Source organism: Syngnathus scovelli, chromosome 14 (genome assembly GCF_024217435.2).
Source record: "Syngnathus scovelli strain Florida chromosome 14, RoL_Ssco_1.2, whole genome shotgun sequence".
Taxonomy (NCBI): Eukaryota; Metazoa; Chordata; class Actinopteri; order Syngnathiformes; family Syngnathidae; genus Syngnathus; species Syngnathus scovelli.
The window spans coordinates 3,737,660-3,809,748 of NC_090860.1; the positions used below are offsets into that span (position 1 = coordinate 3,737,660).

Here is a 72,089-nt window from a genome sequence, read left to right on the forward strand (position 1 = left end):
ATATATCTACTGCAATTTCACATTAGATTGCTGGTTTGCTTTTAATATTATTATTTATATTTATATATTGTGCATATATATTGGTTGGGTTTTATAAGTATTTATAAATTTATTGCTTAAATCGCATTTTCTCGGGGAGCTGAGCAAATTTTCTGAATTGTGCTCCTCCCGTCACTCTGGTTGGGTTGGCATAGTAAAAAGTGCTCTTGGCGGCTAGAGAGTGCCGAGTTGACCACTGCGCATGAAGATATGACCATCTGCAGCGTTTGGTTTAGGTTTTAGGTGCTGAAGGAATGAGGTCGAAATACAAAAAGTCCTGCCTCGCTACAAAAACAGATATGCTCAAACCTCATTGAATAAAGTACATAAGCAGACAAGTATATTCACATCTTAAATAAATAAATAAAAGAAACATTTTAAGCATATAATTATACCTACACACCAAATCAATAAAGAAGACATAACTAGACATTTTTGATAAGTGGTGATGAGAAAGGTTTTAAGAACTTTATGATCTGATATATATCTGAGGACTTTGAAATAACAAATGACTTTTGATATATTGCCTAAATAGCTTAATGACCCTTAAGGAACTGTGGAATGCATGCCTGATGTTTTTTCTTTGAATCATGGACACAGCCAGAGTCGTCTTGACCGTTCAGTACTTGATTGTATCTTATGTTTTGACTAATGCTAGACGCCAGTTTTTGATTACTACTGAACGTTCTGCACAGAGGGAAATATGTTGGCCTAACAAAGAAAAGATACGGTTGGAAACATGATTAAACTAAGAATATAATGACGTAAGCAAAGACATGAAGTATCAAAAGCACAAACTTTACATAGTCAGGTAAGAGCAATAGATTAATGATGTCACAGCCAAAAGCTAACATAAATTCGCACAAGATGACACAATTGGAAGAATGAGGTACGATAGTGTATGTCCAAGTTTGGAGGAGAATGTTCACAGGAAGGTCACGTGGAGATAAAACCAGCAGGTGCCAGAAGGAGCCACCCGAGAACTCGGCCAAAGATGATCGCCAAGGCCGAGAGACGGGATGGAAGACAACAGCCCCCTCCACACAAACACACACCAACAGCCCCCCACCTACACACCGAATCGCCCATAACCAGCACCACTCCCATGGAAGCAGACTCTCCTTCGAACTTGCCCCACCCCGAAGACTCATCGCCCATCAATCCCGGCCCACGATGTGCTACTGAATATAAAACTGATCTAACAACCTTGGACTTTGCCTTTTCTGAATGGAGACTGTCCGCTCTTGAAGGGCCCAGCGCTGTATTGCACTTTCCTGAAAACAGAGATTTTTGAACAAGAATTGTGATTGAACTCAACCAATCTGTCTAAGTCTAATTCCTGCTTCAGTGTCTTTGCATTTCCCTAAATCTGAAGAAATCAAACGAGCACGCAGTGAGTAAATTGGATAACAGGTGATTGGCAAAGGCTTTTGCCGTGAGGCGCAGATAACGCGCTCCCTAAATTGTGGACAAAATCCAACAATGTCTATTTTACATTATTCCATAGCCCTAATGTCAGGTTACCGAAATAATCACACTTCACACGGCAATCGTTGTTTAAAACAGAGCATCACAACTTCTGTAAAATATTAATATTGAATATTAAATTTATAAATTTATACAACTTCCCATTCCTTTTCAAACAGGTAGGCTCTGCCTATTTTGTGCAGTGGATTTTGTATCATAGTTTGAATGACTTTGACCTTGCTTGTGCTTTTGAGTGCATTTGTCTTCATTTAACTGGTTATGTGTGGTTTGCCTGTTTGAAACGAATGAATTCAATCCAATTCAATTCAAATTTCTGAATGGTTTTGGGTTTAGCATTTCATATTTGATGCATTCTATTTTGTCTATTTTAGGTCTATGTTTGTCTATATATTTTTTGGCGCCGATGAGGGGCAGCCTCCCAGCAGTGTTCTCTCTTTTTCTCTTTATTTCCTTCTTTTCTCCTTTTTCTTTCTGTCTTTTTGTTCATTCGGCGATGCTGGTGCCTTCTACCGCACCTCGGTATCGCTTCGGATCGGATTTTTTTTTTTCCCTGCGTACATCGGTCAAGACCGGCGTAACTCTACGACGGTTTCCTGCTTATCCGGCCGGTGCTGACCAGTTTCCTCGCCTTGTCCTTACAGCCGCGACCCCTGTGGGGAGTCCGCTCCCTTGTGCTCATCGGAACCAACGACCTTCGCTGTGCTAGCCCCGTGGTGACCATCTGCACGTGCCCCGACAGGGTGCCCAGGACACTGCTCACACGTTTGCCTGCTTTGTGATGTTTTCACCGATTCACGACAACAGTCCATTAGGCGCCGTTGAACTGGACTGCCCTTACACCTGTCTATGGACCCTGTGGAGGCTATTTTGTGTGTTTTGGGGTGTTCTCTGATATTGAGGGGTGCTGGTTGGCCGCTGTTACTTTTTTTTCCTTTGTCTTTTTGCTTTGCTTTGCTTTAATGGCTTTTATCTTTCGCACTTTCTGGCTTTATTTGTGGCGTCGTTGGTGGCAGCCTTATGAGAGCCTATTGAGTTGCGCTCTTGCCATCTGTGTGTCTTTTGTGTACCCGCTCTGTGGTATGGATACTGCTTATGTGTTCGTCTCGTCGTGCTTTATCGTGCTACAAGTACAGCAGGCAGGTTCTGCTCGACATCGGCAGAAGTGGGTTTTGTGGCGTTCTGGACTTTGAACTTTGAAGCGGCGACATTAAAGGCGCTCGGACTGCTACGTCCTGAAACGTCGCCGACCTCGCCCGCTATTCCTCCCCCGGTTGGGAGCCGTCAGAAACGGTGTGCGAGGAGGCAGAAGAGGGGCAAGCGCGGAGGCGTCCGGGCCAGGCTGGCGGCCAACCCAGCGCGCCCGGCGGTGCCCTCCATTCTTCTGGCGAATGTTCGATCGCTGGACAACAAAATGGATTACGTTCGCCTGCTGAGGTCTACGAACCGGACGGTGCGGAACTGCTGTGTGCGCGTGTTCACCGAGACCTGGTTGACTGACAACATTCCGGACTCAGCCGTGCATCTGGAGCGGCTAGCGTGCTATCGGGCCGACCGTGCCATTGTACGAGGGGGAAAGTCGCGAGGAGGTGGAATATGCGTCTACATCCAAGAGGAATGGTGCCGGGACTCTGTGGTGGTATGTAAGCACTGCTCGCCACTTGCGGAGTTTGTGATCATTAAGTGCCGTCCTTTTTATCTGCCGAGGGAATTTACCGCGATTCTGCTAGTCACGGTATACATCCCGCCTACCAACATCGAAGGCGACAGGATCGCGGCGCTTGGTGAACTGTACCAGGCTGTCAGTGAACAGCAGACAGCGCACCCTGACGGTTTCACCATCTTCGCTGGAGACTTCAATCATGCCAACCTGAAGTCTGTTTTCCCGAGGCTTCACCAGCATGTTACTTTTCCGACACGTGGAGACAGCTTCCTGGACCTGGTCTACTCTGCGCAAAAGGGAGCTTTCAAAGCCACCCCCCTCCCCCATCTTGGGCTTTCTGACCATCTCACCGTTTTGCTTTTGCCCGCATACAGACAATTGGTGAAGGCATCCAGGCCGGTTCGGAGGCGGGTTCGGGTGTGGCCTGAGGGTGCCTCCGATGCACTTCGTGACTGCTTTGACACCACTGACTGGGACTTGTTTAAGCAGGCAGCCACCTACAACGATCGGACGGACATAGAGGAGTATACTGACTCTGTTACCTCTTACATCACGAAGTGCATCGATGATGTGACTTGCTCGAAATCCGTCGTCACTCGAGCGAACTGGAAGCCGTGGCTGACAGGGGCTGTCCTCAGACTGCTGAGGGCCAGGGACAAGGCTTTCAGAGCGGGGGATGAGGCTGGCTTGAGGACAGCGAGGGCCGACCTGTCCCGAGGCATCAAAGAAGCGAAGAAGGCGTTCTCGTGCAAGGTCTCCACCCACTTCAAGGACAGCAAGGACGCACTTAGCCTTTGGCGGGGCATTCAGACCATCACGGACGACAAGCCCGCGCCGAAGAGCTGCGAGGGCGACGTCCGTCTGCTGAACGATCTGAACCGCTTCTTTGCTCGCTTCGACGCCCAGAACAGCACTTGCCCGCTGAAGAACACTCCCCCCCCCACACGAGCAGCCCCTGCGACTCTCTGCCGACGGTGTGAGGAGGGCGCTTGCCGCTATTGACACCCGTAAGGCGGCGGGCCCTGACAACATCCCGGGTCGAGCGCTGAAGGACTGCGCTGGGGAGCTGTCGGGTGTCTTCACGGACATCTTTAACGTTTCCCTGCAGCAGGCCATCGTCCCCTTGTGTTTCAAGGCTACCACCATCGTTCCTATGCCGAAGAAACCTGCACCGTCCTGCTTCAATGACTACCGCCCCGTGGCACTGACGCCTATCATCATGAAGTGCTTTGAGCGGCTTGTCATGGAGCAAATCAAATCCGTTCTCCCCCCCCCCCCCCCCCCCGCCATTGACCCTTTCCAGTTCGCGTACCGTGCCAAGCGGTCCTCTGAGGATGCCATCTGCTCTGCCCTCCACTCGGCCCTCACACACCTGGAGAGAAAGGACTCTTATGTGAGGTTGCTGTTTGTGGACTTCAGCTCTGCCTTCAACACCATTGTGCCGCAGCGACTCATCTGCAAACTCGACGAGCTGGGCCTCAGTACCTCCCTCTGCAACTGGCTACTGGACTTCCTCTGTCAGAGGCCTCAGGTGGTGCGTGTTGGCGACAAAATCTCCGCCAGCATCACGCTGAGCACGGGGGCCCCCCAGGGCTGCGTGCTCAGTCCATTGCTCTTCACCCTGCTGACGCATGATTGCACTGCGACCTACAGCGACAACCGCATAGTGAAGTTTGCTGACGACACGACTCTGGTGGGTCTCATCACAAAGGGCGACGAGACTCGGTACAGGTCGGAAGTTGACCTTCTGACCACGTGTGCAGGGACAACAACCTCCTGCTGAACGTCGACAAGACCAAGGAAATTGTTGGTGACTTCCGGAAGGGTCACACAAAACACCTGCCGCTGATCATCGATGGTGCTGTGGTGGAGAGGGTGAGCTGCACCAAGTTCCTGGGGGTGCACATCAGTGAGGACCTCTCCTGGTCCGCAAACACCTCGTCACTGGCAAAGAAAGCTCAGCGACGCCTGTACTTCCTGCGGAAGCTCAGGCGTGCATGTGCTCCTCAGGCAGTCCTGTCTACATTCTACCGTGGCACCGTTGAGAGCGTCCTCACCAGTTGCATCGCTGTCTGGGTTGGTAACTGCACTGAACAGAACTTGAAGGCCCTGCAGCGCATAGTGAATACGGCTGGTAAGATTATTGGTGCTTCGCTCCCCTCCCTGAAGGTCATTTACACTTCCCATCTTGCCCGCAAGGCAACCTCGATTGCGAGAGATGTGAGTCACCCGGCTCACTCTTTGTTTGACCTTCTGCCCTCTGGGAAGAGGTACAGGAGCCTGCGCTCCCGCACCACCAGACTCACCAACAGCTTCTATCACAAGGCTGTTAGGACCCTGAACTCGCTACCCCCTTCTGCGTAGCGTGCGGCACTGTTGCGCTATTTTCTGGAATGTCGGCTGTACGCGCACTTGCTCCTTTTTTGCTCCTCTTATTTATTTATTCATTTATTGTGTTATTTATTCATTATTTATTCAGCACGCTGTTGTTATACTTGTTTACTTGTTTGTCTGTTGTGAGCCATGTCTTGTCACCGTGGGATAGGGGGGAACAAAATTTCAGTTTCTTTGTGTGTCTTTGGCATGTGGAGAAATTGACAATAAAGCTGACTTTGACTTTGACTTTCCCCACCCCCGGGGATCAATAAATGTTCATTCAATCAATCAATCAATCAATCAATCAATCAATCAATCAATCAATCAATCAATCAATCAATCAATCAATCAATTTGTAGACCTAAAATAGACATCTATTTTAGGTTATTCGATAGACCTAATATAGACGTCTAAATTATGTCTCTGTGTAGACCTAATATAGATGTCTAAATTAGGTCTACAGATAGACCTAATACAGATTTTAGGTCTATATATAGACGTAATTTAGACGTCCATGAAATAACCTAAAATAACCTAATTTAGACGTCTATTTTAGGTCTATACAAAGACATAATTCAGATGTCTATAAAATAACCTCAAATAACCTAATTTAGACGTCTATTGTAGGTCTATATAGAGATGTAATTTAGATAACCTAAAATATATATATATATCAGGTTACAGAAATAACCAATTCACATGTAAGGATCAATATGCTTGTTAAACACAAATCCAAACAACTTCTGTACATTATTTATACAACTTACAGCTGGTTCAGACTTCGAAATATGATCATATTTAATGTTTTTAATTTAGACGTCTATTTTAAGTTGATACCAGGGGTCGACAACCCACGGCTCCAGAGCCTCATGCGGCTCTTTAGCACGCCCCTAGTGGCTCCCTGGAGCTCTTGCAGAAATGCGTGAAAATGGAAAAAGATGTTGTTGTTTTTTTTTTTTTTTTTAATATGGTTTTTAGATGGTAATCATGACACAAACATTCTTATGCTGTAGAAAATGTATGTAGTTGTAAATATATTAAAAATACCGAATTTCAGAATGGCGCAATATTGCGTCTTAGCAAGCAACACAGCACAGGCGACTTTTTAACAAACAGGTGTGTGAGTGACGGGCCGTGTATTCAAAAGGCAAAAAGAAAAACCTGATGAGAATAGAGGGTTTAAGAAAGAATGGACTCAACTATTTGCTTTCATTGCCAATGCTGAAGGATTGCCTGAATGTTTGATTTGCAATGGGAAGTTGTTTAATACAGTCAAACCTCGGTTTTCAACCACAATCCGGTCCAGAAGGCCGGTCGAGAAGTGAATTGTTTTAATTCCGAATCTATTTTTCTCATTAAAAATAATGGAAAAAACGTTAATCCATTCCAAGACAAAAAAAACCCAACGCTTTTTTTTTTTTTAAAGGATTTTTTCATTTGCGCATTTTTGTCCGATCGCGAAACTGCCGCGCACGGCCGAATTTGCAACCGTAGCGCACCGCTGACCGCGCAACTGCACCGCGCTGGTCACATTATTGTGACAGAGCCATCGCTGAAATTTAGAAAATAAATTTAAATTTAAAGTCAGGATGTACTTTCCAAAATTTCTGTGTACTTCAGTGCGCAGGGAGCTTAATTTGGTCCAATTGCGCAACCGAAGCGCACCGGGCGCTCACTGTCGCATTGCTTTAAGAGCGTCTTTGTGTTTTAGGATGGCTTTACTGCTCCCACTTGCTTTCTTTGGATGCATGATTAGGGGTTAATACAATCCTCAAAGTAACGAAAATACATTAACAACGAACGGAGTCAGTCAGCATCCGGGGCGGGTTTTCTCGGGTCTTCTCGGCTCATCTCGCGAGGATCGACCTCAGAATTTCGCCCAGTTGGAACTGAGAGGAAACTTGCAATTTGAGGAACGAAAAAACTGTTTCAAGAAGTGGATTGCATCTCCAAACTTTGCTACTGCTGCAAGTTTTGTTGCAGCCCGGGAGATAATAAAGCGCGGAAAACCATTCACCGATGGCGAGTACATGAAGGATTCATTTGTTAAACTATCAGAGTGCCTATTTTCGGACTTCCAAAACAAAACCGAGATCATTCAGAAAATTAAAGACATGCCTCTCTCCGTAAAAACAGTGAAGGAAATGGTCATTTGAATGGCAAACAATATCACCGATCAGCAAATCAAGGACATCAATTCAGCTTCAGCTTTCTCAATTGCCTTTGATGAGTCGTGTGACGTGACCGATATCGAACAGACATCTCTGCTATGCAGGTACGTGAACTCTAATGGCCCGCAAGAAGAAATTGATACCACTAAAAGGCCAAACACGGGGGGAGAGCATCTGCGAGGCTGTGCTGCAGTGTTTAAATGACAGAGATACAAACTAGCTACCTAATTTCAGTCACTACAGACGGCGCACCGAGTATGAGAGGGTCGCAAAAGTTTGTGACTTTACGACAGAAAGCATTAGATCGAAATTTGCTTGCATTCCATTGTATTTTGCACCAAGAGGCGCTGTGTGCGTAAACATTCCCACTGGAGTGTATGGAGGTAATGAACCTCGTCATCCATATTGTGAACAAAATAATCGCAAAAGCATTAAACCACTGCCAGTTCTGTGAATTGCTAGATGAAGTTGACAGCAAATATGCCGATCTCCTACTGCACAACAAAGTCCACTGGCTATCCAGGGGCGACGTTTTGCGTCGCTTTGTTGCTTTGTATTTTTAGCCTACTGAATTATTTTAATAGTAGGCATGCAGCCATGTATTGACAGTCTACGTTGCCTTATAAAAAGCTTTTAGATTTTTGCGGCTCCAGACAGGTATGGTTTCTTTGGGGGTGGGGGGTGTCAATATGGCTCTTTGAACATTTTGGGTTGCCGACCCCTGGTTTATACAGTAACCAATTTTAGACGTCTAAATTAGGTCTAGATGAGACCAGATGTCTAATAGACGTCTATGGCTGACAGGGTATATAACACGTGATTCAAGTGTGCCAAACAGACATCATAATCTCCCCTTTTCCTCGATGGCATTTGGTGTTCATTTAACCCCCGGTAATCATGTGTACATTATGTACATGTCTGAATCCAAAGGATTTCCTTTCAGTGATGGTAATAGAAGGTGTCCACTAAAAATGCTCCAACTTTTCATCAAGTAATCAGACAACCTTCAAAGTGTCCACATCCTCCAAGTTTGGAAATAGACATGCGCAAGGAAGACAAGAAACCCTGATGTGTTTATAAGGTGTCGCCCTCAGATTTCAAGTTAAAATTAAAGAAAGTTTTATAAAAAATATATAATCAATCAATTAGTCTACCATTTTAAGTAGGATTGAAATCAGTGTAATTACAAAGGGATGGTAATAATTACTTAATAAACAAGTAGTTAATAAATCCTTAGTAAACAAATAATAGCAACATCAAGGCAAAATAATAGTCGCCAAGGTAACCAGCAACCTAACTCAGGTAATACAACTATAGTTCATAGTGGATATGTGATTTGTGAATATGTGTTGTTTAACAGCAGTTTTAGACATGAAGGACGAAAGGTCAAAGAAATGGATAGGAAGTTGATTAAATACTTTGGCACCCCTGAAATGAAGACTACATTTGGACAGGGAAGTTCGTATGGGGGGGCAACTCAAGTCTCCCCTTATTTCTGATGTTATGACAGTGATAGTCTTCCCTTTGCCTGTAAAAGCTATTGTTAGGGTTTTCCAGGTTATCTTTATCGTAGGATTATGTTGGAATGCAACAGGTAATAAATACCTTACCTTGTCCTCCTTATCACAAGGTCGTAAAACATCCCCTGACATGTTTAGACTAGAGGACAAGGGCTTTAGCCAGCCTACCCATACCCCCACTCTGTTTCTCTCAATAAAAATGCTCCTGCAAGAGGCCTGAGTTAGACTTCATTCGATCATCGCTGTTCAGACAGCGACGAATGGACTCTCCACCTGCAGGTGCTTAAGAGGACTTACTTGTCTCCTGTTTGGTTCTTGCAAAATAAGTTGGAGTGTGCACAACTCTAACATTTTGGTGCCGAAACCCGGGATCCTCATACCCACCATCTGACCGGCGAAGGAGGACGTGCTGCATTGTCGACAAGCCAGCGTCCATTAGGAGGACCTGGAAAAGAAAGTCCTGGGAAGAGAATTCTTCGCTGGGCCAGCATCTTAGGTCTGCCTTCGTCTGACAGAGGTGGATTGACGGGATCCGGCGGTGCAACGAACCAGGGGACAAGTAAGTTAAAGCGCTAAAGATACGGCTTTGGTTTGTCCGAGCTATGAGAATACGGCTTTGGTTTGTCCGAGCTATGAGAATACGGCTTTGGTTTGTCCGGGCTATGAGATGAGATACGGCTTTGGTTTGTCCGAGCTATGAGAATACGGCTTTGGTTTTTCCAAGCCATGAAACAGTTGGGATTCTAGTCCCAGTGGAAGAAACGGGCTAAGAAAAAAAAGAGCTTCTTTTTCCTAATGGAAGAAGGGCGTAGATTCTTTTTTTTTGTCCGTTTTTCTAAGCTGTTTGGAAGGGTTTTATACCCATCCTGAATAGGCCTAAAAATAAAAAGCGCTTGAGTTTGTGTGGTTGAGAGTGTGACTGGTAGGATAAATTGACAAAAAAAGCAGTTCTAGCATTGATCCACGGCAATAATACAGGCTAGTAATTTGTTGAAAGGTCAATTTAAACCTGCATTGAGGATCCTCAAAGAAATAAATAAGTAATAATAGTAATAATAATAATAATAATATTTTTGAGACAAAGAGATTGTAAAACCTAAAACTACTAGAATTAAGATGGGAAATAAAAACGGTAAATCTCTACCTCTTGACGGAGATGAGAAGTACATGGCGAGTAGGTTTCTTAATTGTATGCAATATATGCCAAAGTGGAAGGAAAAGTATGGAGTAGAAGGGAAGTTGAGAGTTGAAGTGTGGAAGATAGTAGTTGATGTTTTAGAAGAGAGTGTGGATAGAAAGAAAAATGGACTGAAAAAGAAAAGAAGAGAGAGTGAATTGGATTGTGCTAAAATGTGGTTGAAAGCTTCACAAGAAAGAAGAGAACAAATCCAAAAGACAAAAGATAGAAAGTTGAAGAGTGATGAAGCCGCCATTCAATTGAGATTTGAAAAAGAATTCTGGGTACATAGTGGCATCCCATTCAATGATGCAGATGACAGTTCTTATCAGCAACATCTTAAAATTGCGCTCCTCACTGGTTTCCCCCCTGACTTGGGCAGTTGGGTGAGGAAACACTTGGTGGAAGCGGACACTGCTTGGTTTACAAAAAACATGCAGTGGCCCGGAGACGCTGATAAAGGGATTGAGAAAGGCAAAAGTTCTGATGTATTTCATCTAGATGATGATAATGATCTAAATGAAGATACAACGATCTTCTTCCAAAGTTCCCAAAGGGGCAGAGGAAGAGTTAAATACCAACAAGGTCGCAAGCCACCATTCAGATCAAAACCCCTATCAGATTCAGACAACTGTTGGAACTGTGGGAGACGAGGACACTATGCAAGAGTGTCGTTTTGCAAAACAATATCAAAGGGTGGAGGAAGGAGCAGAGGAAAAGCCAAATTTTTAGCATGACAAGCTTCCTCCTCTTTGACCACTTATGCTCATACAGAGAAAGAAAGAATAGATGCCCATATGACAGCAAAACATGTCATTGTCAGATTTTTAGAATTTTTTTTAGATTATTACAAGTCCTGTCCATCCAAGAAGTATGACAATGCTGTTTGTATGCCCAAATTACAAATGACTAGAGCTCAAATTGTGTTACACTAAAGTTAAAATATGCAAATCAAGTGGTAAAGGAATGCAACTTGCTTCTAGAAGATAAATAAATAAAATTAGAATGTGCTGTCCTCGTGTGCATGGGAGGGACCAGCTCATGATCGACCACAGGAAATGGCCAGCCTGTGACGAATCATTGTTGCTGAGACCTACCTTTTGCATGCGAGAGCTGTGCATGTGTGTGCGTATATGTTAAAATGATGAACATTGGCTAAAGTTTTAGTATAAAAAAAAAATTGCTAGACTGTGGTCTATCCAATTTGCACCGCAGAACAGAAATGATTTTGAAAGATAAAAATGAGAGGAAAAAGAGAGAAGTCTGTTTGCGAGCAGAAACTAATCCACACTAGTGCATGTAAAGCAGGGATGTCAAAGTCAAACACACCGAGGGCCAAAAAAACAAATTTGCTACAAGCCGAGGGCCGGACTGGTTCAATGTTTATTAAAATATATCGGAATGATTGCACATAGCCTATTGAACTAAGACCTAACACAGTGTACATTATTTAATGATTAAATGAATATGGCAATATTTTGTTATGGCTCTGTCAGTAACTTCAAGGGAAAATATTTTCAACAGCCAAACAGCAAAAAATTCAATTGTTTTAAAAACAAAATGTGTTTCTTAATATCAAGATAAATGCATAAATAAAAGTGCATGCATTATAAACTGAAAGTTTATTATTGTGCTGCTCTATGATCTACCGATCATTGCTTTCAAATCGTAAAATAAAAAATTAATCAAATCAGTTGTATTCTTTCTCATGGCTCTTATCTGCAATTTTCCCTTGGTCCATTCAACTGAAAAATAAATATAAATAAATAAAATTCAAAAATGTACGGCACACAGACAAAACAATACTTTCTTCAAAGAAAAACCACGTCTTGTAGAAACAAATGTAAAAATGTAACCGAATTAAAAAACGGAAAATACGTTACTGTTCTGTGATGCTCACTTGTCTGAGGCTGAGCCTGATACTTAGAGGTGTCTCATCTTTTGTACAAGTTCATCAATGTTCGGGGTTAGGCTCTGAGGCTCAAAACCCGTTTTTGATCAACTCTCCTTCTGCAAAGGGCCGGGCTGATTTTGCGATCTCTTTTGCCACAATAAAGCTAGCCTTGGCAGCAGCGTCGCTTTGCGATTTAGCATACGTGAACATAGAACAGAACAGAACATGTCTGGACTTAAGGCCTCGTTTTAATTCTTCCACCTTCTGTAGCTTTTGTTCATATTCCATTTTCTTGTCTTTGTCTGTGTGTTTCTTAGACGTTTGATAGTGCCTTCTTAAATTAAATTCTTTCATTACAGCCACATTTTCTCCACACAGAAGACACACAGGTTTGCCTCTTACCTCCGTAAACATGTACTCTGCCTCCCACCTGGCCTGAAAACCCCTGTTCTTAGCGTCCACCTTACGTTTAGCCATTTTTGAGGAGGGGGGTATCAGAAAGTTGAACTCTGCTCTGACTACTGATGAATAATGAAGCCGCTTGTGCGAGCTGCAGGGACATCGCGGGCTACCGTTGCATTGTGGGAAATGTAGTGTTGGTGCGTGCAAAACACCAGCGGGCGGCTGTGGCCTGCGGGCCGGTTCTAATAGTAATTCAATATCATCCAGGGGGCTATAGATAATCAATTCGCGGGCCGGATCTGGCCCGCGGGCCGTAACTCTGACATATGTGATGTAAAGTGTCGAGCCCACACGAGAAATTCGAAGAAATAAAAACGACAGAACATGCTTTCAGGAATTGGAAGAAGCTAAATTGTGAATTTAAGATTTTGCAATGCTACATTTAATAGGAATAATTGATTGGTTGTTATAAGATTATACAAAATTCTAAATGCAAGCTAAATCTGAGAGGTTGAGTTCTTCAAATTTAAAAAAAAAGAAAAAATTCAGATTAATTTGCCAATTGTTTGTTTCAGTTAAGTTTTTTTTGGATTGGTGGATTGTTCTACCAGGAAACCTGAGTTGAAAATGATATATGAATGTTGTGTGGTGAGCTTGGATGAATTGGGACCAATGTGATAGAAAGACTCCTTTTTGGAGACTGCGTGTGAGATGCAAATGAACATTGATGAATGATAGCCTGAATGAAAAGAAATTACAGGTTGAATGGTTGAAGTTGTTGACGACTACTATGGAAAATTAGTAGAGCGACTTTGATGAAAGAGTGATTTTGAGCAGGTTGAATGTTAGAAAGAAACACGTAGCTTTTGGATTGATAATTAACTAGACAAAAAAAAAACTGGAGAACCAGTAACACATGTAGAAGATGTGTGAACTGAGAAATTGAGAAGCGTTTTGGAAAGAAAGTCAAATTAAATGATGATGGAATCGTATGTAGTAAAGAACGCATTCTCCCAAAAAGTTTGTCAAGGTGTGAGGCATGGGCGTTGCCAAGCCTCAAAAGGGGGGAGTGAGTAGGACAGATAGTGGAAGATAGTAATAATACAACACTTTATGACAATGAATTTTTGAATACATTTGGTGTTATATTGTGGTAATTTTTTTGTTCTGGTGTAGATAGGTTAGCAACACGAGAGATTTAGAGGTTCAAAAGAAAGACAGTTAAAAGAAAACATTTTTGATTTGGACAATTGTAGGCTAACAGGAACATGAGAACGATAAGAACTACGAGGTGGGATCCAATTTCATTGGGGAGATTGAGAATTCACAGCACCATACTCTAAGTCACATTTTTGAGCAAGCATGACAATAACATGTGAGAGGTCAAGACATACAGATCAGGGCTTGATGTGGAACGCAGACCTCGATGAGTTGATTTTCAATAATGATACTGAAGACAACATAATGTCCGATTAAATTGGAACTATAGATAAAATGTAGCTCAAAAATAGGATGAGTTGCAGGATTTACGATATAAAAACGAGACCGCTGTTATTAGAAGAATTTGAAGTTTGGGAAACAAACGTTACCAGCAAATTGATGGAAGCAGCTACATTTGGAGATAGTCTTACAAGTTTGATGTCCCAGCCTGTCATTCTCAGTGTCAGAGTCCCTGAAACCCAATCCAAGACTTCGCCTGGCTCTGAAGCACCTTTGACTTTTGGCGAAGGACAAGAAAAGACTGCTGTTGTGCTTGGAGGAGGACAAGTACACTCCGGAGGAAATACAACATCGTCGGGGACGGAAAAGACAGTGAAAAACGGAGGAACTCACAATGATGAAAATTGACTCATTTGAACAATGGACTCATTCAAGAGTGATGGATGGGGTCGCTCTGAAGCAACAGCCAAAGAACACCAATGTGAGAGGGTGAAGTGCGGCAAAAAGATATGGACTTGGAGTGTCCGACAACCAAATCGCACTCCTTGCTACGGCGTTCCCAAATTTGGTGAAGCTTGGTTCAAAGTGGAAGGGAGGTTCATTGTGCACTGAGTTTGACAGAACTGAGGAGATTTGATAAATAAATAAATAAAAATTTGAAAAATACGTAGGGCTACAGAGAAAAGCATTATAATCAGAGATTGAACGGATTTGGATAAAACAAATAGGCTAAAACGGTAGGAAACAAGAGCAAGATCTGATATTTTGGCTCATCAAGCTTAAAACGTAGAGGTCGAGTTATATAAATTTTAGAACAGGACATTTGGCAGTCAGGAGGAAGCTAGGTTGCTCAATGCACCTACTCAATACAATAGTAAGGTTTTTTATACCACAGTGGAGGTTGGATGGTCAGAAAGTTAGGTACGTTCAATTTTTGACATTCACACAATCATGCATAGGAGTCACAAGGCGACAGTTAACAAGACAAGGACTGCAATAGGGGCCACCTACGACTGCACCGACATGAAAAAGTAGAAGTGAGAGAGCAGAGTATGGGATTATATGCTAAAACGTCTGCTATACATTTACCAATAGGAGATTCTATCAAAAGAAGCTACATGAGAGATGGATTAGAATCCCTTTGTGTGTGTGTGTGCGTGTGTGTGTGTGTGTGTGTGTGTGCACCCTGTGTGGGTGCGAGCTTGTGAGGAGAAAGAAGGCATGGGTAAGACAATCTCTTTTAAACCAGGAGGCAATAAATGGGACCATAAATAGTTTTTGGTTAAAGGGAATCATTAGGAGGTGTTCAAACTCTTCCCGCAAACACTCCTATTTGCCAGTTAAATGGGCACGACAATTGACTACGAGAGTTGCAAACAACAGATGAAGAGCAGTCCTTGGCAGATTATATGATCAGGACGCTCAAACTGTGTCAAAGACAAATTTACTGCCGCTTGATCTTTCCTCCTCACAGGTCGACAACCCCATCAATCCAGGAGACTGGGTCTACATCGAGGTCATCAAAAGAAGGAACTGGGCCAGCCACGACGGGAGGGACCATTCCAAGTCTTGCTGACTACACATGTTGCATCCAAGGTTGCAGGACCCACAAATGCATTAACGACGACTGCTCTCCAGGAGGAAACTGGATGGGAGCTTTGGACATCACCGCTGTGTGCCAGGATGAGAGAGCCGTTTTCAAGGTGTAAGGGCTCTACTACCAACATGGCTGCACCATCGGACGGGACCTACTTCATCCAGAAGTTCAGAGGCACTGCCTCACCTGCATCCTATGGGTGCACGTGCCTGTTCAGAACGGATCGTGGTTTTGTGGTCACAGGAGTTGTCCGATGCTGCCTGCCAACTGGACACGTGTGTGCGCCAGTGTGTGTGACAGACCTCACCTACAGACTAGAACATCATCAGCTGACGAAAACACGAGCACATATACAAACTTCTTAGACATGGCGGATGTGATGACGATAATGGAGCGTGGATTGCGTAGATGCTGTTCTGTTGGGCATGTTTTACAGAAACTTGATGATTTGACCATCGGAAATGCTTCGCAAGTGATGGATACAATGATGTACTGTTTCTGTGTTTTTCTTTTTATTTTTTATTGATAGCATTCTGGTCGCCTGTGGCACAGGGGCCGTGTAAGAATTTTCCTGCTAATAACATCTGGCCAGCAGGTTTTTCGCTTACACAATAAGTTTGATCTGGGGTATTAAGGTAATGCCTCATCTTCACTGGAAAGTGTTGCTATCATTGTTTGTTGTTTTTATTTTTCCTATTCTTCTTTCTTCATTATACATGTATATGTGTTTTTTTTCTTACTTGTCTTTGTTGTTTGGGGTAGCATAATCATATGATAAAACAGGAGGGAGATGTTAGGGTTTTCCAGGTTAGGATTATGTTGGAATGCAACAGGTAATAAATACCTTACCTTGTCCTCCTTATCACAAGGTCGTAAAACATCCCCTGACATGTTTAGACTAGAGGACAAGGGCTTTAGCCAGCCTACCCATACCCCCACTCTGTTTCTCTCAATAAAAATGCTCCTGCAAGAGGCCTTAGTTAGACTTCATTCGATCATCGCTGTTCAGACAGCGACGAATGGACTCTCCACCTGCAGGTGCTTAAGAGGACTTACTTGTCTCCTGTTTGGTTCTTGCAAAATAAGTTGGAGTGTGCACAACTCTAACAGCTATTGAGTGTGCTGGGGAACTGATTGTGGGTTGCTTTGAAGACAAACTGAGCTGTGTGGAGACAGTTTACCTGGTATATGCTTAGAATTGATAGTTCCTGGAATAGCGGTATGTAAGGGAGCAGACAGTACAGCCAAGTGCGTAGCGACAGAGACTTTATTGTGGGGGAAAGATGGGAATAGCTGGGACTGGAGCGGCGATCTGGCTTGGGTGGACAGGCAATTCTGCGGGATTTCCAAATGGTTAAGCGAGTCAGGTTCACAGGGACTGATGAGCAAAGCAGCATCACGGGACAGGCTGACACGCGGGTCTGCGCTGGCGGCGCTGATATAGCGCTGTCAATGAGCCCACGGCAGATGGCGGCGATTCCGCTGACGGGGGCGTGGTCGTGTCGCAGGTGGCGCCAGCATGTGACAGAACCCCCCCCCCCCCCCCCCCACAAGGAACCAACACAATAAAAAAAGAAGGCAATCCCCCCGGACGATCAATACTCTGTCGAAGCGTCCAACTCCTCGGCGGACGCAGGATCGACGGACGCAGGAGCAGAAAACCCCGGTGCCGGTGGACAAGGCCGCCCCGGGCCCTCACCCCTAGTCCCCTCGCCCCTCCTCGGGCGTTCGCGCCGAGGACCCGGTTAGTCCGGATCACAGCGATGGAACTCCGCGATGAGCGAACGGTCGAGTATCCAGCGGCTCGGCACCCAGGAGCGGTGCGTGTCGTCATAACCCTCCCAATCCACGAGGTACTGGAGGCCACGAACGCGCCGCCGCGATCGGAGCAAGGAGCGGACAGCATAAGCCGGACCCCCATTGACGAGCTGGGGCGGCGGCGCCGGGACAGGCGCCGGTGCCAACGCGCTCTCAAAGATGGGCCGCACACGGGACATGTGGAACGTGGGGTGAACCGTCATGGACTCTGGAAGGAGAAGACGGACGGCGAACGGGCCAATCACCTTCTGAATAGGGAACGGTCCAACAAAGCGGGGCGCCAGCTTGCAGGATCCCGCTCGCAGCGGCAAATCCCACGTCAAGAGCCACACACGCTGCCCCACTCTGTACTCCGGAGCCGGCGTCCGGCGCTTGTTCGCCTGGCGGGCGTTGCCTGAAACTGAGCGGAGAAGAGTGATCCGGGCCCACGCCCAGGCTCGATGACAACGGCGGACACAAGGCAGGGCCGACGGGCACGCCGCACCACGCTCCTGGTGGGCAAACAAGGGTGGCTGGTACCCGAAAACACAGTGGAAAGGCGAAAGCCCCGTGGCCGAGCTGGGGAGGGAATTGTGAGCATACTCTACCCAGGGAAGCTGTTGGACCCACCCGCGCTGGTCCCCGGCGGCCATGCATCGGAGGGACCTGCCCAGTTCCTGGTTCAGGCGCTCCGCTTGACCATTGGACTGAGGGTGAAACCCCGAGGAGAGGCTGGCTGTAGCGCCGAGGAGTCGACTGAACTCCGCCCAGAAGGTGGAAGCGAATTGTGAACCTCGGTCTGACACGATGTCTTGTGGGAGACCGTGGTGACGAAACACCTTCCGCACCATGATGGACGCAGTCTGCTTCGCAGATGGGAGCTTAGGCAGAGGAACGAGATGTGTCATCTTGCTAAAACGGTCCACCACCGTGAAGACCACCGTGTTTCCTTCCGAGGGAGGGAGGCCCGTGACAAAGTCGACCGACAGGGGAGACCAGGGACGCCGGGGAACCGGCAAGGGTTGGAGCAGCCCGGCCGGAGGACGAGTAGACGTCTTACAGCGGTTACAAATTGCGCAGGCTCTGACGTAATCGCTGGTTTGCACTTGCCAGGTGGGCCACCAGAAACGCTGTGCCACCACGTACCTCGTGCGGCCAGCCCCGGGATGACAGGCCAGGTGTGAGTCGTGCGCCCATTGCAGGACAGACGACCGCAGGCCTTCAGGGACGAACAAGCGACCCTCCGGGCAGTTGCTGGGGCCGGGTTGATCGCGCGAGGCGGCTTCCACTTGGCGCTTAATCTCCCATGAAAGAGCCGCCACCCGAACCGAGCTCGGGAGGAGAGTGGGAGGCGGACCCTGTCCCTCCTCCCCACCAGGAAACAAATGTGACAGGGCGTCCGCCTTCGCGTTACGGGAACCCGGTCTGTAGGAAAGAGAAAACTCAAACCGGTCAAAGAACAGAGCCCACCGTGCTTGTCTCGCATTCAGTCTTTTGGCCGATCTCAGATACTTCAAGTTGCGGTGGTCGGTCCAGACAATAAACGGAGTCTGGCGCCCTCAAGCCAATGCCACGAGTCCTCCAAGGCCAACTTGACGGCGAGGAGCTCCCGATTTCCGATGTCATACTTCCGTTCTGAGGCTGACGACCGGCGAGAAAAGAAGGCGCACAGGTGGAGACGATCGTCTTGACGGCTACGCTGGGAAAGCACCGCCCCGACACCCACGTTCGAGGCGTCCACCTCGACCACCAACTGTCTGTCGGGCTCGGGAACTCGGAGGACGGGAGCGGATGTGAATCTCCTCTTAAACTCCCGAAACACCTGTTCTGCCCGTTCTGTCCATTTGTACAGGGAGGCGGGGCTGGTAAGGGCGGTGAGGAGCGTGGCTACCGTGCTGTATCCACGGATAAAGCGGTGATAAAAGTTCGCGAATCCTAAGAACTGTTGCAGCCGCTTGCGTGTCTCGGGAACAGACCATGACGTGACCGCTTGCACCTTCCCGGGGTAATTTCGATGGATCCCTCACGCACCACATAGCTGAGGAATTTGACAGAGGGGGCGTGGAACTCGCACTTCTCTGCCTTCACGTAGAGCGAATTCTCAGCGCAGCACTGCCCGAACATGCCTGATGTGCTCAGGGAGCGAGCGGGAGAAGATGAGGATGTCGTCCTAATAAACGAACACGAATTTGTCCAGCATGTCTCGTAAAACGTCATTAAGGACTGGAAAACCGCTGGGGCGTTGGTGAGCCCAAATGGAACCACCAAGTACTCGCAATGTCCGCTCGGGGTGTTGAAAGCTGTCTTCCACTCGTCTCCCTCCCGGATGCGGATCAGGTGGTAGGTGTTGCGAAGATCCAGCTTTGTGAAGATGGTGGCACCCTGAAGGCTCTCGAAGGCGGAAGAAAGAAGAGGCAGAGGGTATCGGTACTTTGTAGTGATCTCGTTTATTCCCCGGTAGTCCACACACGGGCGGAGCGTGCCCTCCTTCTTCACGAAGAAGAAACCCGCTCCAGCAGGCGAAGAGGATGGCCGTATGATACCGGCCGACAGGGACTCCCGGATGTAGTCCTCCATAGTCCTGCGCTCAGGAGCGGACAGGGAGTGGACGCGTCCCTTGGGTGTGGAGGTGCCATGCAACAGATCGATGGCGCAATCGTAGGACCGGTGTGGGGAAAGAGGAGTGGCCCTGGTCTTACTAAAACACCTCCTAGAGTTCGTGATACAATGCTGGGACATTGGAGATGTCGGGACTGTACCTGGGCTCTCCCGAGTGGGCTGGTGGCCGTCTTCAGGCACACACGATGGCAGCGTTCACTCCACTGCCGAACAACCCCCACTTCCCAGTCCAACACCGGGTTGTGCTGCCGCAACCAAGGGTCCCCCAGAATGAGCCACTGTCCTGGGAGGGAAAGAAGAAAAAACTGGATGGTTTCATGGTGATATCTGGAGAGCAGTAACTAACTGGTTACGTCACGAAAGCCACCTCGCCGATCAGACGGCCATCAATGGCACGTGCAGGAATGGAGGGGCTCAGAGGCAGGAAGTCGATTCCCCACTGACGAGCCAGGCCAATGTCCATGATGTTCCCCTCCGCCCCGGAATCCATCAGGGCTGCCACGTTCTGGTCGCCCGCTGATCACCCAACGCCGCGTGAGCTCTGGCCTTTTAACAGGCACCCCGCCACCCGATGACCCCTCTCCCCACAGTACAAACACAAGCCTAGTGAGAGGCGCCGACGGTGCTCCTCTGAGGGTACCCGAGCCCTTTCCAGGTCCATGGGCTCGGCTGGTGGTGTGGTTGGCGGGTCCCGAGCAGACGGAGGAGGGTGACCACGCGGGTTCCGCAGGGACCTCCGCTCCCGATTGCGTCGCCGAGTCCAGATCCGTCGGTTTACTCGGGCCGCTAAGTCCATCGCGCCCTCCAGGGTTCGCGGGCGATCGTAGGACGCTAATTTGTCCTTCATATACTCAGCGAGACCGTTGAGGAAGGTGCTAACGTGCGCTGGCGTGTTCCATCCGCTGCTGCCGGCCAACGTCTGGAACTCAAGCGCGTACTCCGCGACCGATCGGCTACCTTGACGCAGCGTCGCCAGTTCCTCAGCGGCGTCTTCGGTGGCTGAGCCCAGGTCAAATAGGCGGAGCAATTCCTCCGCGAAGGCGTCGAACGGATCACAAGCCGGGGCCATTCTCTCGTATTCGGCCAGACCCCACAGCCGTGAGGTCGATTAAGACGAACCCAACCTTGGCAGGTTCCGTCGCAAACGTGACGGGCTGGAGGCCGAACATTATACGGCAGTTAGTCACAAATGCCCTCACGTGTTTGGGATCTCCGTTAAACTTCTCAATATCGCCGAGGAGGGGCTCCGGGACGTCTACGAGCCTCCTGGCCTCGGCAGACGGGCGGTGCGGGGGTGCCTTGACAGCCGGGGACGCAGCTACCGACAGTCTCTGGAGGGCTTGGGCCATATCCTGCTGCTGTAGCTGTTGTTGTTGACCCATCTCGGTCAGCGTCCGGATGTCAGCGGACAGGCTGCTGATGGCGGTCTCGGCTCGCTCCAGTCGGCTTAATACCGTCTCGTCGTTCGCTGGCTGCATAGCAATGGTCAGCCTGTACTGTAAGGGAGCAGATAGTACAGCCAAGTGCGTAGCGACAGAGACTTTATTTTGGGGGAAAGATGGGAATAGCTGGCGCTGGAGCGGCGATCTGGCTGGGGTGGACAGACAATTCTGCGGGATTTCGAAATGGTTAAGCGAGTCAGGTTCACAGGGACTGATGAGCGAAGCAGCATCACGGGACAGGCTGACACGCGGGTCTGCGCTGGCGGCGCTGATATAGCGCTGTCAATGAGCCCGCGGCAGGTGGCGGCGATTCCGCTGACGGGGACGTGGTCGTGTCGCAGGTGGCGCCATCACGTGACACGGTAGTGAACGAGCAAGGTAGTTAGCATGTAGAATGATTCAGACACAACGCTTTTGTAGACAATAAATGCGATTCAGCTTGGTAGGATGAGTACTGGCCCAAATTACGTTGTAATAATTGATATATAGGTAAATTAGGGAGTAATAGAGCATCAGAGTTGTTTTTCTGTCCAAAGTATGCGTAGTTTGCTCAAAATACCAGTATTTCTAGCAATCTTAGAAGATATTGTACTATGAGGTTTCCAGCACAGTTTGTCATCAATTAGTTTGCCCAGAAATTTGATAGATGAAGATAAAGAAATTAAATTATTGTCAATAAAGACCTCTAAATCTTTGTTGCCCATACAACTTTTTCCACAGTTGAACAATAAGAAGTTTGTTTTTCTTATATTCAAAGACAATTTATTTGCTTTGAACCACAGAGAAAATGTTTACAATGCGTTATTACTTAGAGAAGGTGTTCGAGATTGCTATGTGTCATGTAACATGGGGGTAGAGATGGTGCAAATGGTAGAATATGGATTGTTCACGGGAATAAATTGGCAGAGCTGAAATTCCAAATTTGTCCAAAAGATGGCGCCAGACCAAAACGGGAGACCAAAAGAGGGGCCAGAATAAGCTAAACCGGTTAAAATGGATATAAAAAAGGAACACGGTGTCAGAGTGTGAGTCACGCATGGAAGCACAAATGTGATTTTTATTTTTGATTTCTTTGCTTGGCTAAAAATGTATTCTGTAACCGCTTTAAGCAATATTATTTGTCAATTCGATCAAGGGACCCGTCACTGAGAATAGTGGCGTGACATAAATTGTTTGGAGAAGCACAAATGTGATTTTTATTTTTATTTCTTTGCTTGGCTAAAAATGTATTCTGTAACCGCTTTAAGCAATATTATTTGTCAATTCGATCAAGGGACCCGTCACTGAGAATAGTGGCGTGACATAAATTGTTTGGAGAAGCACAAATGTGATTTTTATTTTTTGATTTCTTTGCTTGGCTAGAAATGTATTCTGTAACCGCTTTAAGCAATATTATTTGTCAATTCGATCAAGGGACCCGTCACTGAGAATAGTGGCGTGACATAAATTGTTTGGAGAAGCACAAATGTGATTTTTATTTTTTGATTTCTTTGCTTGGCTAGAAATGTATTCTGTAACCGCTTTAAGCAATATTATTTGTCAATTCGATCAAGGGACCCGTCACTGAGAATAGTGGCGTGACATAAATTGTTTGGAGAAGCACAAATGTGATTTTTATTTTTTGATTTCTTTGCTTGGCTGGAAATGTATTCTGTAACCGCTTTAAGCAATATTATTTGTCAATTCGATCAAGGGACCAGTCACTGAGAATAGTGGCGTGACATAAATTGTTTAGAAAAGTAGGTCAAGGGTGAAAAGGGGAAGTGAAAGGTTTTACCACTAGCTGTGCATTTGGTGGAAAGTACTGCGTGGTCAGGGCGGAAACAGCTGCTGAAGGCCACAGATAACCAAGCGTGGGGAAGCTGGCCAGTTCCCTCTATGGGCGTGGGAAAACTGGCCAGTTCCCTCTATAGGCGTGAGAAAGCTGGCCAGTCCCTTCTATAGGCGTGGGAAAACTGGGCAGTCTTACCCTATAGGGAAAGTACAGGAGAAAAGAAAGGGGAGGGGGGGGGCGGAGAGGTCTATAAAAGGTCCTGCAGGAGCAGCTTCAGGGCTTTTTCCCCCAAAAGAGCTCTCATACGTGAAGAGGCCCGGAGGAGTTTCAAGATTTTTTTTCCAAAGTCCCAAAGATCTTTGTGTGAGACGCAGGATCACTGGACTGAAATTAACTTGGATTTACTCCTAAAAATTGGACTGGACAACTTTAAACGAGAAATTGGTGAGGATGACAGTTTTTATGTATTTTAGCGAGAGGGGGGAATAGTCATCGGGCCGCCGGCTTCCTCGTGGCCAGCCTGTTTCTCTAATTTGGATTTTAGAAGCAAGATCGAACTGATCACTCGACTTTGCTTCCACCAAAAATAGCACGCAACTGGTATTTACCTCTTCCCTTTTTTATGAACTGTGTTTTGCAATCGAATTGTTCTGGGATTGAATGATTTTATTAACACGGGTATCAGTGAGTGAAATTGTTCAGTTTCTGGAGTAATTGAGATTTGTAATACTATTCCATGTTTCTTCAATAAATGTGTTTTGTATATTACTTACTTCATTGTGCGCGGATTTGTACTAAATATGCAACCGAAGGCTCAGGCCCGCTTCCCCTTTTAGACGGGCCGCGTAAAAAGGAACTCCGAACAAGTTAGAGACTTAAATAACTTCCGTAGTTATCTGAGCCACGAGTGAATTTCGATCCGTTCGAAAGTTGTTTCGTCTGAATAAATTAAAGGAAGTGTTTAAATCAGATTATTGGTTTTGTGTAGAACGGAAAGTTATCTAACTATTTGAAAGGCTCAGGCCCGCTTCCCCTTTTTGACGGGCCGCGGAAAAAGTAACTCCGAGGAAGTTGGAGAATTAAATAACTTTCGTAAATATTTAAGGGAGGAGTGGATTTCGTTAAAAGTGAATTGTTGGAAATTTACTTCTTCTAAATAAAATAACGACGACGGTTAAAATGAATCATTGGAACTGGAGGAGAATAAAAGTATTTCGATTGCCCGTCGGGCGCGGCCCAGTTCCTAAAATTGTCGGGCCGCGTCAAAAGTTAAACGGCACACGATCAAAAAATAGACTTGCCTTCTAAAGTAATTATTGGGCAAATCTAAATAGAGCACGACATTTTTATCCGGTTTAAGAAAGTTGTTATTCTTTTTAAAGCAATTAAGAGGGGTGAAGAACTCCGATGGTTAAGTGCTAGATCTACGTGTACGAGGTTAGAATTAATCATATAAAGTGCATTAATTTTCTTCTTAAATGCTATTATTGTCACACTTTTATTAATTTGATTCTCTTTCGAATAAAAAAGTTGGTCGGCTCGCTGCATGAGCGACCAAGTGGAACGGACCCATATCAACATTTACTTCGGCAAAACTAGTGCTTGGGTGCGCTATACAAACGAATCCCTGAGGTCTTAACAAAGACATCTAAAAAATATCCGTAACAAATAAGAACTTCAAACATTAGCGGGGAGCCATCAATACGATGCGGTCACTTCGAAGTCCTGCCTCGAATTGAGTTACTCGGCACGAGCTTCGGGTGACTTGAGAGGGATTGGCGTCGTACACAAATTAGATTGATTCCGGTGGAGTTAATTTAACTCGGGTGGTTAGATTACGGACGAATCTCCGAACCCGGCTAAAACAAACCCGTTACCGGGAAGCCGGGGGCACCTTAATCCAAGAGGTGCGTTTGACATATGTCAATAAACAACACTTGTATCATCAGCAAATAAGATGGTTGACAGATGGTGAGAGACTCTACAGAGATCGTTAATATAAATTAAAAAATAACAGTGGTCCAAGAATGGAAACTTGTGGGACTCCACATTTGGTGTCTAACTGGGGGGAGTCAAAGGCCTTAAATGAGACATATTGTTTCCTCTCTTTCAAGTAGCTGGCAAACCAATACAGTGAGACATCAGAGACACCAATATGCTTTAATTTTAATAAGAGAATCTCATGTTCTATTGTATCAAATGCCTTGGATAAATCAAGGAAAACTGCAATAGAGTATTCTTTCATATCATGAGCTTTGTATAATTTCTTTGTTAAATGAGAGATAGCCATGTATGTTGAATGAGACTTACGAAAGCCATACTGGTGTTCATATAGCATACTGTGATTTTTGAGGAAGCTACACAGATTCAAGATAAAAAGTATTTATTGTCATGTGTACAAAAGTGTCACGTCTCGTCCCCAACTGCTCCACTATGTGTCTGTTGTCTTGGTTTCTGTCTGTGTGCTCGCCCCACCCCTCCTGTGTGCCCATGATCAGTGTGATTGTTCCCACCTGCCTCTCGTATCCTGTCGTGTATAAAAGTCCTGTCTGCCCCTCTGTTAGGGTTTTCCAGGTTTTCTTTATCATAGGATTATGTTGGAATGTAGACTATATGTCACGTCTCGTCCCCAACTGCTCCACTATGTGTCTGTTGTCTTGGTTTCTGTCTGTGTGCTCGCCCCTCCCCTCCTGTGTGCCCATGATCAGTGTGATTATTCCCACCTGCCTCTCGTTACCTGTCGTGTATATAAGTCCTGTCTGCCCCTCACTCCCGGTCGGATCATTGGTTGTGGTCGTTCGGTGTTGGATTTATGTTATGTGTTAACGTCATTATGTCTTTTTGGTTCCAGTTGCTGTCATTGGTAATGTCACCCTGTCATTTTGTTTCACGTCTTTTTCGGTCAGTCTTGTTGTTAGGTTTTGTTAATGAGTTATGTCAGTTGCCGAGTCTGTTAGTTTGCCTTTTTTGAGTTCACCAATAAACCCTGGTCCAAGCTGCACTTGGTCGTCCTGCTCCATGCTCCACCCGACCGTGACAGACTGATCCGACCACCAAAATGACCAGCGCTTGGACCCCCCTCCACCACCAGCTTCCACTGCGACGCCCGATCCACGTCTGAGCAGGTTCCATCGCCGTGGGCTCCACAGCTGCCGTCGAACTTGCTCCCGTGACTCCGAACCCGCGGCCGCCACCAGACTTCGTTCCAGCGACGCCGGACCCGCGGCCGCCATCAGACTCGCGGCCACCATCGGGCCTCACCCCGGCGTCACTGGACCCACGGCCGTCGTCGGACTTCTTGCCAGCAACGCCGGACCCGTGGTCGTCGCCGGACTTTGAGCCAGCTGCACGTGGCTCCACGGCCACTGCTGTGGCGCGTGATGGCTCCTGCCGCTACGCACAGCCACGCCTTCTGAAATGCCGCCGATCATGGTACGGACTGTCAGAGTTGCCGCCGATCGCGGTACAGACTTCCGGAGTCGCCGCCAATTGCCGTACGGACTTCCAGAGTTGCCGCCGATCGCGGCACAGACTTCCAGAGTCGCCGCCAATTGCTGTACGGACTTCCAGAGTCGCCATCCGAGTGCATTTTATGTTTGGGTTGCCGCCTGAGTGCGGTTCGGTTCCCTAAGTCGCCGCCCGGGTTCGGTTCCCCAAGTCGCCGCCCGGGTGCGGTTCTGTCCCCCAAGTCGCCGCCCGAGTGCGGTTCTGTCCCCCAAATCGCCGCCCGAGAGCGGTTCTGTCCCCCAAGTCGCCGCCCGAGTGCGGTTCTGTCCCCCAAGTCGCCGCCCGAGTGCGGTTCGGTTCCCCAAGTCGCCGCCCGAGTGCAGTTCGGTTCCCCAAGTCGCTGCCCGAGTGCGGTTCTGTCCCCCAAGTTGCCGCCAGAGTGCGGTTCTGTCCCCTAAGTCGCCGCCCGAGTGCGGTTCTGTCCCCCAAGTCGCCGCCCGAGTGCGGTTCTGTCCCCCAAGTCGCCGCCCGAGTGCGGTTCTGTCCCCCAAGTCGCCGCCCGAGTGCGGTTCTGTCCCCCAAGTCGCCGCCCGAGTGCGGTTCTGTCCCCCAAGTCGCCGCCCGAGTGCGGTTCTGTCCCCCAAGTCGCCGCCCGAGTGCGGTTCTGTCCCCCAAGTCGCCGCCCGAGTGCGGTTCTGTCCCCCAAGTCGCCCGAGTGCGGTTCTGTCCCCCAAGTCGCCGCCCGAGTGCGGTTCTGTCCCCCAAGTTGCCGCCCGAGTGCGGTTCTGTCCCCCAAGTCGCCGCCCGAGTGCGGTTCGGTTCCCCTAGTCTCCGCCCGAGTGCGGTTCGGTTCCCCTAGTTTTTTTTTTTTTTGGGACGTCGGGAGCCGTCCCTTGTGGGGGGGGGTTCTGTCACATCTCGTCCCCAACTGCTCCACTATGTGTCTGTTGTCTTGGTTTCTGTCTGTGTGCTCGCCCCTCCCCTCCTGTGTGCCCATGATCAGTGTGATTATTCCCACCTGCCTCTCGTTACCTGTCGTGTATATAAGTCCTGTCTGCCCCTCACTCCCGGTCGGATCATTGGTTGTGGTCGTTCGGTTGTTGGATTTATGTTATGTGTTAACGTCATTATGTCTTTTTGGTTCCAGTTGCTGTCATTGGTAATGTCACCCTGTCATTTTGTTTCACGTCTTTTTCGGTCAGTCTTGTTGTTAGGTTTTGTTAATGAGTTATGTCAGTTGCCGAGTCTGTTAGTTTGCCTTTTTTGAGTTCACCAATAAACCCTGGTCCAAGCTGCACTTGGTCGTCCTGCTCCATGCTCCACCCGACCGTGACACTATAATGATTAACCAATCTTGTCTTGCTCTCACAACGCAGCAAAATAAAGTGGTTGCTTCCTCTGCTTGAGTGACCAGCTGCAGAGGAAGCAATCAAAGTTGTTCTGTTTCCCACAACATCGTAAAACACCCCCTGCTCTGATCTTACCAGAGGCCGGGGGTTGACCAAACCTGTCCACTCTCACCCCCACTCTGTTCCTCCTAATAAACAGCAGGCTACTGGCATGAAGGCTGGGGCGTTTCTGCTTCTGCGGTGCTTCCTCCACTCTTGCAGCCGGTTGTCGGTGCGGATAGCCAGCGCGATGAGTGCGTCGAGATCGGTGGGAAGATCCAGGGGAATTAGTTGATCCTGTATGGCTCCAGAAAGGCCTCGGAGGAAGATGTCATACAGCGCCGTCGCATTCCAACCGCATTCCGCGGCCAGCGTGCGGAAACGGATGGCGTAATCTCCGACGGTCTCTTGTCCCTGGGATATCTGACAGAGTTGCCGAGCCTTCTCTCGGTCAGCGGAGATTGGGTCGAACACCATATGCAGAGCCCCGACAAAAGCGGGGAGAGAGCGACAGGAGATGGAATCCCTGGCCCATTCCGCTGTGGCCCACGTGCGGGCCCTTCCCGTCAGGTACGATACCATATAGGCCACCTTGGAGCGCTCGGTGGGGAAATCCGCCGGGGACCTCTCAAAATGCATCTCGCACTCAGTAATAAAGGCCCGGCTAAGGCCGGGTTTGCCGGAGTAGCGTTCTGGAGGAGCCAGTCTGGCACCGCCGGTCATGGGAGCTACGGCAAGGGGAGTCTCGGGGGAAGCAGCGGGTGTGCTGGAGGTCGCTGCTGGTCCCGCGTTTAAAAGCGAGAGCACGTCCTGCATTTGTTGACCCAGCTTTCCTACCTGGGTGGCGACCGCCCCTCTGAAATCTTCTTGGCTCTTTGCGAGCCCTCGGATCTCCTCGCCCAAATTGCCCACTTCCCTCTGGTGCTGGGCGAGCTGTGAGGCGTGGGAGCGCACTGCGGCGCACAGGTGCTCCGACTCTGCCGAGTCCATGTCTGACCAGTGTGTACTGTCAGGCAGGGAACAAGGCGGAGGACTCGGATGCAGAGTCTTTCTTTTCTCTGATTTATTCCAACAAACGATGATCAAAAAATACAACTCAAGGCGCCTCTTGCGAGGGAAACACTCGGCAAAAAGTTCAAACAAAAAGCGTCGCACTCGGGCGAGACAAAAAGGGCTATGGGGAACAAGGCACTAACAAAAAGCGTCGCACTGTGGCGAGACAAAAAGGAGGAATCTTACTGGGAGTTCAGACGTCAAGGAATCGCTGGTGGTCGGGACGAGGCAAGACACACTGGCACAAGACAAGGGGAAGACACGGACTAAATACACACAAAAGGGCTGGGACGCAGGTGCTGACAATTAGCGCCAACCACGCAGGTGCACACAATCGGGATCAGGGAATACAAGACAACCGAAAACAGGGGAAGGAACCACGAACTGAAACGGAAGGGATGACAAAATAAAACAGGAAGTGAAGTTACGACACAGACAAGACAGAAATCCGGAAAAATAAACGTGACCGCATGACAAAAACCACAATATATACACAATATATACAACTACTAGGGTGAGGGATGTGCAATATAGTCTGTTGTCTATTGTAGGCAAGTTTTTCCAAGATCTTGGACATGACAGGTAAAATGGATATTGGGCAATAATTGGTGAGAACTGTTGGGTCATAATTTTTAAAGATTGGTACAGTTTTAGCCAATTTTAGTTCCTGTGGGACAATGCCCTTTGAGAAAGACAAATTAAAAATGTAACATAAGGGTTTCACAATCCAGATTGCAACTTCTTTCACAAGTCTGGAGTCAAAGTGATCATGACCAGAAGAAGTATTTTTAAGAGATGAAATTATATCATGAATCTCTTGTTCAGTGGCTGGGGTCAGAGTAAAAGCTGAAGAGGTACTAGTCTCTATTTAATTGATTGGGTTATCGGGTACTTATGGAATTTGTCTGGATAAGGTTGGTTCATGTTCTTGCTGTTTTTGACGATTTCATTGGCATAATGTTGTCATGCTGTCATGTGTCGTCCGGATCACTTCCTGTTTTATTGTGTGATTTTCCTCTCGTTCCAGTCGGTGTGTCCTTCCCCTGTGCGTCCGGTCACGTGAACCCCTGATTCCAAGTGTGTGCACCTGCGTCAATGACCAACTGTCTTCACCTGTGTTCCCCTCCTGTGTCCATATAACCCGCGTCTTTCCCAGTATCCAGTGCCAGTGCGTCTTGCCTTGTAAGAACACTAGCGATCACGAAACCCTCGAGTTCCACGTAGAAGCCTTGTTTGAGCGACTTTGATCACCGATGTTAACTTGGTTACATCGCTATCTTGTTTTTGTATTTCCCTCGGTTCGAGGCGCTTTGATTTCCCCTTTTTCTCCCTCGGTTCGAGGCGCCTTAGTTTTCCCTTTTTTCCCTCCTATTGAGGCGTTTTTTGTTCGACTATCAGTGGAGACAATAAAAGCCTTTTTGGACATTGAAATCTCTGCATTCGAGTCCTCTCCCTGCTCTGCGCCTGACATTACACACTGGCCAGACATGGACTCGGCAGAGACAGCGCAGCTGGTCGCCCAAGTACGCTCCCAGACTTCGCAACTGGGCCAACAGCAGAAGCAGGTAGACGCTCTGAGTGTTGGCGTTCAGGAACTGGTGAAGAACCAGGAAGGCTTCAGAGAGGCGGTGGCCGCCCAGGTGGATTCGCTGAGTCGTCAGATGCAAGACGTCCAAGAGGTGCGATCGTTACTCCTTCCGCATCATTGGGCGGGCGGTCATCCCACGAGACGCACCACCAAAGATCGATCACGGCAGGGCCACTCGCGGGGACGGAACCCATGCAGCTCGGCAGGGCCAAATTGAGCGAAGAGGAAAGACAGCGTCGACGCCAGGAGGGCAGATGCTACTACTGCGGGGCGCTTGGTCATCTCCGCCTCTCCTGCCCGGAGCGGAGTGCGCTGAGGGTAAGCACCTTCTCCGTGGTCCGGCAGAAGAATAGGGTTCTACCCGTCGGGTCGCTAACCTGCCAAGGCAAGGAAATCGAGCTCGGGGTGTTGATTGACTCAGGGGCCGACGAGAATCTGATTGACTGGGCTTTTGCTCGCAGCGTAGGTGTAAAGACCGAACCCTTGAACACGACTATAAAGGCTAAGGCACTTAACGGACAAGCCCTTTTTGACGTATCCTATATAACCGAACCCCTCTCACTGTCGTTTGGTACTCATCATGAACTAGTAAGGCTGCATGTAGTCACCTCCCCCCTGAATCCGCTGATCCTCGGTTATCCGTGGCTAAAACACCACAACCCTGCAATAAACTGGGAGTCAGGGGAGATATCCCAGTGCCAAGTATCGTGTGTCAAACCGAACCCTTCGATCGAGTCCACATGCACTTCTCCCTCGGACTTTGCGTCTCCTGAACCAGAGTTCAGAGCTCCGGATCTCAACCAAGTACCCAAATGCTACCATCAATTGGCGGAGGTATTTAGCAAAGCCAAGGCGAGCTCCTTACCACCCCACCGTCCCTACGACTGCGCCATAGACCTATTGCCCGGTGCTTCGATCCCCAAGGGGAGACTTTATTCCCTTTCGGGCCCCAAAAGGAAGGCCTTAAATGACTATATTGACGCGTCACTTAAAGCGGGTCTGATCAGGCCGTCATCATCGCCTGCAGGGGCCGGGTTTTTCTTTGTGGGGAAGAAAGACGGAACCCTGCGCCCCTGCATAGATTACAGTCCCCTCAACCAGATCACTATAAAGAATCGGTACCCCCTCCCACTCATGTTGGCCGTGTTTGATCAGTTGCAGCAGGCTCGGATATTCACCAAGTTAGATTTGCGTAACGCGTATCACCTCGTGCGCATTCGGGAAGGGGATGAGTGGAAGACGGGCTTCAACACCCCCCGGGGACACTTTGAATACCGGGTAATGCCGTTCGGCCTCACCAATGCCCCCGCGGTCTTCCAGGCCATGATCAATGACGTTCTGAGTGATTTCTTAGACCACTTTGTTTTCGTTTACTTGGATGACATCTTAATTTATTCACCAGATTTGAGGACCCATGAGAGTCATGTTGTCGGTCCTGCAATGGCTCCTGGACCATCGACTTTATGTAAAGGCCGAAAAGAGCGAGTTCCATGCAGAAACGATATCGTTCCTTGGCTTCATCATAGCCCCAGGGAAGGTCCAGATGGACCCAGCCAAAGTAAGCGCGGTGACCCAATGGCCGGTACCGGATAGCCGCAAACGAGTGCAGCAATTTCTGGGATTTGCTAACTTTTATAGACGATTCATACGAGGCTTCAGCGCCACCGCGGCTCCCCTGCACGCTCTCACCTCCCCGACAGTTCCGTTTCGCTGGACGGCGGAGGCTGAAGCCGCCTTCCAGGAGCTGAAGAGGCGGTTCACCACCGCTCCAATCCTTACCTTGCCCGACCCATCTCGTCAGTTCGTGGTGGAGGTTGATGCCTCCAGGCAGGGAATCGGCGCCGTCCTGTCTCAGAGATCCCAGGTCGACAACAAGCTCCATCCATGCGCCTTTTTGTCCCGACGGCTGACCCCCGCGGAGCAGAACTATGACGTCGGAGATCGGGAATTGTTGGCGGTTAAAAAGGCTCTTGAAGAATGGAGACACTGGCTGGAGGGAGCCCAACACCCCTTTCTGGTTTGGACCAATCACAAGAACCTGCAATATATCAAGGATGCCAAGCGATTGAACTCCCGCCAGGCTCGTTGGTCCCTCTTCTTTAACCGTTTCCATTTCACGTTGTCTTACAGACCGGGGGCCAAGAACACCAAACCTGATGCGCTGTCACGCATCTACAGCCCAGACCCGGTGTCCACAGAGCCAGAGCCCATGCTCCCCCCTCACTGCGTGGTGGGAGCCGTAACCTGGCCCATAGAGGACTTGGTGAAGCGGGCAAACCACGATGATCCACCCCCTAGGGGAAGTCCCGAGAATAGACTGTTTGTTCCGCCCCAACTACGATCCCAAGTGATCCACTGGGCGGACACCTCCCGGCTCACGTGTCACCCGGGCGTGCGACGAACCCTGCACGTCATCCAACAAAGATTCTGGTGGCCCTCCATGGGGGCGGACGTCCGGGAGTATGTTGCAGCCTGTTCCATCTGTGCGCGAAGTAAGAACACTCCGGGCCGCCGTGTGGGGTTGCTGCAACCTCTCTCCATTCCCTCTCGACCATGGGCCGACATCTCTGTGGATTTTGTCACGGGACTGCCGGTGTCTAGCGGTAAGACGACGATACTCACCGTCATGGATAGGTTCTCCAAGATGGCCCACTTCATTGCCCTGCCCAAATTACCTTCGGCCAAACGTACGGCAGTAGTTCACCACGTCTTCAGGATTCATGGATTTCCTCGGGACGTCGTGTCAGATAGGGGCCCCCAGTTCGTGTCCCGCTTTTGGAGGGCTTTCTGCAAACTTATAGGGGCCACCGTGAGCCTCACTTCGGGCTACCACCCGGAAGCGAACGGCCAAGCAGAACGCATTAACCAGCAGCTGGAAACGGGCCTCCGCTGTTTGGTAACCCAGAACCCCTCGTCGTGGAGTCAAAACTTGACCTGGGTAGAGTACGCCCATAACTCCCTTCCCACCACGGCGACCGGGATGTCCCCCTTCATGTGTGTCTTTGGATACCAGCCCCCGCTCTTCCCCGACAGCGAGCCGGAGGTGTCAGTTACCTCGGCGCGCGCCGTGGTGAGACGCTGTCGGCGCATCTGGGCGGCGGCAAGGGCCATACTGGTCCGCCAGGGCGACAGGGTGAAGAGGATGGCTGACCAGAGACGTCGTCCGGCGCCTGTCTACCGGCCCGGCCAGCGGGTCTGGCTGTCCGCCCGGGACCTTCCCCTCCAGGTGGGCTCCAGGAAGCTGGCCCCCCGTTTTGTAGGGCCGTTCCCGATCTCCAAGGTCGTCGGTCCAGCGGCTGTGCGACTCCGTCTGCCTCGGTCCCTTGCGGTGCATCCCACCTTCCACGTCGGGAAGGTCAAGCCGGTTAGGGAGAGTGGGATGGTGCCGGCTCCCGCAGCACCCCCGCCTCCGCGGACGGTGGGGGGTGGGCCTGCCTACACAGTTAAGAAGTTGCTGGACGTGCGGCGGAAGGGCCGGGGCTGGCAGTTCCTGGTGGACTGGGAGGGTTACGGGCCAGAGGAGCGGCAATGGGTGCCGCGTAGCTATATCCTGGATCCCGGGCTACTAGATGACTTTTACGCGGCTCACCCCGATGCTCCGGGTCCGTCTGGGATCCGGCCCTAGAGGGGGGGGTTATGTCATGCTGTCATGTGTCGTCCGGATCACTTCCTGTTTTATTGTGTGATTTTCCTCTCGTTCCAGTCGGTGTGTCCTTCCCCTGTGCGTCTGGTCACGTGAACCCCTGATTCCAAGTGTGTGCACCTGCGTCAATGACCAACTGTCTTCACCTGTGTTCCCCTCCTGTGTCCATATAACCCGCGTCTTTCCCAGTATCCAGTGCCAGTGCGTCTTGCCTTCTAAGAACACTAGCGATCACGAAACCCTCGAGTTCCACGTAGAAGCCTTGTTTGAGCGACTTTGATCACCGATGTTAACTTGGTTACATCGCTATCTTGTTTTTGTATTTCCCTCGGTTCGAGGCGCTTTGATTTCCCCTTTTTCTCCCTCGGTTCGAGGCGCCTTAGTTTTCCCTTTTTTCCCTCCTATTGAGGCGTTTTTTGTTCGACTATCAGTGGAGACAATAAAAGCCTTTTTGGACATTGAAATCTCTGCATTCGAGTCCTCTCCCTGCTCTGCGCCTGACAAATGTTTCTTTTTTGCAGCTCTGATCACATGGTTGAGTTTGTTTCTATATTGTCTGTACTTATCATGATTCATAGATGAAGGAATTTTTTGTACAGTTTATTTTCGTGCCTAAGAGATTTAGTAATTGCCCGACGAGCCCAAGGCTTCGAACGAGATTCACGTTTGAGGCTTCTTGTCATGCTGTCATGCTGTCCTGTTTTATGTGTTGTCCTGTCTTGGCATGTCACTTCCTGTTTTATTGTGGTAACTCTCATTTCAGTTCGTGGGTCCTTCCTCTGCGCGTCAGTCCACTTGACTTCCCTGATCCCCAACTGCGTACACCTGTGTCGTTGGCCCTGATTGTCTGCACCTGTGTCCTCCTCCTTCCGTGTGTGTGTATATAGCCTGCGTCTTCCCCTCGTCTTTTGCCAGTGCGTCTTGACCTTGTCATGAACACCAGTGATCACGAACTCACAGAAATTCCCCGCGAGATCCTAGAGAGAAGATACCTTTTGTCCAGCTCTGTGATTTGTTTAGTTAGGTTTTTGCCAGAGTATTTTTCCCTCGGTTTGAGGCGATAGAATTCCACACGAGTGATCTCTGTCAAGTATGTTAGTAAATATGTTGTCTATTAAGGTTGCTGAATTTTCTGTTATTCTCGTAGGTTTAGAAATCATAGACTTAAAACAGAAAGAAGACAGACAATCCAGGAAAGACTGAGTTTGTGCCTCAGAGTCCATAATGTTGATGTTGAAATTCCCATGAGGAAACATTTCTTATTTTCATGAGATGTTATATATATTATATATATGGTTAACAAAATCAGGTATCTTTGATTTTGGAGGTTTATAAATGCACCCTATAACTACGATTAGACTCAATAAATACTGCTTCTCCACTCAGCTCAAAACATTGTTCAATATCAGATCTTTCTTTATATCCCAATTTACTACTAACATACAGTGAAACACCTCCTCCAATCTTGTCTTCTCTGCATCTGCGGACATTACTGTAATTGTCCAAGGCATAGTAATCAGAATTGTCTTTGTGTAGCCATGTTTCAGAGATGCCAATAACAGAAAAGGCAAAGTTGAGGTTGGAGATAGAGCAAGATGGTCAAAGTTTCTAGGAAGACTACAGGCATTTCCATGCAGAAGAGATACACTGGGATTATGGAATTGATCACTGGCTGTTCTAAATTCATATATACTGTATATTCATAAATATTTGCAGCTGTCAGTTACACAGTTCATGAAATTAAAACAATCAACATCAGAATGGTCAATTGATACTGTATTCCATGGAGAGTCATTAGTACTGTTGATGTCAAGTTCAGTTTCTACGCTTCTATATGAGGAAATATTGTGCAATGTCTGCATCATTAAAGAAGTAACGTCAGAAAACCGTCATGCATCACAGAGGAAGTAGGCCTGCCTATGCAAATTTGTCCAACTCCTCCAATCTCCTAACCATTGCCACTTTAGCCTGCTCAGGGGCTCCATTTAGTTTTATGTATATTTTGCAGTTACAGGACCACGTTGCTTGAATCTTTCCCTCTTTACAAAGGAACCGAGACCTCTTGGCTATGTTGGCATTGGTTTTGGTCAGATGTTCATTTAAATACACATTTGACCCTTTCAACATCCTATCTTGTCGCAGAAGGTTGGTTTTAAATTTTCTATTAGCAAACCTCATGATGATAACTGCCGGCCTGCTCTTATCTTTCTGGGGAAGAGAGTGGCAAGCTTCTATGTCATTCTTATTTATGCTGATGTGTTTTTTCTGTAGGAATTCTATCACTTGCTGCTGCACTGTATCTTCCTGATCACTAAGCTCTGTTCCCCTGGTCACAGCTCCTGACCTTGCCGCACCTGCGTATGAGCGAGGTTTTGTTGGCAGCCCGGTGATAATAACATCGTTCAATCGAGTATATTGTTCTAGATCAGAAAGCCTGTTTTCCAGTTGATCAATCTTCACATCTTTCTCTTTGCTTAGTCTCTTTAGTTCCTTGATTTCCTTCATCATGGTTGGTTGTCATGCTCTCCATTTGGTGGCTCAGGAACTCCACTGACTTTCTCAAGACCTCATTAGATCGCTTTAATTCTTCCATATCCTTTTTCGAAGCCATTGCACACTTCTCTAAGCAGTGCCTGTAAAGTACAAGAACTAGCGGCAGTACAGGGTTAAGAGTGCCTGGCACTAACAACCAGTTGCAGGTGGTGACTGCTTTAGCTTAGAGCAGTGGTTCTTAACCTTTTTCCTTGTTCGCACCCCATTCAATTCACCAACCAGTTCTCGTCACCCCTAACCCTAACCCTAACCCTAACCCTCAATAATTACTATAATAATAATTGGTTTACTTTACAGCTATAAGGCTTACTTAGCATTATCCCTAATGCCAATTAACACAATGATTTCTTGATTTCCAGAATCTTTCACTTTTTTCGGTTACCCGAACATTATCCCCGAAAAATTGTAAATTTCCCCCAGGGTATCCTTGCTAGGAAGCATTCTCGCACCACCGGTTAAGAACCGCTGGCTTAGAGGATTCAGGTACACCTGGAGCCCACTGCGTTGATATGGTTTAGGTTAGGTAACAATGGTGATCATCAAGAATACTTCAGGCAGCAATACTTACCCATCCTGGTCCAACAAGTGGACCAGCTGCGGTGAACGAGGATGGATAGGCTGCTGTTTAGTCATGTAGTGTCCTGGTAGTGGCTAAACCAGCGAGTCTGAAAACCCGTTGAACAGTCAAAACAACACTTTTTCCTTGTCTGGGAAGCCAGTCAAAATCAATGCTCTTGTCATCCTCGGTTAAACCTCTACGTTTAGCTGCGTGGCGAGCATTAGCTGCATGGCGAGCGTTAGCTGCGTGGCGAGCATTAGCTTGAAATTCACCAGTGGGTGGCAGCATGCGTCGGAAAGCAGCCTTGTCTGCCTGCCCAGAATAGAAAAAGTGTTTCCCCTCATCCTCCCGTTGCACCTGCCTGACAACGTCTAGGACTCGAGTGCCCCCGCGGCAAATTTTAAATTGATAGGCTGCCAATCAAGGGATTATGGTGGATATCAGAATATTTTTCAGAAAGTCTTTTTAAGACAACATAAAAAGGGTTCTATCTGCTGCAATAACCCATCTGAGAATAAAGAATTAACCAAAAAGTTAGAATAAAAAATAAGACGCCAACAATTTCTTAAAAATAAATGTATATAAAAATAAATAAGAATTCCAGGCCATTTAGGCTTATTAATCGTTTCAACTCTAGATTAGATTAGATTAGATTAGATTAGATTAGATTAGATTAGATTAGATTCGATTAGATTAGATTAGCACGGTTCACAGTTAGGAGGGTGCGGGTCGATTCCACCTCCGATCCTGTGTGGAGTTTGCATGTTTTCCCCGTGCCCGTGTGGGTTTTCTCCGGGCACTGATACTGATTTAGGGATGCCAGAAAGTGGCCCAAAGCAGGTGTTCCTCCCCAAGTACCCCCTCAGCCAGTTTAGTATCCAGCAGAGAGCATTCAACAAAAGCTGGTATGAGCAATTTAAATGGCTGGAGTACTCTGTCCGTAAGAACTCTATGTTTTGCTTTTCGTGTCGAATTTATGGAAGGCAGAATATTCGCACCCACAAGGATAATCTCAGTAGCTCCGGCTTTTCAAATTGGAAAAGGGCTTTGGATACCTTTCATGAGCATGAGAAAAGTGCCCTCCACAGGACAAGCATGTCCTGTTGCAGAGACATGCGGTCAGAGGGAGGCCACGCCGGAGGAGGCAACTTCCTGCCTTGCCTCCTCTGAGGATTGCGTAATCACACAACTGCCTATGCTGACAGGCTATGCAATTAGACTGAACTGCTGTCTGTCTCTATGTCGCTGTTTAAGTGTTCAAACACTAAAACTATATTAACTAATTTCCGTAGTTAAGCTGATGTATGTAATATCTAGTATTTTTTGTCATCTGTCTGTAACGTCGTGTTTCTTTAAATGAACAAAACGGCTTTGAAAAGAGACCCAACGGAGGCAACGAAAAAAGGTTCTTCAGCCTTATGGCAGGTGATCCCGGGATCCTTCATGCGCCCACCTGTAGAATAAGTGATCTCCAATTCAAATTTACAGTGGACAACTGAGGAGCAGTCCTCCATTTATTTAGTTTTACATTCGGGTTTTTTTTTCATCGGATTTGTGGCCACATGTTTTGGACACTCGGGTGAAGAGAGGGGCGGAGCTGTCAACTGATCACCACCTGGTGGTGGGTTGGCTCCGATGGTGGGGGAAGATGCCGGTCCGACCTGGCAGACCCAAACGCTCTGTGAGGGTTTGCTGGGAACGTCTGGCGGAATCCCCTGTCAGGAAGAGCTTCAACTCCCACCTCCGGCAGAGCTTTTCCCACGTCCCGGGGGAGGCAGGGGACATTGAGTCCGAGTGGACCATGTTCCGCGCCTCCATTGTTGAGGCGGCCGACCGGAGCTGTGGCCATAAGGTTGTTGGTGCCTGTCGTGGCGGCAATCCCCAAACCCACTGGTGGACACTGGCGTCAAGCTGAAGAAGGAGTCCTAGCGGGCCGTTCTGGCCTGCGGGACTCTGGCTTTGGCGGTTGCTGAGGCAAAAACCCGGGCGTGGGAGGAGTTCGGTGAGGCCATGGAGAATGACTTTCGGACGGCTTCGAGGAAATTCTGGTCCACCATCCGGCGTCTCAGGAGGGGGAAGCAGTGCAACGTCAACGCTGTTTACAGTGGGGATGGCGTGCTGCTGACCTCGACTCGGGACGTCGTGAGTCGGTGGGGAGAATACTTCGAAGACCTCCTCAATTCCACCTACACGCCTTCCATTGAGGAAGCAGGGCCTGGAGACTCTGAGGCGGATTCTCCAATCTCTGGGGTCGAAGTCACTGAGGTAGTTAAAAGACTCCTCGGTGGCAAGGCCCCGGGGGTGGATGAGATCCGCCCAGAGTTCTTAAAGGCTCTGGATGTTGTGGGGCTGTCATGGCTGACACGCCTCTACAACGTTGCGTGGACATCGGGGACAGTGCCTCTGGATTGGCAGACTGGGGTGGTGGTTCCCCTCTTTAAGAAGGGGGACCGGAGGGTGTGTTCCAATTACAGGGGAATCGCACTCCTCAGCCTCCCTGGTAAGGTCTATTCAGGGGTGCTGGAGAGGAGGGTCCGTCGGGAGGTCGAACCTCGGATTCAGGAGGAGCAGTGTGGCTTTCGTCCTGGCCGTGGAACAGTGGACCAGCTCTACACCCTCGGCAGGATCCTCGAGGGTGCATGGGAGTTCGCCCAACCAGTCCACATGTGTTTTGTGGACTTGGAGAAGGCGTTCGACCGTGTCCCTCGGGAGGTTCTGTGGAGGGTGCTTCGGGAGTACGGGGTGCCGAGCCAACTGATAAGGGCGGTTCGGTCCCTGTATCACCGATGCCAGAGTCTGGTCCGCATTTCCGGCAGTAAGTCGGATTCGTTCCCAGTGAGGGTTGGACTCCGCCAAGGCTGCCCTTTGTCACCGATTCTGTTCATAGTTTTTATTTTACTGCTACTGGACACAGAATTTCCCTGAAGGAGTAATCCCAAGGGATTAATAAAGTTGAGTCTAAGTCTAAATCTAAGTCTATGGACAGAATTTCTAGGCGCAGCCGAGGCATTGAGGGGGTCCGGTTTGGGGACCTCAGCATCGCGTCTCTGCTTTTTGCAGATGACGTGGTGCTGTTGGCTTCTTCAGGCCGTGATCTCCAGCTCTCGCTGGAACGGTTCGCAGCCGAGTGTGAAGCGGTCGGGTTGAGGGTCAGCACCTCCAAATCCGAGTCCATGGTCCTCGATCGGAAAAGGGTGGAATGCCCTCTCCGGATCGGGGATGAGATCCTGCCCCAAGTGGAGGAGTTCAAGTATCTTGGAGTCTTGTTCACGAGTGAGGGGAGGATGGAGCGTGAGATCGACAGGCGGATCGGTGCAGCGTCGGCAGTAATGCGGATCCTGTACCGGTCCGTTGTGGTGAAGAGAGAGCTGAGCCAAAAGGCAAAGCTCTCAATTTACCGGTCGATTTACGCTCCTACCCTCACCTATGGTCACGAGCTATGGGTCGTGACCGAAAGAACGAGATCTCGGATACAAGCGGCCGAAATGAGTTTTCTCCGCAGGATGTCCGGGCTCTCCCTTAGAGATAGGGTGAGAAGCTCGGTCATCCGGGAGAGACTCGGAGTAGAGTCGCTACTCCTCCACGTTGAGAGGAGCCAGATGAGGTGGCTCGGGCATCTTATCAGGATGCCTCCTGGACGCCTCCCTGGGGAGGTGTTCCGGGCATGTCCCACCGGTAGGAGACCCCGGGGACGACCCAGGACGCGCTGGAGAGACTATGTCTCTCAGCTGGCCTGGGAACGCCTTGGGATCCCCCGGGATGAGCTGGATGAAGTGGCTGGGGAGAGGGAAGTCTGGGAGTCCCTCCTAAAGCTGCTGCCCCCGCGACCCGACCCCGGATAAGCGGAAGAAGATGGATGGATGGATGGATGGAGTTAAGATTAGTCGAAAATAGATGGTGCATCATAAAATTGCCCCTGTACTTGACTTTTGATAGGGAGTTTGTCGGTGAAAAAAGTTTTGCTGAGTCTTCAAATTAGCTGTCAACTTCTCCACTGTAGCCGCTCGTTCATGTGTTGACTCCTAGCGTAGTTAGCATGCTTCGTAGCAAAGTGACGGCTAATATTGTGCTCCTTGCAACCGTTTCTTGGCATATCAGACATAACGGCATTGTCACTGTCTCCACAGCGTCTCTCGCTCTCTCTCTGCTCCCGCTATGCACACTCACCCCATTCTGTCCGTGTGGGGGGGAGGGGGGCAGGGCGACCACAGGCCGGCCACAGGGGGCATTTACTACAACAGCAAATGCTGATGACCCTTTTACTTTTGTTTTTTTTTCTTTCTTACACCTCAACATCTTTGGCGTTAAACTGTATCTGAAAGCTCAGCGCGCGAATTATGAGAATGCTGACGTCACAGCCCACACTCGAAATTCGGCACTGATAGAAATAGAGCGCAGAGTGCGCCAGGTCCGTACTACTGAGGACGTACACACACTTGTGAGTATGCACGGTGCTTGCATGCGGCCCTAGTTTGCTCAAGTCTGATATACACTATGCACGTAGTTGGGGACTATGTACTTCCCTCCAAGGCTGAATGGATGACTGCGCTGTACCTCATTAGGATTTTAAAAAGCCTACACTTCACCAGCTTCAGGCTTCACCAGCATGTTACTTTTCCGACACGTGGAGACAGCTTCCTGGACCTGGTCTACTCTGCGCAAAAGGGAGCTTTCAAAGCCACCCCCCTCCCGCATCTTGGGCTTTCTGACCATCTCACCGTTTTGCTTTTGCCCGCATACAGACAATTGGTGAAGGCATTCAGGCCGGTTCGGAGGCGGGTTCGGGTGTGGCCAGAGGGTGCCTCCGATGCACTTCGTGACTGCTTTGACACCACTGACTGGGACTTGTTTAAGCAGGCAGCCACCTACAACGATCGGACGGACATAGAGGAGTATACTGACTCTGTTAACTCTTACATCACGAAGTGCATCCATGATGTGACTTGCTCGAAATCCGTCGTCACTCGAGCGAACTGGAAGCCGTGGCTGACACGGGCTGTCCTCAGACTGCTGAGGGCCAGGGACAAGGCTTTCAGAGCGGGGGATGAGGCTGGCTTGAGGACAGCGAGGGCCGACCTGTCCCGAGGCATCAAAGAAACGAAGAAGGCGTTCTCGTGCAAGGTCTCCACCCACTTCAAGGACAGCAAGGACGCACGTAGCCTTTGGCGGGGCATTCAGACCATCACGGACTACAAGCCCGCGCCGAGGAGCTGCGAGGGCGACGTCCGTCTGCTGAACGATCTGAACCACTTCTTTGCTCGCTTCGACGCCCAGAACAGCACTTGCCCGCTGAAGAACACTCCCCCCCCCACACACGAGCAGCCCCTGTGACTCTCTGCCGACGGTGTGAGGAGGGCGCTTGCCGCTATTGACACCCGTAAGGCGGCGGGCCCTGACAACATCCCGGGTCGAGCGCTGAAGGACTGCGCTGGGGAGCTGTCGGAAGTCTTCACGGACATATTTAACGTTTCCCTGCAGCAGGCCATCGTCCCCTCGTGTTTCAAGGCTGCCACCATCGTTCCTGTGCCGAAGAAACCTGCACCGTCCTGCTTCAATGACTACCGCCCCGTGGCACTGACGCCTATCATCATGAAGTGCTTTGAGCGGCTTGTCATGGAGCACATCAAATCCGTTCTCCCCCCCGCCATTGACCCTTTCCAGTTCGCGTACCGTGCCAAGCGGTCCTCTGAGGATGCCATCTGCTCTGCCCTCCACTCGGCCCTCACACACCTGGAGAGAAAGGACTCTTATGTGAGGTTGCTGTTTGTGAACTTCAGCTCTGCCTTCAACACCATTGTGCCACAGCGACTCATCTGCAAACTCGAAGAGCTGGGCCTCAGTACCTCCCTCTGCAAGATTATTGGTGCTTCGCTCCCCTCCCTGAAGGACATTTACACTTCCCATCTCGCCCGCAAGGCAACCTCGATTGCGAGAGATGTGAGTCACCCGGCTCACTCTTTGTTTGACCTTCTGCCCTCTGGGAAGAGGGACAGGAGCCTGCACTCCCGCACCACCAGACTCGCCAACAGCTTCTTTCACAAGGCTGTTAGGACCCTGAACTCGCTACCCCCTTCTGCGTAGCGTGCGGCACTGTTGCGCTATTTTCTGGAATGTCTGCTATACGCGCACTTGCTCCTTTTTTGCTCCTCTTATTTATTTATTTATTTATTTATTTATTTATTTATTTATTTATTTATTGTGTTATTTATTCATTACTTATTTAGCACGCTGTTGTTATACTTGTTTACTTGTTTGTCTGTTGTGAGCCATGTCTTGTCACCGTGGGATAGGGGGGAACGAAATTTCGGTTTCTTTGTGTGTCTTTGGCATGTAGAGAAATTGACAATAAAGCTGACTTTGACTTTGACTTTGACTTTGACTACATTACATACATTAAAAGAAAACTATACTTGTCAGGGTTTTCCAGATTATCTTTATCGTATGATTATGTTGGAATGCAACCTGTAATAAATAACCTAGCTTGTCCCATCCTACACAAAGTCGTAAAACACCCCTTGCTATGTTTTGACTATAGGTCAAGGGCTTTCTCTATTCAGTCCACTCTTACCCCCACTCTGTTTTTCTTAATAAATATGCTCTCGCAGGAGTAAGAGTCAGACTTCATTCGATCATCGCTGTACGCACAGCGACAAATGGGCTCTCCACCTGCAGGTGTCTAAAAGGACTTACTTGTCTCCCGTGTAGTTCTTGCAAAATAAGTTGGAGTGAGCACAACTCTAACATTTTGGTGCCGAAACCCGGGATCCCTCATACCCGCTATCTGGCTGACGAAGAAGGACGTGCTGCATTGCCGACAAGCCAGCGTCCATTAGGAGGACCTGGAAAAGAAAGTCCTGGGAAGAGAATTCTTCGCTGGGCCAGCATCTTAGGTCTGCCTTCGTCTGACAGAGGTGGATTGACGGGATCCGGCAGTGCAACGAACCAGGAGACAAGTAAGTTAAAGGCCTGAAGCTATGAGATACGGTTTTGGTTTGTCCGAGCTATGAGATACGGTTTCGGTTTGTCCAAGCTATGAGATACAGTTTCGGTTTGTCCAAGCAATGAGATACGGTTTCGGTTTGACCGAGCTATGATAGGCCTAAAAAGCGCTGAAGTTGTGTGATTGTGTTGTTGTGAAACGTGTAAAACGTAGAGGTGCACGAGATACAGCTTGGGTTCAAGTCCCAGTGGAAGAAACAGGCTAAGAAAGGCAGAGTTTTTTTTTCGTTCATTGAAGGAGTGAGTAGACTCTTCTTTGTCTGTTTTTCCGAGCTGAGGGATCTGGCTTGGGTTAGAGTCCCAGTGGAAGGAATGTGCTAAGAAACACAGAGCTTCTTTTTTGTTACTCAAAGAAGGGCGTAGATTTTTCTTTGTATGTTTTTCCGGCCAAAGAACAGCTTGGGTTCAAGTCCCAGTGGAAGGAACAGGCTAAGAAAAAACTGCGTTTCTTTTTCTTAATTGAAGAAGGGCGTAGATTCTTTCTTTTGTCCGTTTTTCCAAGCTGTTTGGGAGGGTTTTACACCCATCCCTGGAAAGGCCTAAAAAGCGCTGGAGTTTGTGTGATTGAGTGTGTGACTGGTAGGATAAATTGACAAAATAGCAGTTCTAGCATTGATCCACGGCAATAAAACAGGCTAGTAATTTGTTGAAAGGTCAATTTAAACCTGCATTGAGTATCCTCAAAGAAAAAAAAATAATTTGAAAAAAAATTGTAAAACCTTAAACTACTAAAATTAAGATGGGAAATAAGAACGGTAAATCTCTTGCTCTGCTCTTCTTTGAGATGAGAGGTACATGGCAAGTAGATTTCTTAATTGTATGCAATACATGACAAAGTGGAAGAAAAAGTATGGAGTAAAAGGGGAGTTGGAAGTTGAAGTGTGACCAGAAAGTTAAAATTTGCAAATCAAGTGGTAAAGAAATACAACTTGCTTCTAGAAGATAAATAAAAATTAAAAAAAAATAGGATGCGCTGTCCTCATGTGCGTGGGAGGGACCAGCTCATGATCGACCTGTGACGAATCATTAGTGTTGGGACCTACCTTTCGCACACGAGAGCTGTGCATGTGTGTGCGTGCACATGTGTTAAAATGATGAAGATTGGCTAAACTTTTAGTATAAAGAAATTTGCTAGACTATTGTCTATTCAATTTACACCGCAGAACAGAAACAATTTTGACAGATAAAAATGAGAGGAAAAGAAAGAAATCTGTTTGCGAGCAGAAAGTAATCCACACTAGTGCATGTTAGTGTCGAGACCTCATGAAAAATTCAAAGTAAACAAAACAACAGAACGTGCTTTCAGGAATTGGAAGACGCTAAATTGTGAATTTAATATTTTGCAACGCTACATTTAATGGGAATAATTGATTGGTTGTGTTATAAGATTATACAAAATTTTAAATGTAAGCTACATCTCAGAGATTAAGTTCTTCAAATTTAAAAACAAAGAAAAAATTCAGATTAATTTGCCAGTAGTTTTTTTTAGTTAAGTTTTTTTTTTTGAATTGGTGGATTGTTCTATCAGGAACCTTGAGTTGAAAATGATATATGAATGTTGTGTGGTGAGCTTGGGTGAATTGGGACCAATGTGATGGGAAGACTCCTTTTTGGAGACTGTGTGAGATGCATATGATGAGCATTGATGAATGATTGCCTGAATGAAAGGTTGAATGGTTGAAGTCGTTGGCGACTACTATGGAAAATTAGTCGAGCGACTTTAATGATTTTGAGCAAGTTAAATGCTAAAAAGAAAAACGTAGTTTTTGGATTGATAATTAACTAGAGAAAAAAAACTGGAGAAACAGTAGCACATGCAGAAGATGTGTGAACTGGGAAATTGAGAAGCGTTTTGGAAAGAAAGTCAAATTAAATGATGATAGAATCATATGTAGTAAAGAACACCCAAAACGTTTGTCAAGGTGTGAGGCATGGGCATTGCCAAGCCTCAGAAGGAGGGAGTGAGTAGAGTGAAAGATAGTAATAATACAACACTTTATGACATGAATTTTCGAATACATTTGGTGTTATACTGTGTTGTGGTGTTGTTCTGGTATCATGCGATGTATATTAGTAAGCCTAAGTGTGACCGGGTCATGATTTGGGTCAGGTTTGTGCGGGATTGTTTGGGCCTTGGTTCATGAACGTAGACTAATTGGCATAAGACACATCTGGTTTCCATTAACAACTGACAAGATATGCACCGTGTAGAGTTGGGGAGGCTGACTGTGGGGTCATAGATCGTCCAGCAGCCCCGTGTGCGCCCACCCAAGTGAGAAAAGGAGTGCTGAGTCATAAATAATGAGGAGATTTTGGGAGTAATCTGTTGGTCCTTCCTTTAAGACCCTTTAAATGGTTTTCTGGTGTGGATAGGTTAGCAACACAAGAGATTTAGAGGTTCAAAAGAAAGACAGAAGAAAACAACATTTTTGATTTGGACAATTGCAGACTAACAGGAACATGAGAAAGATAAGAACTAAGAAGTAGGATCCAATTTGATTGGAGAGACTGAGAATTCACAGCAACATATTCTAAGTCACATTTTTGAGCAAGCATGACACAGTTAATAACATTTAAGAGGTCGAGACATATATCAGGGCTAGATGTGGAACGCACACCTCGATGAGTTAATTTTCAATAATGATACTGTAGACCAGTGTTTCCCAACCTTTTTTCATTCATGGCACACCTTTTCATTGGAAAAAATCTCGCGGCACACCGCCAACAAAAATCTGTTAAGCTCCTATATTAAAATCAGTTATATTCCAACGAAACACGTAGAGTCCTATTCCTATATATGTATGGAGAGTCGAATAATTTAATAGAAATAAATACTAAATATTCTTTAAATTGTATTCATTTTTTTAAATAAAAGTGACAGTTTTTTAAAAAGGTTTTAGACGGTGTAAGAAATAAACTAAAGTTATTGTGATTAAAATAAAAGAATGAACGTGATTTTGTTGACTGTTTTAGACTAGGTCTATAAATATTGCAACAATAAGAACAAAGTCACTTTTAAAGACGCTCTGCTGTTCTGACAGCAGCTGAGTGGCTATCACAGTCGAGGAGTCTCGACTTGACTGCTTATTTTACGTATGTGAAAAATAACCAATCCAGGTTCTCCGGTTGAACTGCATTCTCTGATTTCCATCGGACCACAAACGCACCACAACCGTCATAGTGTCTGTCACTGTTGGCAAAAGCACACAGCAACACACATGTAAACTGAATATGTGCCGATGCAATACAATCATATCGACACAATATGAAATCTCAAGATTCTCCGATTCTCCACACATGCACGATTAGCAAGTGGCTGACCAGGCCTTGCGCGAACTGACCAGTGGTTTGGCGATCCTGTTTACAATGCGCTCCGTAATTAATATTGGACAGTCCCACGGCACAGCTGAACGTCTCTCACGGCACACCAGTGTGCCGCGGCACAGTGGTTGGGAAATACTGCTGTAGACAACATACTGTCCCATTAAATTGGAACTATAGATAAAATGTAGCTCGAAAATAGGATGAGTTGCAGGACTTACAATATAGAAATGAGATCGCTGTTATTAGGAGAATTTGAAGTTTGGTAAACAAACGTTACTAGCAAATTGATGGCAGCAGCTACATTTAGAGATAGTCTTACAAGTTTGATGTCCAGCCTGTCATTCTCAGTGTCAGGGTCCCTGAAACTCAATCCGAGACTTCGCCTGCAGCCGTGAACAACTACGAAATGGTGCCTGGCTCTGAAGCACCTTTGACCTTTGGCGAAGGACAAGAAAAGACTACTGTTGTGCTTGGAGTGGGGCAAATACACTCCGGAGGACAGACAACATCCTCGGGGACAAGAAAAGACAGTGAGAAGCGGAGGAACTCACAATGATGAAAATGGACTCATTTGAACATTGGACTCATTCAAGAGTGATGGATGGGGTCGCTCTGATGCAACAACAAAAGAACACCAACTTGAGAGGGTGAAGTGCGGCAAAAAGATATGGACTTGTCGCACTCCTTTCTACGGCATTACCAAACTTGGTGGAGCTTGGTTCAAAGTGGAAGGGAGGTTCATTGTGCACAGTTTGACAGAACTGAGGAGATTTGATAAAAAATTTGAAAAATACGTAGGGCTAGCTACAGATAAAAGCATTATAATCAGAGATTGAACGGATTTGGATAAAACAAATAGGCTAAAACTGTAGGAAACAAGAGCAAGATCTGATATTTTGGCTAGTCAAGCTTAGTAGAGGTCGAGTTATATAAATTTTAGAACAGGACATTTGGACTAAAGTGAATTCAGTCAGGAGGAAGCTAGGTTGCTCAATGTACCTACTCAATACAATAGTAAGGTTTTTTGTACCACAGTGGAGGTTGGATGGTCAGAAAGTTAGGTACGTTTAATTTTTGACTTTCACACAATCATGCATAGGAGTCGCAAGGCAACAGTTAACAAGACAATGACTGCAATAGGGGCCACCTACGACTGCACCGACATGAAAAAGTAGAAGCGAGAGAGCAGTCTGAAACGTCTGCTATACAGTTACCAATAAAGTTGTGACAGTCTGTTGTCGTTCGTCTGAACTTTGTATGCCCTTTTGTGTATGTGTGCGTGCAGATGTGTGTGTGTGTGTGGGGGGGGGGTGTATGTGCACACACTGTGTGGGTGCGGGCGTGTGAGGAGAAATAAGGCATGGATAAGACAATCTATTTTAAAACAGGAGGCAATAAATGGGAAAGCCCCTGTCATAAGTAGTCTTTGGTTAGAGGGAATCATTAGGAAGTGTTCAAACTCTTCCCGCAAATACTCCTATTTGCCAGTTAAATGGGCACTACAATTGACTACGAGAGTTGCAAACAACAGATGAAGAGCAGTCCTTGGCAGATTATATGATCAGGACGCTCAAACTGTGTCAAAGACAATTTTACTGCAGCCTGATCTTTCCTCCTCACAGGTCGACAACCCCATTTATCCAGGAGACTGGGTCTACATCAAGGTCATCAAAAGAAAGAACTGGGCCAGCCACGACGGGAGGGACCATTCCAAGTCTTGCTGACTACCGCAGTGAAGATCGCTGTACGGCCCAGTTGGATTCACCTCAGCCACTGCAAGTTGCAGAGGGTGCTACACCCCTAATTCGGAGTGGTGGGGCGTCTCGATGGTGAAGCGAACAACGATCCCCACTCCGCTAGGCGAGGGGATGTCCCGGTGTCTCTGCTATCCTAGTAGCAATGGGGATCCATATGCCAGATGGATCCTCTGCTGCGTTGTGGTTGGAGCGTCTATGGACTCATCTGAACAGACCAAATGACAATGTTGACCGTGGAAAACGATGGTCACATGATGAGAACTTATAGGACTGGTCATGGGACCCCAGAAACCCATACGAAACCAACACTTGGTACCGGTATGTGAAGGTCACTGTGAGAGCTCACACACAGGAGGGACGTTATGTGTGTTCGAAACTCCCCTCTTCCTCCACACAAGTTCACTTGGAGGCCAGAGCAATGAATGTCACTAAAGCGTAATGTATGGCATCCATGGAAGGAGTTGGATATCAACACCGAGCTGTCACAATCAGTGATGCCGACCCATCCTGCCCTGGACTTGCAGACGGTGCCTATGATGAACTCTTCTGGGCAAATCTCAATGTGACTGTTAGAGGATGAACAATACCACAAATGGCCTAAACAAAAAGGCTACCTGGAATGGACTACATGTGTTTCATCCAAGAAAATGAAACCCACAAATGCATTAACGACTGCTCTCCAGGAGGAAACTGGATGGGAGCTTTGGACATCGCCGCTGTGTGCCAGGATGAGAGAGAGCCGCTTTCAAGGCGTGAGAGCTCTCCTACCAACATGGCTGCACCATCGGACGGGACCTACTTCATTCAGAACGGATCGTGGTTTTGTGGTCACAAGAGTGGTCCGATGCTGCCTGCCAACTGGACACGAGTGTGTGCACCAGTGTGAGTGACAGACTACACCTACAGACTAGAACATCATCAGCTGACGAAAACACAAGTACATATACAACTTCGTAGACGTGACAGATGTGATAATGATAATGAAACGTGGATTGCGTAGATGCTGTTCTGCTGAGCATGTTTTACAGAAACTTGTTGATTTGACCATCAAAAATGCTTCGCAGGTGATGGATACAATGATGTACTGTTTCTGTGTTTTTCTTTTTCTTTTTTTATTGATAGCATTCTGGTCGCCTAAGGCAGAGGGACCGTGTGAGACTTTTTCCTGCTAAATAATATCTGGCCAGCAGGTTTTTCACTTACACAATAAGTTTGATCTGGGGTATTGAGGGAAAACCTCATCTTCACTGGAAAGTGTTGCTATCATTGTTTGTTGTTTTTTTATTTTTACTATTCTTCTTTCTTCGTTATATTTTCTTGCTTGCCTTTGTTGTTTGGGGTGGCATAATCATATGATAAAACAGGAGGGAGATGTCAGGGTTTTCCAGATCATCTTTATCGTATGATTATGTTGGAATGCAACCTGTAATAAATAACCTAGCTTGTCCCATCCTACACAAAGTCGTAAAACACCCCTTGCTATGTTTTGACTAGAGGTCAAGGGCTTTCTCTATCCAGTCCACTCTTACCCCCACTCTGTTTTTCTTAATAAATATGCTCTTGCAGGAGGGAGAGTCGGACTTCATTCGATCATCGCTGTACGCAAAGCGGCGAATGGACTCTCCACCTGCAGGTGTCTAAAAGGACTTACTTGTCTCCCGTGTGGTTCTTGCAAAATAAGTTGGAGTGAGCACAACTCTAACAATACTCACAATAATTATCTGTTGAGAGTTAGTACCCAGTAGCTTACTTTACGGGCTGGATCTTGGTCACTAGCGTATATCCTCGGCGGCGGTTCTCCGCACGAAGCAAATGTTGGTCATTTCGCAGACAAGCGCAGGCTGGCAAAGCTGCAAGAGGGAGGTCTGTGCCTGTCCGGGTGATCACAGTCGATTTAAGTAATGGCCAACCAAAGCGGCTCTTGTCATTGGACTGAATGGAGAATGGGCAGTTGCAAGGGCTTGACACCGCTTCTTCATCCACCGACTGATTACACGCCATCAGGAGCAATCGGGATTTCGGTGTCTTGCTCATGGACATTTTCACGTGGTCACAGTGGATGGGAAGCCTCTGGGTTGGGAGATGACCACCCTACTGCTGATCCACGGCACCACCATTCAATTTGACTCTTACCTCAGAGAGGGTCAAGAGCTCGTCTAGCACAGCGGAGGAAATCAATGGTGACCTTTAACCCGTTTGCGCGTATAGCACGAGCGAGCAAGCAAGTGAAGGGCGGCCGAGCGTCCAAAGCTCAAAGTGTAGACAGCTGAACAAAAACAAGTTCAAATCTCTCAGCTTGTCCATGGGCCAACATTTAAGCTGTGCGTCGCAAGTAAGTCGTCTTCTTCTTCTTCCATTTACACCTTCATTTTCCTTCGCCACAGGCCATCTTTCCAAGACACACTATCCTGCACTCTATCTGGGATCCGTTGTCAAGACGCGCTCTCTGCGAAGTGACTAAAATATAATAGAACGGGGTAGAACACAAATAGCCTCCAGCAGTGAGGCAGGTGCACAGCCGCAAAGTGAGCGTTAATTGACGTCAGATCAACTGTATTTATTTGCCCTGCGAGCGGCTGGCGACCAGCCCAGGGTGATGTGTGGAGATTTATGAATGGCACGCAAGGAGCTTATTTCTGCGGTGGCTTGACAATACGAGGCACACAAAGGCACACTCCGTGACAGACTTGGTTTTCCGTCAGATTCTTTTCTATTAATTTTTCATGCTTGAGATCTGGCTACGGCGTCTATTGGTTGGGTGCATGCGGTCGTCTCAAATCCAGACCTTATCCAGCAAATTCTTTCAAGTGGATGTCGAGTTGCTTCCAATGCAATGTTATTTGCCCCCCCCCCCCCCCCCCCCCCCCCACACACACACACACACACACACACTCGTCACCCTGATCAACACGAGAGAACCAAGAAGATTTGTTTTCGGCCAATGCAGGGGACAGCTCTCCCTTCCATCGACTCAAAGTGCTCTTGTTCTCACATCATGTTTTCTCTGGCATCGGTCACGTGACGCTGGCATTGTGACCCCAAGTCAAGTCAAAAACAGAGGGTGCTAAAATGTCGCAAGGTTCCGATCCATCGGTCACCGTTCACGATCAGCCACTATCCGAGGGAAAAGCATTGACACTCAGAAAAAGCAAGCCCACACAACTCATACTTTGCAGCCTGCAGCTAACAAGAGGCCATGTCTAATGTCGCTTTACACATTTACGCACAAAACCAACCAGTACCTCAATCATAAAAGATGGTTGCGCATTGTCTGTCCTGTTCATTTTTAAATCATGTCTTCAGTCAACATAGTTAGGTTTTGAAAATAGGATAGATGTGTTTTCATTGGCTGTTTTTGAGTTCCAAACATCTGTAAACCGCGGGTCCCATGGTCACCGCTGAACACGACTTTCGGCGCCACCACACAATCAATCAGGTGTGGCAGGAGTCAATCTTGTAAAAATTTGAAGTGAAATAAACAGCGGTGATGACAAGTCTTGAAAAAAAAAAAAACGAAATCTTGCCACAACAAAAAGCAGCAGAGTGTGAGCTGAACTTTAAGTTGAGTTCCAATGAGATAAGTTGGTGTTTGTTACAAAATGCAATTCCCTACACAAGCAAGATGGGCCAGCATTTAGCTTACTGAGCTAGCATGTTAGCATGAGTAAGTTAGTGGGCTTCACTTATGGTAAAGATGCATGCTTGTTTCTTTTGTTTGTCTCGGATGGCTCCGCAGCACTAGCGATCACAAAGTAGGCCACATGCAAGCTAGCTTGAACTTATCCAGGTCAATGTACAACAAGCTACAAGCTAACATGTTTAGCTTGACACACTGACAAGGTGAAGTCATTCATAGCCCAAAGCCCAAACCGTTTGACGCGATGAAAGTTGCTATGATTCAGAGTAGAAATCTGAGACCACACAATCACGCGTTTTTTTTTTTGCACTCAATGCGGATCCAAGCTACGCGATGATTCTGAGGGGGGGGGGGGGGGGGGGGGGGAGTAAGAGGACGTGTTCGAGGACGTGTTGACCCAACATTGTGGACGCTGTGGACGCGGCGACCTTGCCACTGTTTGACTACAAGCGCTCTTTTTGTCTGGCCCGCAGAACTGCGTCACAGTGTCTGTGCAGTTTGCTTTGGAGGAGGAGGTTCGCATCGTCTTTGTTTAAGGCTATGCACTTAGCTACTTCTCATTTCAACAAATTCCGTCATCAACACACTGTGAACAATCAAACCTTTGCTGTCACTATATGTATAACATTTGTGTGCCACAGTCAGCAGGCTAGCCAGCTGGCTAGCCTCCTTGCGAACAAGAGTGGCTATTTATCATTGTTATGTGCAAAAAGGTTGCAAACATATTGCTTTTTGACAGCCCACCAAATGTTTGAACTCATCCAGTGTCTTAGATGTTCCTTTTCATCAACTGACAAACTCCCTCTGGGGTTTTGCTGCGGATGTTCTTCTAGACTGTTCAAGAGAACAGAAGAGAGAAAGAAGACATTGAAGCAATGCAAATAGCGTGTGGTGTGATGCTTTCTCTTTGTTTTGTGGCAGTCATCGTCTTCAGTGGAGGATGCAGTAGGCCTTCTTCAGCTTCCTCATCACCCTCATCCCGTCCATTGCTAGTGTCCAATGGTGGACTGTCTGCACATGGGGCCATCTCCCGGGCCGGTTTGTGAGCCCCCAGCGCTGTTGCAGTTCCAAGAAGTGGACTCCAGCAAGGCCTCTGAGCTTCGGCGGGCTAGAGCCGTGCAGCAGCTCGCCCAACATTGACAGCAACCGCAACCACCTGGCCATACAGAGTTATGGCAGAGCGGCTGCCGGCGACACGCCACCGCCTTTTTGGTCCGAGCCACCGCACGGCCTGCATCGTTCCTCGGTTCTTGCCTACAAGCATGCCGGCCCTCACTGGATGGACCCCAAAGGCTTCGTCAGCAACAGGTGAGTGCAAACAACCGACGCCATTTAGGGGTTGCCAGTTAGGGCTCGAGTGGGCTGGCCCAGGACCTTTGAGGTCTTTTACACCCTGTCCCAACATTTTAGTATACGACTTGGAATCTAGGCACCTGTACTGAATAATTTGTTGCAAAACATTTGAGCAATCTGGCATTTCTTTACAAAAACTGTTGCAATTTTAACAGCAATGCCAGTCTGTCTTTTTTACACATGCAACTTACAGATCAAAGTGGATTAAAGTCTTGCTAAAGAACCCACTATCTGAGAGTTGAAGAGGAGCGGATGTTTTTTCTTTTGCTTTGCTTTGCTTTGCTTTGCTTTGCTTTGCTTTGCTTTGCTTTGCTTTGCTTTGCTTTGCTTTGGTTTGCTTTGCTTTGCTTTGCTTTGCTTTGCTTTGTGAAGCCAAGAATAAAATGAATTTGGAAAGTTAGACGCCGGCCGGCGAGTGGATGATTCTGTCAAATGCACGCGGCAGCCGTCATCTTGGCGGCGCTGCAAAGTTGCGCAAACATGTGGGATGATCGACGGCTGGCCGGACGCGCTTATGTTGAATTGTCCTCTTTTGCAGCACCATCCTGGCATGTCCCAAAAAGATGGCCAGGCAACCCGACGTTGGCACGTGCAGAGTCAAGTCGGACACACACTTCTGCGCCGTATGCCATGACTTTGCGCCGGGGTACCATTACGGGGTTTGGTCCTGCGAGGGCTGCAAGGCTTTCTTCAAGAGAAGCATTCAAGGTGACGGCGAGACAGACCTGCCCGAAAGCTCCTATCGCACCAGACTGCAAAGGTTAGCCAGCGTATGCGCAGCGTCGCCAATGTTATCAGGCTCGCTCTAAAGGGTTGCAAAGATGTTGGTCAGACATTCCCAAACAGTTGTAACTGTCGCAAACATTCTTTCTTGCCGAAGATTTGAACATGTTCAAGACAAAATGTTTGAGAACATTCAAATTGTTGTCCGACGTTGAGCAAGCCCTGACAAAAAAAACAACATTGGCTATGTGCGCACACACTTGCAAACCAGTGAGATACCGTCTAAATGGGGGAGGTGGGGGGCGGGGCGCGTCTTCTGCACTCCCATGAGTTGATTTGTTGCAAAGTCCAACTTAAGAAGACAGACTTTAGGAATTCCTTGGCCTCTGATGACCTCTCCCCCCCCCCCCCCCCCTCCTGCTCATAGGACACAACAACTACATCTGTCCCGCCACCAACCAGTGTACCATCGACAAGAACCGCCGCAAAACCTGCCAGGCCTGCGCAAATGCTACGAAGTCGGCATGATGAAGTGTGGTACGTCTGCGGATACATACATCGCGTGCGCACATGACACATTCACACACGCAACACGCAGGAGGGCAAATGTTGCACTGCGACCGGAAAAAGCACCTTGACTAAACAAACACAAACCAAGAACTGACATCTACTACAACGCAGTAAGCTTCTGTAATATTTGACGGTGAAGGATAAAGAAGATATCTGTCTGCATGTGTTGGCCCACCATTTGAACCAGACATGATGACCTTTAGCTTATCAATGGCACGTTCCATTCATGTTAGCATTTAGTTTGCATTGGCGGTGGGGGGCGGGGCGCGTCTTCTGCACTCCCATGAGTTGACTTGTTGCAAAGTCCAACTTAAGAAGACAGACTTTAGGAATTCCTTGGCCTCTGATGACCCCCCCCCCCCCCCCGCCCTCCTGCTCATAGGACACAACAACTACATCTGTCCCGCCACCAACCAGTGTACCATCGACAAGAACCGCCGCAAAAGCTTACGTCGCTTGTATGTATGTAGAGTTTTGCACGAGTCAAATCAGAAAATGGACGGCTTGCAGCTGGAGAAGCGCTTAAGTGGGCCGGTCCGTAACACAAGGCGCCACTCAGTATGTGGTTGGCGTCTAGCTGGAGGAGTGAGAAACATGAACAGGCGTGACGGGATGCTTGCGAGTCCATGGCGTGGGTATTTGCCCTCCTCAAGGGCCAGTGTCCTGCATGTTCTCTGTCTCCCTGTTGCAACACACCTGATTCAAATGGTCAGATCATAAGCGAAGTCTGCTGAAGCTGATCGTTTTAATCAGGCGTGTTGCAGCAGGGAGACCTCGATGTAAACCAGCAGGACACCGGCCTTTGAGGACTGAAAGTGCCCACCCCTGATGGAGCTGCTTGTTGCTGTGATGACGCAGGCGTGAGGCGTGAACACTGCGGCTTCCGCAGCGACTCCCGCAGCAGCATCCGCCACCTGCGCCGGGAGCTGCCTCAGCGAAGAGGTCCATCCTGAGTCGGGCGCCACCTTCAGACGGAGGGGGGCCTGAGCCCCGAGGAGTTCATCTTGCACATCATGGAGGCAGAACCCCCCGCCATCTACCTGATGGAGGAGCTGAAGAAGCCGTTCACAGAGGCCAGCATGATGATGTCGCTCACCAACCTGGCCGACAAGGAGCTCGTCCTCATGATCAGCTGGGCCAAGAAGATGCCGGGTGAGACTGCGCAGCCCGCCGCTGAGGTTCAGGTTCATGTTTGCTGCATTCCAGGAAAGACGGCGAGTCAGATCCATCCTGCCCGGATTGTCCCACTCGTGACCTTCCGGGCCAGTACGAGTCCCCTTGACTCAATGGCTCAAACACCTCGTCACATGACTACAATCTGTTTCTTAATCAACTTTTGCCATCCACACCATTGTCAAAATGAAGCCAGATGGGGAAGTCAGGCAGTGTTTTTTCCAGTGCATCCTCCTGGTCAGAAAAGTCTGTTTTCCTGGAATGCATCGTTAGTCCCCCATTAGAGGCTACGTCCCCTTGGTTGCCACAACCCCAGGCAGTATCCGCTCTGTGTCGACATGGTCTTCCTCTCTGGGTTATGTTAATGGATCTTTTAGCTCATTTCAGAATTGATCTCTGTTTGTGCCTGTGCATAGGCTTCGTGGAGCTGAGTCTGTCCCCCCAATGATCAATGATCATCGTCACACACACATCTGGGTGTGGTGAAATTTGTCCTCTGCATTTAACCCATCCCCATGTGATTTTAATCCATCCCCTGGGGGAGAGGGGAGCAGTGAGCAGCAGCGGTGCCGCGCTCGGGAATCATTTGGTTATCTAACCCCCCAATTCCAACCCTTAATGCTGAGTGCCACGCAGGGAAGCAATGGGTCCCATTTTTATAGTCTTTGGTATGACCCGGCCGCGGTTTGAACCCACAACCTTCCAGTCTCAGGGCGGACACTCTACTACTAGGCCACTGAGCTGTCCGACCAAATCCAACTGCTCAAGTGCTGCTGGTTGGAAATCCTCATGTTGGGCCTGATATGGCGATCGGTTGACCATCCCGGGAAGCTCATCTTTTCGCCCGACTGTAAACTCAACAGGTCAGATCCAAAGTAGCTCACTCAGATTTTGAAAAAACGTGGAGTGCAAGATCATGACTTTTGAAAAACGTGTTCACACCGAGTGTGCTCTTGAAGCCGCATATTGCCAGCAGCCGTGTCGCAGATTTTGGTCGCCGACGCTCTTGAGCCGCCTGAAGCCAAACGTTGGTTTCCAGCTTTGTAAGGAGCGCAAAAATGCGGCTTGGTGTTCAGCAAATACAAAAACAAAAAGCTTCTGATGGAGCAGAGCTGGAAGGAGACGGAGCCCGGCGCCTTTCTCAAGCATAAAATCAAGGCAGCAGATGGCAAAAGCATCAACTCCAACAAAGCCCCGATCGGCTCCGGTCAGACGCCGGCAGAATTGTCATCTTTATTCACCGGGCGTTTATCGAAGGCGCTTTGAAAGTAAAATAGCCCACCCTGCACGTACTAAAGAGTCAGAGGTGACGCCTGTGCTTGTTTCGACGGAGAAAGACTGTTGTCAGCGCTTTGAGTCACAAAATGAATTTGGCCGCCGAGAGGCACCATACATCTGTGTATGCTGACTTTTGTACATGTGTGTGCTCACACGCAGAGAGGAAGGCGAGTGCGTGGAGGGCATTGTGGAGATCTTTGACATGCTGCTCGCGGCCACAGCCAGATTCCGAGAGCTCAAGCTGCAACGGGAAGAATACGTCTGCCTCAAGGCCATGATCCTCCTCAATTCAAGTCAGAACGCATGCACGCACGCACGCACGCACGCCCCCCCACCCCCAATTTCTTTTTGTTTTTTCAAAAACTGTTCCAAATGATGCGAAAAGCAGTGTTATGCAATTTGTTGAATGGTGCCGCACAGCAAACCAAATAAAGTGGAAAAAAAACAAAGTGTACAAATATTCTCATGAATCCACATCCAGAAAGCGGGAACCCTGCCACAGTTTGGCTTTAAGCGCGGACGCTTCCGATCGTCCGAGCTCCCGGGAGCCAGGTCGTTCACCAGCTTGCCCGCTCACAAGTTCCTGTGGCTAAAGGTGGATTTAGCAGGGTTCCGACTTTTTGGATCTGGATTGGACAACCTTTATTAAGATGCCAATTCCTTCTTCGTTCATTGAGAGGTTTCTTGAAAATGGCAATTGATCTCATGTTTGCGTATGCAACGTCGTTGTTTGGTGTAGCCATAATTGAACACTGCGCGTTTACAATAATGCATAGCAAGTGAAAAGTGTGGCAGAGGACAGTGGGAAAGACTTTTGGGTTCAATCCCTGGCCGAGTTACACCAAAAAGACTATAAATGGAACCCGATGCCACCCTGCTTGACACTCAGCATTAAGGGTTGGATTGGAGATGCTGTGAGGAGCTGCGCCCCACAGTCATTATTAATGCGCAATGTATAGCTTCTACTATGGAAGCTCATCTGAGGACGACCGAGAGAGAGCACATATGCTGTCAAGTTGTGCACTGATGAGTGAAGACGTGCTAACGGTCGAGTGAGAATGCTAAACACGAGAAAAAGCCAATGCGGCCGATTCAAACGAGACTGCGCCAATACGTGTTCTCAATGCTGCTGGTTGTTGTGTGGTCTCCTTAGCAACAAGGGCATGGACCATCTGTGCAACATGAAGCGGAAGAAGGTGGTGCTGGTGTATGACCTCCTGCTGGAGATGTTGGACACCGATGTGTCCAGGGCGCAGACGGCTGACGTGCCGCCACCTGAGACGTTGGCTTGCCATTCTTACCACCGCCCCCTGCAAAGCCACACGCCCCTGGCCAAACCTGAGACGGCTTTCGGCGCCGTGCCGCAGGTGGACGGGTGAGGCCCCGCAGCTCTTTTGCTACTTTGAAACGTGGGCTGGCTTGACAGCATATGTCTGTAGAAATCACATATCCAATTACGATCTATTATGATTCCTTGAAAAAGCAAATGACGTTCGTCAAACTTGCTAGGTTTTTTTTTTTTTTGGGGGGGGGGCTAATGTCATATAAGGCTGTGAAAATTGCCCAGAAGTTTTTCATTGAACTCCTCATTTCTCAGACATAAAAAAATATTTCATACTTGCCTGGGGTTGGAAAAGTTGTAGAAAAAGTGATCAGCTTTGCACTGGCAAAATATTTTCTGACTGTGGACTACCCGAATTCTGAAATTCTGAGACCTACCAGCTGCCATTTGGGTGGCTTGCTCCATCTGTTGCGTGTTCACAATGACGTCATCACTTCAAAAATGTATGTACCCTCTCCGGGGTGTGGGACTGAGAATTTCCCTTTGGGATGAATAAAGTTTGATCGAAATCTAAAAATGAGTACAAAAATAGATGTGAGGGTCACTTCCTTGGGTTCATCTCTAGGAGGATTTGGTACTTTGGACCAATAAATCAGCACACACACACACACACACAAAATCTTTACAATCTATGCCTATCCAGGGGCCACCTGAGATTTGCTCACTCCAACTTATTTTGCAAGAACCACACGGGAGACAAGTAAGTCCTTTTAGACACCTGCAGGTGGAGAGTCCATTCGTCGCTGTGTGTGCAGCGATGATCGAATGGAGGTCTAAAACTCTCCCTCCTGCAAGGGCATATTTATTAGGAGAAGCAGAGTGGGGGTGAGAGTGGACAGGTTTGGTGAACCCCCGGCCTCTGGTAAGATCAGAGCAGGGGGTGTTTTACGATGTTGTGGGAAACAGAACAACTTTGATTGCTTCCTCTGCAGCTGGTACTCAAGCAGAGGAAGCAACCACTTCATTTTACTGCATTGTGAGTGCAAGACAAGATTGGTTAATCATTATAGTCTACATTCCAACATAATCTTATAATAAAGATAACCTGGAAAACCCTAACATCTCCCTCCTGTTTTATCATATGATTATGTCACCCCAAACAACAAACAATGATAGCAACACTTTCCAGTGAAGATGAGGCATTACCTCAACACCCCAGATCAAACTTATTGTGTAAGCGAAAAACCTGCTGGCCAGATGTCATTAGCAGGAAAATTCTTACACGGCCCCGTTGCCACAGGCGACCAGAATGCTATCAATAAAAAAAAGAAAAAGAAAAACACAGAAACAGTACATCAGTATCCATCACTTGCGAAGCATATTTGATGGTCAAATCAACAAGTTTCCGTAATACATGCTCAACAGAACAGCATCTACGCAATCCACGTCTCATTATCATTATCACATCTGTCACGTCTAAGAAGTTGTATATGTGCTCGTGTTCTCGTCAGCTGATGATGTTCTAGTCTGTAGGCGAGGTCTGTCACACACACTGGCGCACACACTCGTGTCCAGTTGGCAGGCAGCATTGGACAACTCTTGTGACCACAAAACCATGATCCGTACTGAACAGGCACGTGCACCCATAGGACGCAGGTGAGGCAGTGCTTCTGAAACTCTGGATGAAGTAGGTCCCGTCCGATGGTGCAGCCATGTTGGTAGTAGAGCGCTTACACCTTGAAAACGGCTCTCTCATCCTGGCACACAGCGGTGATGTCCAAAGCTCCCATCCAGTTTCCTCCTGGAGAGCAGTCGTCGTTAATGCATTTGTGGGTCCTGCAACCTTGGATGCAACATGTGTAGTCAGCAAGACTTGGAATGGTCCCTCCCGTCGTGGCTGGCCCAGTTCCTTCTTTTGATGACCTTGGTGTAGACCCAGTCTCCTGGATTGATGGGGTTGTCGACCTGTGAGGAGGAAAGATCAGGCGGCAGTAAATTTGTCTTTGACACAGTTTGAGCGTCCTGATCATAAAATCTGCCAAGGACTGCTCTTCATCTGTTGCTTGCAACTCTCGTAGTCAATTGTAGTGCCCCTTTAACTGGCAAATAGGAGTGTTTGCGGGAAGAGTTTGAACACTTCCTAATGATTCCCTTTAACCAAAGACTATTTATGACAGGGGCGTTCCCATTTATTGCCTCCTGGTGTAAAAGAGATTGTCTTATCCATGCCTTCTTTCTCCTCACACGCTCGCACCCACACAGGGTGTGCACACACACACACGCACATACACACACACACACACTCACACACAGACAAAGGGATTCTAATCCATCTCTCATGTAGCTTCTCTTGATAGAATCTCCTATTGGTAACTGTATAGCAGACGTTTTAGCATATAATCCCATACTCTGCTCTCTCACTTCTACTTTTTCATGTCGGTGCAGTCGTAGGTGGCCCCTATTGCAGTCATTGTCTTGTTAACTGTCGCCTTGTGACTCTTATGCATGATTGTGTGAATGTCAAAAATTGAACGTACCTAACTTTCTGACCATCCAACCTCCACTGTGGTATAAAAAACCTTACTATTGTATTGAGTAGGTACATTGAGCAACCTAGCTTCCTCCTGATTGCCAAATGTCCTGTTCTAAAATTTATATAACTCGACCTCTACGCCTTAAGCTTGATGAGCCAAAATATCAGATCTTGCTCTTGTTTCCTACCGTTTTAGCCTATTTGTTTTATCCAAATCCGTTCAATCTCTGATTATAATGCTTTTCTCTGTAGCCCTACGTATTTTTCAAATTTGTATTTATTTATTTATCAAATCTCCTCAGTTCTGTCAAACTCAGTGCACAATGAACCTCCCTTCCACTTTGAACCAAGCTCCACCAAATTTGGGAACGCCGTAGCAAGGAGTGCGATTTGGTTGTCGGACACTCCAAGTCCATATCTTTTCGCTGCACTTCACCCTCTCAAGTTGGTGTTCTTTTGTTGTTGCTTCAGAGCGACCCCATCCATCACTCTTGAATGAGTCCATTGTTCAAATGAGTCAATTTTCATCATTGTGAGTTCCTCCGCTTTTCACTGTCTTTTCTGTCCCCGAGGATGTTGTATTTCCCCCGGAGTGTACTTGTCCTCCTCCAAGCACAACAGCAGTCTTTTCTTGTCCTTCGCCAAAGGTCAAAGGTGCTTCAGAGCCAGGCACCATTTTGTGGTTGTTCACGGCTGCAGGCGAAGTCTCGGATTGGGTTTCAGGGACCCTGACACTGAGAATGACAGGCTGGGACATCAAACTTGTAAGACTATCTCCAAATGTAGCTGCTTCCATCAATTTGCTGGTAACGTTTGTTTACCAAACTTCAAATTCTTCTAATAACAGCGGTCTCGTTTTTATATCGTAAATCCTGCAACTCATCCTATTTTTGAGCTACATTTTATCTATAGTTCCAATTTAATCGGACAGTATGTTGTCTTCAGTATCATTATTGAAAATCAACTCATCGAGGTCTGCGTTCCACATCAAGCCCTGATCTGTATGTCTTGACCTCTCACATGTTATTGTCATGCTTGCTCAAAAATGTGACTTAGAGTATGGTGCTGTGAATTCTCAATCTCCCCAATGAAATTGGATCCCACCTCGTAGTTCTTATCGTTCTCATGTTCCTGTTAGCCTGCAATTGTCCAAATCAAAAATGTTTTCTTTTAACTGTCTTTCTTTTGAACCTCTAAATCTCTCGTGTTGCTAACCTATCTACACCAGAACAAAAAATTTACCACAGTATAACACCAAATGTATTTGAAAATTCATTGTCATAAAGTGTTGTATTATTACTTTCTTCCACTATCTGTCCTACTCTCTCCCTCCTTTTGAGGCTTGGCAGCGCCCATGCCTCACACCTTCACAAACATTTTGGGAGAATGCGTTCTTTACTACTTACGATTACATCATCATTTAATTTGACTTTCTTTCCAAAACGTCTCTCGATTTCTCAGTTCACACATCTTCTACATGTGTTACTGGTTCTCCAGTTTTTTTTTTCTCTAGTTAATTATCAATCCAAAAGCTACGTGTTTCTTTCTAACATTCAACCTGCTCAAAATCACTCTTTCATCAAAGTCGCTCTACTAATTTTCCATAGTAGTCGCCAACAACTTCAACCATTCAACCTGTAATTTCTTTTCATTCAGGCTATCATTCATCAATGTTCATTTGCATCTCACACGCAGTCTCCAAAAAGGAGTCTTTCTATCACATTGGTCCCAATTCATCCAAGCTCACCACACAACATTCATATATCATTTTCAACTAAGGTTTCCTGGTAGAACAATCCACCAATTCAAAAAAAAACTTAACATAACCAAACAATTGGCAAATTAATCTGAATTTTTTCTTTGTTTTTAAATTTGAAGAACTCAATCTCTCAGATTTAGCTTGCATTTAGAATTTTGTATAATCTTATAACACAACCAATCAATTATTCCCATTAAATGTAGCATTGCAAAATCTTAAATTCACAATTTAGCTTCTTCTAATTCCTGAAACCATGTTCTGTCATTTTTTTTTTTTTTTTTCATGTGGGCTCGACACTTAACATGCACTAGTGTGGATTTGTTTCTGCTCGCAAACAGACTTCTCTCTTTTCCTCTCATTTTTTCTGTCAAATTGTTTCTGTTCTGCGGTGTAAATCGAATAGACCACAGTCTAACAAATTTTTTTATACTAAAACTTTAGCCAATGTTCATCATTTTGACATATACGCACACACATGCACAGCTCTCGCACGCAAAAGGTAGTTCCCAGCACCAATGTTTCGTCACAGGCTGGCCATTTCCTGTGGTCGATCATGAGCTGGTCCCTCCCATGCACACGAGGACAGCACATTCTAATTTTATTTATTTATCTTCTAGAAGCAAGTTGCATTTCTTTACCACTTGATTTGCATATTTTAACTTTAGTGTGACACAATTTGAGCTCTAGTCATTTGTAATTTGGGCATACAAACAGCAATGTCATACTTCTTGGATGGACAGGACTTCTAATAATCTAAAAAAAAATTCTAATAATCTGACAATGACATGTTTTGCTGTCATATGGGCATCTATTCTTTCTTTCTCTGTATGAGCATAAGCGGTCAAAGAGGAGGAAGCTTGTCATGCTAAAAATTTGGCTTTTCCTCTGCTCCTTCCTCCACCCTTTGATTGGTATTGTTTTGCAAAACGACACTCTCGTGCAAAGTGTCCTCGTCTCCCACAGTTCCAACAGTTGTCTGAATCTGATGGGGGTTTTGATTTGAATGGCGGCTTGCGACGTTGTTGGTATCTAACTCTTCCTCTGCCCCTTTGGGAGCTTTGGTAGAAGATCATTGTATCTTTATTTAGATCATTATCATCATCTAGATGAAATACATCAGAACTTTTGCCTTTCTCAATCCCTTTGTCAGCGTCTCTGGGCCACTGCATGTTTTTTGTAAACCAAGCAGTGTCCGCTTCCACCAAGTGTTTCCTCACCCAACTGCCCAAGTCAGGGGGGAAACCAGTGAGGAGCGCAATTTTAAGATGTTGCTGATAAGAACTCTCATCTGCATCATTGAATGGGATGCCACTATGTACCCAGAATTCTTTTTCAAATCTCAATTGAATGGCGGCTTCATCACTTTTCAACTTTCTATCTTTTGTCTTTTGGATTTGTTCTCTTCTTTCTTGTGAAGCTTTCAACCACATTTTAGCACAATCCAATTCACTCTCTTTTCTTTTCTTTTTCAGTCCATTTTTCTTTCTATCCACACTCTTTTCTAAAACATCAACTACTATCTTCCACACTCCAACTCTCAACTTCCCTTCTACTCCATACTTTTTCTTCCACTTCGGCATATATTGCATACAATTAAGAAATCTACTCGCCATGTACTTCTCATCTCCGTCAAGAGGTAGAGATTTACCGTTTTTATTTCCCATCTTAATTCTAGTAGTTTTAGGTTTTACAATCTCTTTGTCTCAAAAATATTATTATTATTATTATTACTATTATTACTTATTTATTTCTTTGAGGATCCTCAATGCAGGTTTAAATTGACCTTTCAACAAATTACTAGCCTGTATTATTGCCGTGGATCAATGCTAGAACTGCTATTTAGTCAATTTATCCTACCAGTCACACTCTCAATCACACAAACTCCAGCGCATTTTTTTTTTTTTTATTTAGGCCTCATAGCTCGGACAAACCAAAGCCGTATCTCACAGCTCGGACAAACCAAAGCCGTATCTCATGGCTCGGACAAACCAAAGCCGTATCTCATGGCTCGGAAAAACCAAAGCCGTATCTCATAGCTCGGACAAACCAAAGCCGTATCTCATGGCTCGGACAAACCAAAGCCGTATCTCATGGCTCGGACAAACCAAAGCCGAATCTCATAGCTCGGACAAACCAAAGCCGTATCTCACGTGCACCTGTGTTTTTTTTGTTTGTTTGTTTTTTATACGCGTTTCACAACAACACAATCACACAACTTCAGGCCTTTAACTTACTTGTCCCCTGGTTCGTTGCACTGCCGGGTCCCGTCAATCCACCTCTGTCAGACGAAGGCAGACCTAAGATGCTGGCCCAGCGAAGAATTTCCTTCCCAGGTCTTTCTTTACCAGGTCCGGCTAATGGACGCTGGCCCGTCGACGGTGTACAGCGCGTCGTCCTCCGTCAGCCAAATGATGGGTATGAGGGATCCCGGGTTTCGGCACCAAAATGTTAGAGATTTGCTCACTCCAACTTATTTTGCAAGAACCACACGGGAGACAAGTAAGTCCTTTTAGACACCTGCAGGTGGAGAGTCCATTCGTCGCTGTGCGTAAAGCGATGTTCGAATAGAGCTCTGACCCTCTCCCTCCTGTAAGGGCATATTTATTAGGAGAAGCAGAGTGGGGTTGAGAGTGGACAGGTTTGGTGAACCCCCGGCCTCTGGTAAGATCGGATTACGATGTTGTGGGAAACAGAACAACTTTGATTGCTTCCTCTGCAGCTGGTCACTCAAGCAGAGGAAGCAACCACTTCATTTTACTGCATTGTGAGTGCAAGACAAGATTGGTTAATCATTATAGTCTACATTCCAACATAATCCTATGATAAAGATAACCTGGAAAACCCTAACACCACCCAAAATAATAAAAGTAAACAGAATACAGTCAAACCTCTACATACGAATTTAATTTGTTCCATGACCTACTTCGTACGTTGAAAAAGTCATATGTTGGATCAAATATTCCCATTAGAATACATTGTAATTCATTTAATTCGTTCCATAGCAAATAAAAACAATGATAACTCCATAATAAATACTGCAGACACATTTTACACATAGCAATAAAATACATGCATTACATCAGAGAGATGTAAAAAGACGACAACGAAATAAGCAATAAAAGGGGTTTTATTGTCACTGTACCTTAGACACATAGAGATACATACGTTCTGTAACTTACTGTAAGTTACAGTATGTGAACTTCAAACTAAATTATCTTATTTATTTATTTTAGTTATTATTTCATTTTATTTTTATTTTTTTATCCAACTACAATGTATAGAGATGATGAGATCCCCGTGATTGACCACTTTGAGGGTTAGAGTTCTGCTTGATCGTCAAAATTGATGAAACGTCTTTACGGCGGTATTGTTTCGCAAGATCACTCACACGCACTCTGTGCTGATGTTTTTTCATGATTTCTCGTTTTAATTTTCAGGAAATCACCACCTTCTTCCTTCACTACCAACATTTCTGCTCCTCTTATTTATTTATTGTTGTGTTATTTATTCATTATTTATTCAGCACACTTTTGTTATACTTGTTTACTTGTTTGTCTGTTGTGAGCCATGTCTTGTCACCGTGGGATAGGGGGGAACGAAATTTCGGTTTCTTTGTGTGTCTTTGGCATGTGGAGAAATTGACAATAAAGCTGACTTTGACTTTGACTTGATTTGCGTTAGCCTGCTTGGGACGCTAACTGATGTCATCCCGACGTGCCGCTGTCTTGTGGGCTAACCATGATGACATCGTATGTTGGGAATTACTATGGATGTTGAGTCTGTCTGAGTGCCAAAGATAGGTAAGGTTTTGGACATCCAGCTACTTGCACAGAAGCAGTCAGATTCAACAGGTGGTTTGCCATCTCCTGCATCATCAGGGACAACTACAAATCCCCATTCCGCCCCAGTGCATTTCAAATGCACACAAAACAATTGAGAATTTGACAAAGTCAAATGATGGACAGCATTGCACATCACCCTGGCATTGCACATGCATGCATCTGCCTCAACTACTGTTTATTAGCCACTTGGCTTGTAGTTAATTAGTCAAGTCAAGTTATTAGAACAGTAATTTGTAATTAGAACAGTTAACTCATCGAGTCACCTGGCAAACGCCTTCACTGGTTCCCAGTTCACAGAAGTTCAGTTCCCATCTCTTCTCTAGTCTTCATAGTAAGACAATGTTTCTTGTCAATGCGCAGAATTGCAAACGCTATTGCAATGCAATGAGTTAGCAACAATAATTGGTAATGCTAGCAGTTAGCATCCCCAATTCGCGCAAGAGGCTAACTCACCACGAAAAGTGCAAAAGTGATCAAAACCTCGGCGCACTCCCACCAACTTGGCTCCTGCTGGCCCCCTGTGTTGACTGACCTGTACACTCGGCTTTTTGATGTGTTCTAAATAATCTCTTAGGTTGAATGATAGCACTCGGTGCTTGTCACCTGCAACACCTCCTCTCCGTCAACTCTCCAAAAGGTGTGGTCTCGTTTCCTATTGGAGTTAATTTCTTCCCACACAAGACTGCACTAAAGGCTAAGTCTTGCAAGCACACTTCTATTGACTTGGATACCTATTAACTTGGTTACCCTTTTCTGTGAAAGCCGAATATAATTCAAACTAGAATTCGCGGTTTCTGTAGAAATTGCATGTGAAGGCGAAGAAGCTGAACAAAAACTTGGGGAATGCTACAGAATGATGTTTAAAGTTGGAATGGGTTGAATCGGTCAGAAAATGTAGACATTTCAAGATCTTGTGTGGCCCCCACGAGCTTGACAACGTCGCAGCATGCGCCTAATGAGACGACGGATGGTGTCTTGTGAGATGTCCTCCTAAGGGCATCAGTGAGTTCCTGTAAAGTCTGAGCAGCAACCTGGCGGCGTATGATGGACCGAAACATTATGTCCCAGAGGTGTTCTATCGGGTTTAGATCAGGAGATCGCGAGGGCCATTCAATTGTGTCAATTCCTTCATCCTCCAGATACTGTCTGCATACTCTTGCCACAATAGGTCAGGCATTGTTGTGAATCAGGAGGAACCCAGGACCTACTGCGCCAGCGTAGGGACTGACCATGGGTGCAAGGATTTCATCCTGATACCTAATGGCAGTCAGACTGCCGTTCTCTAGCCTGTAGAGGTCTATTCGTTCCTCCATGGAAATGCCTCCCCAGACCATCACTGACCCACCACCGAACCGGTCATGCTGAATGATGTTGCAGCAGCATAGCACTCTCCTTGGCTTCTCCAGACCCTTTAACGTCTATCACGGGTGCTCAGGGTAAACCTGCTCTCATCAGTGAAAAGCACAGGGTGCCAGTGGCGGACTTGCCAATTCTGGTGTTCTATGGCAAATGGCAATCGAGCACAGGGTACACTACAGGACGTCGTGCCCTGAGGCCACCCTCGTGAAGTCTGTTTCTGACTGTTTGGGCAGAGACATTCACACCAGTAGCCTGCTGGAGGTCATTCTGCAGGGCTCGGGCAGTGCTCAACCTGTTTCTCCTTGCACAAAGCAGCAGATATCGGCCGTGCTGATGGAATGAGGACCGTCTACGGCCCTGTCCAGCTCTCCTAGAGTAACTGCCTATCTCCTGGAATCTCCTCCATGCTCTGGAGATTATACTGGGAGACATATCCAATCTTCTTGCAACAGCACGCATGGATGTGCCATCCTGGTGGAGTTGGACAATCTGCGCAACTTCAGAAGGGTTAAGAAATCACCTCATGGTCCCAGTCGTGATAATGACTCTAGCTAAAGCCAGCACTTGTGGAAAAACAGTTAAAAAAGATCAAGAGGGAGGAACTTGAAATGGCCTCCACCTGCAAAACCAGTCTTGTTTTGGGGACCATCTCGTCATTGCCCCTCTAATGGACCTGTTGTTAATTCAATCAACACCAATGCAGCTGAAACTGTTTAACAACCCCCTCTGCCACATACCTGACCAAAACTTTATCAGAAAAGTCTAATTGAATTCATGCCATACCCTGATAAAAAATTGTTCCTTTAATTTTTTTGAGCAGTGTAGGTGGGAATAAGAATCAGTTGAATCGGTTAAAAAAAATGTAGAAATTAGAAGGGGAAAATGAGATTTTGGAGAAATTTTAAAAAGTGAAAATGTGAAAAGATTTAATCATAAAAAGTTTAGTAACTCATACTTTTGAATCCATAAGTTGAAACCTGTTGAATAGAGAATTAATCTGGAAAAAATGTACGCTCAAAAGATTTGAAATTCGGAACGAAATGAAAACTACAGGTTCAAAACCCATACTTTGTAACGTAAAAGTTGAAACGGGTTGAATTGGACAAATATTGTGGAAGTTAGAGCAGTTGTTAAATGGCCCATAGAGAATGAATGGGGAAAAAAGTGAAACTTTGGGAAAAAAATGCACCCAAAAAAATTTTATGTTTGGAACGAAACAAAGACTATAATACTAAATAATACTCACTTTGGGATTCTAAAATTGAAATCAGTTGAATGAGACAGAAATTGTAAAAGTTAGAGCAGATGTTGAATGTCCCATAGAGAATGAATGAGGAAAGTTTGGCTGGAAATTTGCGAACTTTGCATAAACCATAAATTTCTGGAATGAAGGAGATGGAAAACCTAATGGCATGAATGTGTGGAATATGTGAACATTGGAATGAGGTGAATTGGATGAACTATGAAAGACAATGGAAGAAGAGAAATGTTGAAAGGTGAAATTCTGGCTCAAAATTAGTGAATTTTGTGAAAACGGTAAATTTGTGCATAGAAAAAAATGGAACCCCTAATGACATGAATATCTGGAATATGTGTAAAGTGAAAGTAGGTGAATTGGATGAATTATGGGAAAGAAAATGAGAAATAATGAATGTGCCATTAAGAATAAATGGTGAAACTTTGGTTCAAAATTTGTGAATTTCTTGAAAACCGTAAATACTTGGAATGGAAAAAAATTGAAGCACGCTTGGTGTGAACAACTGAAATAAGTGAAAAGTAGAATGAGGTGAATGAGGATGAATTATGTGGAAGTAGTTATGCGTCAAAAAAGTGGGTGGAATAAGTAAAATAACTAGAATTTGCAATTTCTGGAGAAATTGCGTGTGAAGGCAAAGAAGCTGAATACCGTATTTTTCGGACTATAAGTCGCGGTTTTTTTTCATAGTTTAGGTGGGAGGGGCCACTTATATGTGAATTTTTTCACAAATGTTCAAAATTTTCAAAAAAAAAAAAAGTGAAACCGCGATAAACGAACCGCGATGTAGCAAGGGATTACTGTAATTTGAATTTAAAGTGACGTCAACGGCGCGGTGCGGTGCGGCGCGGTGCAGTGCAGCGCAGCGGTTGTTTACATAAAGGACGGGATGACGAAGATGACGAAAGGCCCCACGTAGTACCGGCATCATTAGCGGCTTTGTTTGTAAGTGACACGGAGGACGAAGAGTTTGAAGGATTTAATGATTTGGAGTGACACAGAAGGTTTGAAAAACTATTATGGCTCCTACTATACGGAGCTCTCTTTCACCTCCGTGGATGGAAGTCGGGGGCCGGCGCTCGGCCGGGTGGCTGTCCGGGGACGGTGGATGGGGCTCGGACATGGCTTTTACACACGCCCGGTCCTATTCTATGGAGCTCTCTTCCACCTCCGTGGCTTGAAGTGCCACCTCCGGGGATAGAAGTCCACGCCGCCACCCACCTGGAAGTCGACACCTGTTCTTGGTGCCATGTGGCGGTGAACTATTTATGTTATAGTTATTTGATACATTTTATTTCGTGTAGCAACTTGTATATGGTTTTATCGTTACAGTTCAGTAGTTGTTGGCTCGTTGAACTCTTGTTTCGTTAAATAAAGAGCCGTTTACCAAACCCACGTCTTTCCTTGTACTTTAACGCTACAATATAGTTATATACTAGATCTGTGGAATAACGATGAGGCTGACATCAGGACACACGCGCGGGGTTGTTGACAAAGGACGAGGAATTTGATCGATGGATTTGATGATTTGGAGTGGCACAGATGGTTTGACAATATTATTACTTATATGATAGTTATTTGATATATAATTTATATATCGTTATATGGGCCTGTGGAA

General features: G+C 47.0%; 1 long non-coding RNA gene and 1 pseudogene across 1 annotated transcript; both read left to right on the plus strand.

Moving 5' to 3' along the window:
- Positions 1–7,261: 7,261 nt before the first annotated feature.
- On the plus strand, positions 7,262–24,164 carry LOC137840903 (uncharacterized). Its single transcript, XR_011088075.1, has 2 exons — positions 7,262–7,838; positions 9,582–24,164. It is a non-coding gene; the product is annotated as an uncharacterized lncRNA (long non-coding RNA).
- A 30,309-nt stretch (positions 24,165–54,473) lies between these two features.
- On the plus strand, positions 54,474–60,844 carry LOC125981362 (estrogen receptor beta-like; annotated as a pseudogene).
- Positions 60,845–72,089: the final 11,245 nt, after the last annotated feature.